The 72089-nt window shown below is 32.6% G+C and overlaps 3 protein-coding genes and 2 pseudogenes across 3 annotated transcripts; 1 reads left to right on the top strand and 4 right to left on the bottom strand.

Annotated features, from left to right (window-relative positions):
- The window catches only part of LOC114184828, a 3487-nt pseudogene extending 1179 nt beyond the window's left edge, over window positions 1-2308 (bottom strand).
- A 10017-nt stretch (window positions 2309-12325) lies between these two features.
- On the bottom strand, window positions 12326-14450 carry LOC114184336. The gene is made up of 3 exons (XM_028071648.1): window positions 13615-14450; window positions 12698-13511; window positions 12326-12646 (listed from the first exon to the last, which is right to left on the bottom strand). Exons 1-3 carry the CDS (start codon window positions 14448-14450, stop codon window positions 12326-12328), a joined length of 1971 nt encoding a protein of 656 aa, XP_027927449.1.
- Window positions 14451-32020: 17570 nt separating this feature from the next.
- On the bottom strand, window positions 32021-35500 carry LOC114183215 (probable leucine-rich repeat receptor-like protein kinase At1g35710). Its single transcript, XM_028070146.1, has 2 exons — window positions 32488-35500; window positions 32021-32337 (listed from the first exon to the last, which is right to left on the bottom strand). The coding sequence occupies exons 1-2, from the start codon at window positions 35498-35500 to the stop codon at window positions 32021-32023; spliced, it is 3330 nt and encodes a 1109-aa protein (XP_027925947.1).
- Window positions 35501-41744: 6244 nt separating this feature from the next.
- Window positions 41745-45107, top strand: LOC114184843 (annotated as a pseudogene).
- A 2720-nt stretch (window positions 45108-47827) lies between these two features.
- On the bottom strand, window positions 47828-49463 carry LOC114183533 (probable aquaporin PIP1-4). The gene is made up of 4 exons (XM_028070584.1): window positions 49034-49463; window positions 48602-48897; window positions 48352-48492; window positions 47828-48208 (listed from the first exon to the last, which is right to left on the bottom strand). Exons 1-4 carry the CDS (start codon window positions 49365-49367, stop codon window positions 48116-48118), a joined length of 864 nt encoding a protein of 287 aa, XP_027926385.1. The 5' UTR covers window positions 49368-49463; the 3' UTR covers window positions 47828-48115.
- Window positions 49464-72089: the final 22626 nt, after the last annotated feature.

The raw sequence follows: 72089 nt of genomic DNA, 5'->3' as shown, positions 1-72089 counted from the left end.
CACCATCTTTCCATCAAAACTCCATATCGAAAATAGATTTTGACCTGGTGATTCTTCATCTTGATGTTCTTTTGTCTTTGAGCTTCGATAAAGATAATATGAGACTCCGAAGAAAAATAATGCTAGCGTGGAAGTGCCCAAACCAATGGGTAAAAATACCAATATGACTCTATTACTCTTATGATTTTCATATTTGTGAGGTGATGTTGGACATGGTTCCAAGCCTGAGACATTACCACACAAGCCTTTATTGTTTCTCAATGCTTCAATTGTAGCCGTATTGAAGGCTGAAATGTTCGGAAGTGGACCCTCTAATTGGTTATATGATACATCAATAGATATCAAGCTTATCATCTCATTAAGGCTGGAGAGATCCCCTGAAAGATAATTGTGTGAGAGATTTAACGTTTCTAAGCTTTTCAACTCTCCAAGCAGTGTTGGTATTTTTCCACTCAAAGTGTTCATGCTAAGATCGAGACTTTGAAGATGTATTAATTTACCAAACTCGGATGAAATATTTTCTGTAAATTTATTTCGACTCAAATTTAAGTGTAATAACTTGACCAAATTACCAAGTTGAGTTGGAATTAAGCCAGAAAAACTATTTGATCCAAGGTCTAAAGTGTCAAGATCTAGCAATGATGCTATTTGTATAGGAACATTTCCTGAAAGATTATTATTATTGAGAGAGAGCTTGAATAAGTTGGTCAAATTACCTAAATCTTCAGGAATGTCTCCTACGAGGTGATTTGAAGACAATTCAAGTACATGTAAATTGGTTGCCAGAGTTAGTTCTTTTGGAATGCTTCCAGATAGATTATTGTTGGAGATTTTGAGGCTCGTGAGATTATGACATTTTCCCCATTTTGTGGAAAGATGGCCATAAAAGTTATTATCACTGAGTTCTATGTAATCCAAGTTTGGATATACACCAAAATCCTCTGTTATATTTCCTGTCAATTGGTTTTGTTGAAGCCTAACTCTAATGAGACTGAAGCAATTCTTCAAACTCTTGGGTACTGCACCTGTGAAAAAGTTACTAGCAACACCAAAACATATCAACTTTCCACTAATGCAAACATTGTGAGGCAATTGACCAATGAAATTATTGTCATATAATTGCAAATTTTCTAGGTTGTTAAGCATATTCATTTGTATTGGGATGCGTCCACTAAGCTTATTTGAGAATAAAGCAAGTGTGGTGAGCTTTGTCAAGTTACCAATAGTGGAAGGAATTGTTCCAGAGAGTTTGTTTCTGTCAAGGCGAATAGAATCCAAATTGACCAAGTTACCGATGGAAGATGGGATTGGTCCAGAGAGATTATTACCTAGCAATTGGATCGTCAAAAGAGAATGGAGTTTTCCCACTTCATTAGGAATGGAACCAGATAAATAGTTGCCATACAAGTAGACAAATAATAAATTGCTCAGATTTCCAATTGTAGGGGGGATTGTACCTGACAAAAGGTTCTCGGACAAATCAAGTTGATACAAATGTGTTAGCATTTCAATTTCTTGAGGAATATTTCCATAAAGGTTGTTCAAGGAAAAATCTAGAATTAACAGACTGGTCAAATTTCCAATAGATTTTGGAATAGACCCTGTGAGACTGCAATTCCGAAAGCTAAGATATGACAAGAATGATAGCTTTCCAATAGAATTTGGGATAGTCCCCGTGAGATTGGCAAATCGAATGGTAATCTCTCTCAAATTCTTTAATTCACCTATTTCTTCAGGAATAGAACCATCAAAAACATTGCTTTCCAAATATAAAATTTGAAGACTGACCAACCGAGTTATTTGAGAAGGAATTGGTCCAGTGAGATGATTGTGACTTAAATCAAGATGAGTGAGTTTGGACAACACCCCAACTTGAGGAGGAATACTTCCACCGAAGAAGTTATGACTGATATCTAGAGTGAGGATGTTTGGAAGTGATGAAAAGTTGAGAGTTTGAAGCGTACCACTTAATCCAATGTTTGTAAGATTGATGTTGGAGACTGATCCTGTGTGGTCAGAAGCAATTCCAAGCCAATTGCATGAAGTATTGCCATTATTCCATGAAGATAGCAACTTTTGACTTGGGTTGTGAAGGCTTGCTTTCCACTTCAACAAAGCGTTGGCTTCTGTGTGTTGAAGTGAGAGTGAGGAAGAGAATGGTGCATGGAGAGAAATGACCATTAGAAGTAGAAACAGACATAATGACTGAAGCGTTGGAAATAAGAACATCGTGGCTGCTATGGATGAATTCTTCAATCACTGATTCTCTAACAGAACTCTTCGGGTTTGGATAAATTTGAGAAGATGATTAAACTTTCAGAGGTCTACATATGGTGATGCTTCTACATTTACCTAATTATCTTTTTCAATATTTTTCCCTAATGTTATTTAAAAATAATTATTGACATAGTTAAGATGATCTGAAAATGATACATAAATAGACTTCTGCAAGTCTTCTGTAATTTGGTGTGTTCCTTCTACCGTGGCGCTCACGATGAATGACAATAGACAAATACACTTCTGCAAGATGACAGACATATACACTTCTGCAAGTTGGCGTTTCTCCATAACATCTTGCAAGTGCCTACAAGAGACCAATCTTCATTACCTTTTTAGGGTTAACACAACAAAATTGGTTATTAATTAAGTTAAACAAAAGCTTAAAAAGGACCTTTAAATTTACAACTTCTACCTGTTAAGCAAATTCATTAAACTATAAATGTTTGACAAAATTAGTATCATATAAGAAAAGAAAATGTAGTGACGTGTATATACCGCTACATGTATTCATACCCGCTCTCTTATTATTTTAATATGCATTAATTCATTTTTATCAAATAATAAAACATAAAATATTACGGTAAAAGAAACGTAATATAATTAAATATTAAATGGAATGTTGTTTTTTTCAGATCAAATATTTAGAAATAAATTATATTATATTTATATATATTTCAAATTAGAATACCAAATAAAATTTCATGACAACCAAAGTTTTTATTAAATTTGCAAAGATTAATTTAACCTAGTTGAAAAATAAATATTTTTAAAAAGATATAAAAGGAAAATAAATATTTAAATTAAAATTTATTTTAAATGTCTATTTAATTCAATTTTTATATTCTAATAAAATCTCTTCTTTTATACACTAATAAAAGTTATATTACATCACTTGATTAAAATCATACAAAGAATAAAGATTAAACTAAGAATAATAATAATAATAATATTTTAACATAGATATTTCATCTTTTAAACTTTAATATATGTTGGATGATGATAAAAAAGATTCATGATGATTACATTAAATTATCATATTATAGTATATAAAATTACACGTATGATAATGAATTATTTTAACCTAGATATTTCATTTTTTGAATTTCAATATATGTTGGATGGTGATAAAAAAAATTCATAACAATTACATTAAATTATTATATTATAGTAAATAAAATTTATTTATACAATTAAAATAATAAAATTACACATATGATAATGAGTTAGAAAATAAAAATAATTATATACAAAATATCAAAGTAGTATTCTACATTATAGAAATAAACAACAAATAAAAATATTAAAAAAGTTATCAAATGTGTGTCTTAAAAACAATTTGAGAGACTATTAGATGAAATCATACAAAGGAAAATAAAGAAAATTAAGAGTATGATAAGATTAAAAATAACTTAAAGATTTAAGAAAACTCTTCAAATATCAACTTAATCGATAATTGATAGATAAAGAAAATTATTTTAGCGAAATAAAAGAATTCTTCAAATGAAACAAAATTAATAATAATAGAATAAAGAAGATAAAATTTTTTATATTACCTAATAGATGAAAAGTTTATGTTATTAAATACTTAAATTAATAATGTTAAATATTATCATTGGAAAAGAAAATATATGATAAATAAAAAAAAGAGAAATAGTAAAAATATTTAAATATTAGACAAAAGAATATGGATTTAGTATGTTTTTAGTCCTTGAATCTCTACGCGAAATTGAAATTCATCCTACACGAATATAAATACACAATGCATACCAACTAGACACAATTCCAAACCAAAACCACAAACCCTAAAAAATGAACTTCTCGCATAAACCCCCAAGCACAATGCAGATTACAATCCAGAAATCTCTACACGGATAAAACGCACACATTAACAAAACAACCCTACAAAAATTTCTTCCAAAGGTGCAATCGAGATTGTGAACGAAAACACCACCCAAATGAAAGAAAATAGAAATGAAATTGTATCGGAGCATTTGAAGCCAGTGGCGGATCTTGCCCAATAATATTGGAGGAGCCAAAAAATATACTCAAAATTTATATTTTTAATTATTGTCACTATACAATAAAACTTAATACATAATTTAATATAACCATAACTACAAAACAAATCACACATATCTAAAGTATTATTTTTTCATATTCTTGAATTCATCAATAATTAAATAAAAACTAAAATTTTCAGCTATTTCTTTTAATATAAATATGAAAACCTTTCTAAATAATTAATAGGAAATTTCTCATGTAACTCATTGAACTTTAAGAAAAGGATCTTCTAATTGAACAATATGATCATTAGTACTATGTTTCAGAATATGTAAAAAATTGAATTAGTCTTGTTTTCATCTTCACATGTAGCTTTCCTTTTATCACTTTAAAACAATGAATCTATTATCTTATTCTTCATTAATATTTATCACAACCTAATAAAAGATTGAGAGTTCCTAAAAATGATTAAAATCAAAAAATAAGTTATTACAATCTATTAAAAAAATGAGAATTCCTAAAAAAATCTATGATAATAAAGTCACAATTCAAAATCCATTATGAAAAAACACATCATACATTACTTTTACTTCTATATTCATAAAAAATAAATATAAGACTCATAAGATAAAAAATAATGCTAACTATTAAACAAATATTTCAGGATGAAGTAAGATATGAGAATTTTTTTTTCTTCAATTATAATAAAATTAAAAGAAAAAAATAATAAGTTTGTATCTAACTTTTTTTTCTAAAAACGAAAAAAAACATGTGAGAATAAGAGATATATCTCTCAAAAAGATATCTTAATAAATATTTTTAATTTTTATTATATTTGATTTATGTTTTATCATTTATTATTATTAAATGTTATACTTTATAAAAAATTAAAAAAATACCTAATTTAATAATCATATTTTTTTAATATAAACTACATATCATTTAAATTTTTTAAAAAATATTAAAATTTTCTAAATTACATATAATATAAAAAAAAAAAAAGAAGGGAGGGGGTGCCATGGCCCCTCCCTGCCCCTCAAAACATCCGCCACTGTTTGAAGCAGTTCAATCTATCAATGATCTACAATATTGGTGCCGAGTGAAAGAAGAAGAGGATAGTTTGGAGATTTCACTAGAACATTTTTTTCCTATATTTATAGTTTATAATTAATAGAGGATAAACAAAAAGAAATAAGAAAATTGAAATCAATTTTATTAGCTGATTAACTTTCTTTGGTCAATATTATTTACAAGTGACTACAAAAATTTTGGAGTTGGCCAAAATGGGATGTCACAAGGCCAAAGTCGACTTAAACAACAAGATGATGTCAGTCCAATGATAGTTATGTGGATGACACCAATATCGCTGATACAAAGCCATTTTTCGTTGACCAAATGGAGATCAAGAGTTGTTTATTGCTTATCGTCGGCTTGACCACAAAAAGGCATATAAAATATAATAATTGTTTCGGGTGTAAGGACCAAGCGCCTACTAAAGAATCTCTTCAAGCTTATTCTACTATCCATTGCGACGATAACTCCGAGAAAATTCACTCCTTAGCTCGATCGGCTGGGATGACGATCGGGGTACCTGTCTAAAGGGCTCCGATGCTTAAGTCAGTAAAGGACCGATCGGTGTATCAATATATCTGCTGCAATAAATGCGAAATTAAGATCCTCACCAACCTACCTTTGGGCCCTATTTATAGTTTTCGGTGTGGGCCTGTGATTAAGGTTTCTTAATCATGGCCCAATGACTCTTTAATCAAGATTACTGACTCGTTTAATGTTAATTAACCCGATTGACTGGTTGTTTGACCGTACAACCGATGGCCGCTTGACTGGGTTAGTTATACTGTTTTTAACAAGTGAACGATTCGTGTATGCCTGATCGACCGACGGACGCATGTGGAGGATTACACAAGTCTAAAGAGATTGATCAATTTGTCATTTGTTATGGTTAGGTGTTATTCGTGTTTGTCCGATCGACCGATATGTCATTAAGGATCGCTCGATTAGGTGTTACCGATGGACCGATGGGCCCGAACGTGGTTGGCTGTTGACTTATTTGCTTAACCGTTTGACCGATGGTCCTACAGTTTATTCACGAGCCGTTCAACCGATGGTCCTACAATTTATTCATGAGCCGTTCAACCGATGGTCTTTTGTCGATGCTACGCGATTTGCTGGTAGAACCGATTGACCGATGGGCGTACAGTACACAAGCCCCCCCAGCCTCGAGCGATGGGAGTGAAGTGAGGAGGTTTAGTAGAACCGTTGTGCCGATTGACCGTCGGTGCGCCTCTCAACGGTTATCTTGCCTCGTAGATCGTGCCTGACAGTTATGATTTGAAGCGTCGCGAAGTATGGTCCGTTGATCTGCGCGTGATCGTAAGGTTCTGAGACTGCCACGTGTCACATGGTCCCCCTATAAATAGGTCTGTGTGGTTGTCGTTATTTTCACGTTTTCCTTTCTCTTTCTAGCCGAGTCTTCGATCGATTTCTTCTATTTGCAGGTAAAAAATGTCTTCTAGCGCATCAAGTTCAGATGGTTTGTCGGGTGGGGCGGTCGGGACGTCTGGGGGCGGCGGGTCGATCTCCGCCTTGTTCAGTTCTTCCGACTCGGGGACTTCGCTCGGGGGGTTGTCAAGCTCGACGGATTCTCCCGTTCAGCCTAGCAGCAGCCCGGAAGCTGAGCAACCGGGCGCCGAGGCGGTGGATCAGGTTGTGGTTTCAGACGAGAGTGGGGACGTCATAAGTATAGACGTTCACGACGAGGGGGAGCAAGCTAATCTGCCAGAGATACAGGGGTACGATTGGGCCCCTTATGAGCCGCGCACACATGCGACGAGGTTCCAGTGGGGTAATGACCTTGGTGATCTGGTGGAGCGGACCAAGATCTTTGGTGATGAAGTGGAAGACGGGCTCCTTTGGGTTAAGGTGTGTGCCAGCAACGAGAGGGTCTGCCATGGGAAGGGAGCGGAGCGGCTGGAGTTTTTCTACGTCTACGCTTGCCTCTTCCAGGACTTGGGTTTGACCGTGTCGTTCCCCGAGTGGCAAATGGCGGTCCTTCGTCAGATTCAATGTGCGCCGACCCAAATACACCCGAACGCCTGGGCGTCGATGCAAGCCTTCGACGTTTTATGCCGAGCGGCCGGCCTGACACCAACCATGTCCTTGTTCCTTCACTTCTACAAGACTCGACCGACGGCGTCAAAAGGTTGGGTTTCTTTTCTCGGGGCGAACAAGAGCTTGCTCACCCTCTACCTTGCTTCCTACAAGGGTTTAGACCGGCTTTTTTAAGGTCGCGATTCCCGGTAAGGGAAGGAAATATATTTTTGATGAGCAAAATCGGCCGAAGTTCCCTTTGTACTGGACGGCGTTCCCCCCTCCTACCGATGCCTGGGCTGAGGAGCGGTTGACTCCTGCCGAGCGGGCCGATCTGGCCGTCCTCAAGACCCTACCTGACAAGATCCCCCCGCGGCCACGGATCCAATGCCTCCGCTCCCCGAATTTGCCGAGGGCGGTTTATGGTTAGTTGTTCTGATCTTCCCGATCGTTATATTGGTTGCAGTTAACTTATTTATTTTGTTGTTTTGCAGATATTATGGCCCGGACGACCGTTTCTAACGTCAAGTTTCTGGCTCGTGCTAAGAGTCGGCGGAGGGAAGAGGATACTGCTGAGGAGGTAGCGCCACTCCAGAGTGTCCCTGCTGCCCCTTCAACCGGTCGTGTCCCTGCCACCACCGCTCCGACTGGAGCCTCGGGTGTCGTGTCCAAACCCCGTTTTATTGTGAAGCCTCCCGGCTCCGGCGCTGCGGGTGCTGCGGCGGACAGGGGGAAGAAGTCTAAGAGAGACGACTCTCCCACCGGTCGGCCGTCCAAGAAAAATAGAAAGGGGGAGGCGTCCGGATCGCTGGTTGACGCCCTCCTCGGCGCCGACGTCCGACTCGACGAGGAGGTATCCTTTCAGTTGGGACCTCGGGTGACGGACATACTCAAAGATGTGTCCGAAGAGGAAGCCCTTCGAACCGCCGGGGAACTGACCCTTAGGCTTGCTGCCATATACACAAAGTTTCCTCGCCCCGACCGGAGCAGGATGGAGAGCTTGGAAAAAGAGCTCGTCGCGGCAAAGATGGAGCTCAGTGAGGTTAAGGCATCGGCGTCGGACCTGAAGGCTCAGTTCGACCGGTTGAACGGCATCAAGGCTGAACATGCTAAGTGTGCCGGTCTGCTAAAGGCTGCCGACGATCGAGCAAAGGCGGAGCAGGCGAAGGCAAGTGAAGCTGCTGAGGAACTTCGCAAGCTCCAGCGACGTTTTGACGATCTGACGCTGGAGCACATGGCTGCCGCCGGATCAGCCTCGGACTGACAGAAAAAAGCCAAGGAGTTCCAGGCCGAGCTACGAGTGGCCGACGAGCAAGTATTTGCTCAGTACGAGGCGGGCTTCCAGAATGCTGTTGATCAAGCCGTCTTTTATTACAAGTGCTCCCCCGACCGGTTTGATGTTCATCTGGGGGTCGTTGAAGGAAAACTGGAAAGGGTATTCGACTGGTTGGACGAGGTCAACGATCCTCCTGCCCACACTTAATTTGTATTTTGGTCTGTATTTTGACATAACCGATCGAGCCCGATCGACCATGCGGCTGATCGCGTTCGATCGTTTATTAGGCCATTTTTTGACAAACATTATGTAAATATTAAACGCCTTCTCCTTATTTCATCTGCTAGCTTTTATCTGTCTTCGTTTGTTTATTGCTTCGCGCTGGCGATCGGCCATATTTCTTTTATCGTTGTTCGCGCTGGCGATCGGCCATGTTATCGTTTAACTTGCTATTTCTGTTAACTAGCTGCGTCTGGTATCGAACTAGTCGGACGATCGACATGTAATTTTCAAGTTTCTTGTAAAGTTGTCTTGATTATCTGCCCCAGAGGGTTGACCTTTGCGCGTTCAATTTTAATAGTTTAGATCGTAGGTATAGGACCTCGATCGGGTAGGACAGCTCGTGTCACTTATTTACCCGTGGGGTTAATTAGATCACTTGGATCAGGGCTGACCAAGCGGGGCTTCCTCTTGGAAACCCGCGCCTTGATCGGTCAGGCTTGGCTTGGGTCCCGTAGGGAGCCCCGTCGGTCAGTCTGTTAGACGAAGTTACACGAAGCGCTCATTTTATTGACAATGTCAACTATAGTACATTTTTAGGTGCGACGCGTTCCATGTGTTCGATATTTCTCTGCCACTCAGGCATTCTAGCCGATAGGCTCCGTTCTGCAGGCTTTCGGTCACGCGAAACGGACCCTCCCAATTTGGTGCCAGCTTTCCTTGTGCTGACTTTTTGCGTGCTTCGTTAGTCTTCCTCCACACCAAGTCCCCTCGGACGAAGCTCCTTGGTTTAACCTTCGCGTTATACCTCCTCGCCACCATCCTCTTGCATGATTCAGCTCGCACGGCCGCTCGCTCTCTACGCTCGGTCGTCCAGTCCAACTCCTCGCGCAGGCGTCCACAGTTTACCTCGAGATCTTGGATGTCCCGCCGAAGAGTTGGCTCCCCCACTTCAACTGGCAGCATAGCGTCTGTTCCATATGTCAGGTTGAAAGGAGATTCCCCCGTCGTCCCGTGCGGGGTGCACCGGTAGGCCCAAAGGACTTGCGGCAGCTCGTCCACCCAAGCTCCTTTGGTTTCTCCCAACCTTTTCTTCAACTCCGTCACTATGATCTTGTTCATGGCCTCAGCCTGGCCATTGGTCTGGGGATGCTCGACCGAGCTTGTCACATGGCGTATCCCCACTTGCTTATAAAAGTCCTTCAGCCTCTTGTCGATGAACTGACGGCCGTTATCAGTGATGATTGTGTGGGGAAGGCCGAAGCGGCATATGATGTTGCGCCAGACGAAAGAGTGGACCTGCCGAGCGGTGATGTTGGCTAGTGCCTCTACTTCGACCCATTTGGTGAAATAGTCCACTGCAACAAGTATGAATTTCTTCTGCGCTCTGCCGACGGGGAAAGGCCCGACGATGTCCATTCCCCACTGTGCAAATGGCCATGGGGCTGTCAGGCTATGTAATTCGGTTGGGGGCCTCTTAACATCGTTTCCATGGGCTTGGCATCCCTCGCACTTGCGTATCATGACTTCATAGTCCTGCTCCATGGTTGGCCAAAAATAACCCGCTCGGAGTATCCTCGCTTTCATCGTCCTTCGACCGGTGTGCATTCCACAAATGCCATTGTGGACCTCGTTCATAACGTACCCGGCTTCATCTTCTGATAAGCACTTGAGGAGCGGCGCTGTGAAGCCCCTCTTGTATAGGTCTTCTCCGATGACTACGAATCGGAGCGCTCGTCGTCTCTCTGTCGGGCTCACTTCTTCTCTCGCCTCGCACCTTTTTAACAGTTCTCGTACCTCCCCTACCCAATCTGCCGACCGGTCTGCCGCAGTGCATTCCCCTTCTGAGGGTCTCATCAGGGTTTGCTTGATGATTGTTTTCAGCTGCTCCTTCTCTTTTCCTTCCGCCAGCTTAGACAGCCTATCGGCTCTAGTATTTTCCGCTCGGGGGATGTGGTGGATGGTAATCTCTTCGAATTCCTTCATGACTTCGACCACTTTATGATAGTACTGGAGCAGCAAGTCATCCTTAACCTGATATTCTCCCTGTACCTGTCCGACCGCAAGCTTCGAATCAGTGTTGCACTTTAATTTCGTCGCTCCTAAGTCTTTTGCTAGCCTTAGCTCGGCGATCAACGCTTCGTATTCTGCTTGGTTGTTCGAGGCTTTAAACTTGAACTGTAAGGAGTGTTCAACCGTGAAACCGCTCGGTCCTTTAATGACGATCCCTGCTCCAGCATTGCGTTTATCCGATGATCCATCGACAAAGAGAACCCACGTATGCTCCGACGGGGGGATCGATCCGTGGAGTTCAGCTGCAAAGTCTGCCAAATGTTGTCCTTTGACAGATCCTCTGGGTTCGTACTTGAGCCCGAACTCGGATAACTCGACCGACCAGGCGATCATTCTACCGGCTAAGTCGGGCTTCCGGAGTATCTTGGCTATGGGATGATCGGTGCAGACGATCACCTGGTGACTTTGGAAGTATTGGCATAGTCGGCGTGCAGCTGTCAATAGTGCCAAGGCTATCTTCTCTATCAACTGATACCTTGTTTCTGCGCTCTGCAACACCTGACTGATAAAGTAAACAGGTCGTTGCTCCGGGATTTCTTGTATTAAAGCCGCGCTGATCGTGTCGTCTGACACCGACAGGTATAACTGCAGGGGCAATCCTTCTACCGGTCGGCTCATTATTGGGGGACTGCTGATCATCACCTTTATTTGCTGAAACGCCGCCTCGCATTGACCGTCCCACTTTTCTGCAGTCTGCTTTTTCATGATCTTCAGGATCGGTCTGACCTTCTCCGTCAGCCTGGGTAAGAAACGTGCCAGAGAGGTTAGCCGCCCTATCAACCGCTGGACCTCCTTCAGGTTCTTGGGGCTTCTCATCTCAGTAATAGCGGCGCACTTGTCCGGGTTTGCCTCTATGCCTCGGGCGGTCAGCATGAAACCCAGGAATTTCCCGGCCGGCACCCCGAAGACACACTTCTCAGGGTTGAGACGCATATTGTATTTGCGCACTTGGTGGAAGACCTCACCGAGGTCGTGCACGTGGTCTTCGGCAGTTTGCGACTTCACGACCATGTCGTCCACGTACACCTCCATGGACCGACCGATCTACCCCCTGAAAACCCGGTCCATCAGCCTCTGATAGGTTGCCCCCGCGTTCTTCAGACCGAACGGCATGACCTCGTAGCAGAAATTTGCTCGATCTGTAATGAACGCCGTTTTGGATCTATCCGGGCCATACATAGGGATTTGGTTGTACCCTGAGTACGCATCCAGGAAGCTCAGGAAGTTGTGTCCTGAGGCCCCATCCACCAGCCGATCGATGCTGGGTAACGGGTATGCGTCCTTCGGGCAGGCCTTGTTGAGATCGGTGAAATCTGTGCACATCCTCCACTTCCCGCTCTTCTTCTTCACCATGACCACGTTAGCTAGTCACGTAGTATACTTGATCTCTTTGATGAAACCAGCTCCCTCTAGCTTCCTGACCTCCTCCTCGACCGCTCTCCTACGCTCCTCTCCCATTTTTCTCTTCTTTTGAGCAACCGGGCGGGCTTCCCGGAAGATGGCCAGCTTATGGGACATTACATCAGGGTGGACGCCCGGCATGTCAGCGCTCGACCATGCGAACAGATCTTTGTTCTCCAAGATCACCGCCCTTAGGAGCTCTTCTTCCTCCGCGTTTAGGGCTCCCCCAATCTTGGTGACTTGTCCGGGTTGGCTCCCGAGCGGGATCTCCTTGATTTCTCCTTCTGGCTATAACCGATCCTCTGTGTTTGTTCGGGGGTCAAGGTCTGTCATGGCTACCTCTGAGCGGTGCTGCTTCCGCGGACGACTATAAGGAGTGATCCTCAATCCTGCGGCATAGCACTGCCTGGCGATTTGTTGATCTGCGTGCACCGTGCATATTGTCCCCTTGTCCGACGGGAACTTCATGGCTAGGTGCAGAGTGGATACGATCGCTCCGAACGCGTTCAGACAAGGTCTCCCTAACAATACATTGTAGGAGGTGTTAGCTTCAACTAAAAGGAATCTAACCCTTACCTCTCGGCCGTCCTTCCGCGAGCCGATCTTGGTACGAAGGTCCAGGTAGCCCCTTGTGTCAACTCGCTCGCCAGAGAAACCGACGATCTGCTCGTTATATGGGACGATTAGATCCTCAGACAGGTTCATCTTCCGGAAAGTCTTCCAGTATAAGATGTTGACGGAACTTCCTTGGTCAACCAGCACCTTCCCAATCCCGTACTTGGCTACCTCTATAGAGATGACCATCGGATCATCATGATCAGGGTCGGGCGCCTTGAAGTCGTCGTCCGTAAACGTGATGGGGGGCATCGACCGGATCTTCTTTTCCACCAGATGAACCGACTTTAGCGCCCGAACGTGCCTCTTTCGAGCTGCTGAGCTCGATCCTCCTCCGGCGAAACCTCCGGAGATGGTATTGATATAACCCCTGAGGGGTTTATCGTGGCTCCGACTGCGGCTCCTCCTTGGGCTATGATGCGCCCGAGACGGTCCTCTCCTTCGCCTCTCAGGTTCGGGCTCTCTCCGCTTCTCCCACCGGGCCGGGGGGCTCTTCTTACTGGGCTTCTGTTCCTCACCGGGTTTTGCGGAGGACGATCTTGTCGAATATACTTCTTCAAATGTCTCTACCGAAAAGCTCTTCGATTTTGTTGCGGAGCGTGTGGCACTCTTCAGTAGTGTGGCCGATCGTCCGATGGTACTGGCAGTGCTTACTACCGTCGACATCGAGTGGTGGGGGCTTCTTTCTGGCCGCGGGAAGTGACTCGGCGCTGAAAGCTTCTTGTAGGATCCTAGTCCTAGGAACGGCCAAGGGGGTGTACGTCGTGAACTTCGGTGGTTTCTTCTCGCTGGGCCGTGCCAAAGGTCTGTTTGGCCGAGGTGCGGCCGGCTTCGGGGTTGCGGCATCCTCCTTCTCCCTCTTCTTCACCCGGAACTCTTGCATATCTTCCATCTGTATGAACTTGGCCGCTCGTTCCCTCATCTCCTCCATCGTCTTCGATTTCTTGCGGCTTATCTTGTCCGCGAAAACTCTCGGTTGGAGCCCATATGAGAAGTGATGCCGAGCGATTTCGTCGCTGAGATCCTTTATCTTGACTGACATCCGATTGTACCGATCGAGATAACTCCTCAGCGATTCCCCATCTTCCTGCCGGATGTTCACTAGGTTATCGACCGTCAGAATGGCCGGCTTCAGGGGCGCGAATTGTGTGATAAACCTTGCCTTCAGAGTGGCAAAAGAGTCAATACTACCGGCCGACAGCTCGGAAAACCATTTCAACGCCTCCCCTGTCAAAGAAGTCGAGAAAACACGACACCAGATGGGGTCACTAACTGCGTGGAACATCATCTGATGCACGAAGACCCGCATGTGATTGTCTGGATTAGTCGTGCCATCGTACTTGTCGAACGTTGGGATTTTCCACTTCTCCGGCAGCGGCGTCTCCAAAATGTACGATGTAAAAGGGGAGAATCCCGACGCGGGGATCGGTTGACGCGATGGGCGGCCCCCATCGTTTGCTCCCGAGCTCTCCGCCATCGTGTGTGACAAATTTCCCCTCGAAGCCTACGTCTTCTCAACCCGAGCCGGCTGTGATTGCTCCTGTCCTGTTGGTGGAGGACGACTCTCCACCACCCGTTTGGCATCTCGGTGCTGCTGCACCGGACTTAACCTGAGCGGGTCGGGTACGGTAGGCGTCGACGGGATTCCTTCTTCCTTCCGCCTTAGGATGGCGTTCTCCTCCCGCAAGATCTGCATCTGCACTTCATAATTCCTCTGCATCTCATCCATCCTCTACTGCATCGCCCTTATCATCTCCCTAGTGTCTGCTTGATCATCTGCCATTCTACCTCCGTCTATGTTGCTGTTCCGGTTCCTTGTGGTCACCATAAGGGTATTCTCTTAAAGAAGACTACTCGGCCCCACGGTGGGCGCCAAAATGTTTCGGGTGTAGGGACCAAGCGCCTACTAAAGAATCTCTTCAAGCTTACTCTACTATCCACTGCGACGATAACTCCGAGAAAATCCACTCCTTAGCTCGATCGGCTGGGATGATGATCGAGGTACCTGTCTAAAGGGCTCCAATGCTTAAGTCAGTAAAGGATCGATCGGTGTATCAATATATCTGCTGCAATAAATGCGAAATTAAGATCCTCACCAACCTACCTTTGGGCCCTATTTATAGTTTTCGGTGTGGGCCTGTGATTAAGGTTTCTTAATCATGGCCCAATGACTCTTTAATCAAGATTACTGACTCGTTTAATGTTAATTAACCCGATTGACTGGTTGTTTGACCGTACAACCGATGGCCGCTTGACTGGGTTAGTTATACTGTTTTTAACAAGTGAACGATTTGTGTATGCCTGATCGACCGACGGACGCATGTGGAGGATTACACAAGTCTAAAGAGATTGATCAATTTGTCATTTGTTATGGTTAGGTGTTATTCGTGTTTGTCCGATCGACCGATATGTCATTAAGGATCGCTCGATTAGGTGTTACCGATGGACCGATGGGCCCGAATGTGGTTGGCTGTTGACTTATTTGCTTAACCGTTTGACCGATGGTCCTACAGTTTATTCACGAGCCGTTCGACCGATGGTCCTACAGTTTATTCATGAACCGTTCGACCAATGGTCTTTTGTCGATGCTACGCGATTTGCTGGTAGAACCGATTAACCGATGGACGTACTGTACAATAATCAATTTTGGTTGTGACAACAATACGAATATAATAAAATATTTGAAATATCATAGGCCTATCAATACATGGTACGAACAAATTAGGAGAATTATTTAATATTTAACGCATTAGCGTCGACTTAGTCCACACATATATATAACCAATTCAAAATTAATTTTTTTATAGTTAATTTTTAAAGCTATTTTACAAATAAATTATAATTTTATATTTATAATAATAACTATTTTAATAATTAATAATTTTAATTTTATAAATTAGTACTTAAATTTGTTATTATAATACTAATTATTTTAGTCAGTAATTATTTATCATATAAAGATTTTATTGTAGTGATGTTAATGACGTGAGTAAGTGGCCGACGCCACTGTTTGGTAGCTAAATCACGCAGCGGGTTGGTCTTTCGAAATCACCATATTATAAAGTATGGTCATAGCTAGTTAAGATAGTTGTTAGGTATATGTTAAATAATGTAAAATGATGTATGAGAAATTTCATTTATATTATTCTTATCATTTATTTATTTTTAATTAAATTTATGATTAACTTGTAATATATAAATAGGTTTAAAATGAAAATTGATTATTATTTGAAATTTGTTGAGTGAGTCTTAAGGTGAACATGATTTGTGGATTCACGGAGTAACTACCAATGAAATGATGTATTATAGTCTTTGGATAGGTCTTCTGAAATTTATTGTGGTTTGTCGTGTATCAATAACTATATACCTTTTTTTCACATATTTATTATTTCTATTTTTCTCTTTCAAATATAAGTGTTTATTAATTATTTAGTACGCAGATTCATATATTGGAAAACAGTTTCTCTATGCCACATACACTTAGTAATTGGTTTAACAATTTTTTTAATAAATATTATTTAATAAGTCAAAAGTTTTAATAATTTTATTTTTTATTATTAATATTGGTAATGAAAATATTAGTATTGATAAGATTATTTAATAATAAGGTAATTTAAATAATAAATTTCATAATTTTTAAATATATTTGTCACCATAACAAACTATTTTATTATGATTTCGTATGCAATTTTATTTAATAATTTCACCCTTTCAATAATAAATATAATTATGCATGGGGTAAAGTGAGATATTTGTCACTTTTAATATTGAGAAGATGTCTAACAGATATTAAAAATAGAGATTTAATATACAAATTATATAATCAACTATTCAATTACTAAATTAATATTCAAGCTTAATAATAATAATAATAATAATAATAAGAAATATAAAATTGAATATTAAACTTTGTTCCTAATAAATATTATATTGAAGAAATAAGAAAACACACAGAGGAGTTAGTACCGTGTTTTCGCTAGTTGATTATGAAGCTGCATGTGTGTTTTTTGTGGCGTTAATTTGTTTTGATGTGCATGACTATATGTATTTCTTAATCTAAGTAAGAGTCAATTGGTTTTTCCAGAGATTGTATAAGATGTTCATTTTTTGCAACACATGTTTTTCTTAGTCAAGAGATGCATCACAATGAACTGAAAACCATAGATTTTGTTCTTTTCCATGACTCTACGCATTTCTTAGTCAAGACTCAATACTTACTTCCAGAATTGCACATGACGTTAATATTCTGCACCGCATATTTTTCTAAGCAAGATCATATCTCAACTTACATACTTAAGATATGGTTTTTCGTTCACGATACGAATTTTCATACAATTTTGATTTATCTTTGGACCATGTAATTTCTTTAATACACTTTCTCATATCAACTCACATAAAGTGTTTATATCAATACTAAAAAAAATCATTAAATTACGACTAACTTTAGAGACAAAAATGTAGTAAAATTAAGTCCAACGCAATATATTTTAAACTATTTTTTTAAACATCAAAGCTTTCATTACTATAGCAAATCCTTTTAACTATATATGTGATGTTTAATTATTATTAGTAAAAGTTCACAACTTTTATATACCATATTTGAATTAGCATAATATTAACAGCAACAAATAAAGTAATGAAAACCTATATTAGTAATGTTTATAATATATTCGTACTGAGTTTTATAAACATTACCGATATATTATTACATATGAAATGAATGTCATTTACATGTGTTTGAACAAAACATTTTAACAATATAAGAAAAATTGAAATGCATTGTATTTGAATTACTTGTAATTAAATTTTCTTCATTTTTCAAATAATTTGTTTGGATAAAGAAATTAAATTACCTTACATTTCAATTCCTTGTTTGGATAAAACAATTGAATTTCTTGTAAGATAAAATTTTACTTTAACAATATTTATTTTAGGCTTAATTATATTTTGAGTTCATGTTAAATTTAGAAACGGGCTCGACGATCCAGATGGGCTGGATCGACCCTACCCAGTCGGGCTGCTTTAATCCGATGACACACACGAGTTAGGCTCGTCTTGATTGTCGGACTTTTTTGGTCTATCCCACGTGGGTGAGGGCCAAACCTTGTTGACTGAGCCAAATTGATAACTCTACCAGAGAGTCCAGAGTGTGAGGTTAAGTGAGAAGAATTTCAAATTCTTCTTATTTTAAGGGTATTTGAATTTCTACTAATTTAACTAATTGAAATACTTCAAAACAATTTGTTTTTATTTTAAATAGTTTTTAATTTCTCTATCCAAACAAAACATTTCATTATAAAAAATATAAATTCTTTAAAAAAATGAATTGCTTTATTAAAATACTCTATCCAAACACACCATAAAGCTTGAAAATTCAATTCATCGGTAAAAAAGAGTTTCTATATGTTGATATTGCAAATATTTTTTTCCGGTAATGATAGATAGCCTAATACTTAACTAAAACTAAATATCTTTTTAGAAACAATTGTATAATGTTGTAATAAATAAAATAAAATTTGTTCTAGTGCATGAATCTAGAGTATATGTTTGTCAAGAGTCAACAGATACTTCCAGATTATAAGACGTAAATATTTTACAACATATGCTTCTCTAAACACATGTCCAGAAATCATACCTCAAATTATACTTAAGAAATCTGGTTATTTGCAGATCACATTAAAACATGTTGGTAAAAAGATAGTAGGTGTTAAATAGGTAATTGTATGAATAATTTTCTGATATAAGTATAAAAAACAATACTCTATAAACTCAAATTTACGTCAAATAATATTTCAAAGCATTTTATAATTGGTGAGATATTATTTAATTTTTCTTATAATTACGTGAAAAACACGAATGTATATGTATTGTTTGTGATTGGAAAAACAACACCACAAACAATATACTACATAATACAGTAGATATAATTTCTCCTAACTTGCAAGAATCTATGAGAAGGAGCAACTATCAAAGAGCATCAATAATAAATCACCACAATCATAAATAAAGACACCAAAAATTTTTAACGTGGAAAACTCTTCTGACACTAGTGCATAAATGATATATTACGACAAGATATTACATCAGTTACACGAAAAACAATGTAGTACAGTGCGCGATGGCATTTTTGAAATTTCTACGAACTATATTACATCGGTTCCCCAACACACCCGATGTAATACCCATTTTTTTTAAAAAATTAAATAAAAAAGTAGGTTGAATAGTTATACTACATCGGTTCCCCCGTTTAACCGATGTAGTACCCATTATTTTTCTCAGCAGGGGTTTCCCCCTCATTTCTCCTTTTCGTCTTCGCGCTTTCTTCATTCTCTTCGCTCTTCGTTTCCCAACCACCACACCGCACCACAGTAGCACCGCACACTGCACGACCACCGCACCACACCAGCACCACACGGCCACTGCACCATACCAGCACCGCAGGTTCTCCTCGCGCGGCCGCTCCTCCACGCAACCACTCCTCCAGGCAGGCGCTCCACACCAGCACTGCACGGCCACCGCACAACATCGCAGGTTCTCCTCGCGCGACCGCTCCTCCACGCAACCACTCCTCCGCGCAGGCGTCGCACTTTCTCTTCTCCTCCGCGCAGCCACTCCTTTCCTCTGCGCACACCCTCTTTGTGTTGCCGCTCTTCGTTCAACGCACCTGCTCCTCCACCTTCGCGAATCGCGCCACCATTCACGGAGCCGCTCTCCGCTATTCGAACAACGACGCCGCTTCTTGGGAGTTCCTCCACCGTTAGTCAAGCTCCGAACCGCGCCTATTCGCGCTGCCGTCATTCCATCGCACCACCGCGTCGTCGAGGGTTCTCCGACGTTGGTGGTCTAAAGCTTCCCACTTACTACTGTTGCCGTTGGTTTTCCGCTGCTGCCGCTTCCCGCTGCTGCCGCCGCTTCACACCTTAACTGATGTAATATGTTACAGACTCCATTTTTTATTTTCAAAGTGCTTACAGCGGTTAAAGGGTAAAACCCACGAGTCGTCCAGACCAAAGAAATAGTTCCACTATGATCAACAAGAGTACAAATGAGTCTCAATCAACTGCACAAATTAGTGCCAACACCCAATCAAATAGCAAAGCAACAAAGCTTTCAAATAGAGAAGAACCAGAGAAGAAAAATTTATAAAATCACTATTGTTGCGCGAAATTAATGTATTCCAACTCAAATCTCGTATCAACGATCCGACCAGTCAGAATGAAGAACAATGTGTTCTGAACCTGCTGTAAAATTTTCAGTCTGATCTAACGGTGAACGAATCCGCAGTGTCGATTTTACGGTGACAGCTCTGTAAAAAACGTGAACAGATTTTTTCCTCTATCTCTCCCTCTACGTGTTAGGTTTTTGAGTGTGTCATGACTCTATTGTTTTGCCTCTCTATTTATTTTACAGCCCCCTCTCTATGAGGTTGAGCGAGACATGGGCTTCTCATGTTTTTGGGCCTTTTCTCCACATAGGAAAGGAGCCTAATACCTAACAAATCTCCCCCTCACAATTATATATGTGGAGATAACCGTCAAACCGGCGATCTCACAACAAACTTCAAACTTTCTTCTTGGCAATGCTTTAGTCATCATATCAGCACCATTATCATCTGTATGAATTTTTTCCATTGCCAACAGCTTAGCATCCAAAGTATCACGTATCCAATGATACCTAACATCAATAAGTTTGGATCTAGAATGGAAAGTTGGATTCTTACCAAGATGGATAACACTCTACTATCAACAAACAATGAATAGTTATCTTGTCTAAAACCAAGCTCCTGCAAGAATTTCTTCAACCATAACAACTCCTTGCATGCTTCTGTAATGACAATGAACTCCGCCTCTGTAGTAGACAATGCTACACAACTTTGCAGTCTTGATTGCCAAGCCACAACTCCCCTTGCAAAAGTAATCAAATAGCTCGAGGTGGACTTCCTGGAATCAATGTCTCCAGCCATATCTGAATCTAAGTATCCCACCAAATTAGGCTTATCACCTCCAAAACAAAGCTTCATATCAACAATACCATGAAGATATCTCAAAATCTATTTCACAGCATTCCAATGCTCTCTACCTGGGTTTGACAAAAATTGACTGACTGTACCAACAACATGTGCATATCTGGTCTTGTGCACACCATTGCATACATCAAACTGCCCACTGCAGATGCATAAGGAACTCTACTCATATATGCCTTCTCAGCTTCATTTGAAGGACTCTGTTTAACAATCAATTTAAAATGAGTAGCAAGAGGAATGCTTCCGTCGGAGGGAGAGTGAAGGGACTCACCCTTGAGAGAAGTGTGAGTCTGAGAGGGAGTGTACCAATGTAGTTGAAGGGACTCACCATTGAGGGGGAGATTGTTAAGAATCCAAGTGTGAGTCTAAGTCCCACATTGACTACAAATGAGAAAGTAGAGCACTATATAAGAATAAAGACCCATAAACCTATTGTCTTAAGGTTTTGGGTTGAGAGTGGTGTCAATACCTTATGTAATTGGACTCAGGTCTCATTGGTGTTATATCTCCCTAGTGAAACCTCTTTGTGAACCTAACAATTTGCAATCATGTGTCAACATTTATTAATTAAAAAGAAGAAGAAAAAGAACACACAATTACGGAAATAAAAACAAAACTCCCGTTCAACAAATAAACCTATAATTAGGGAAAGAGATTGGTTACCATCTATTAAAACGTAACTTGTATATATATCTAACTTTCTAATGTTATTAAATTCAGTAAAATTGACTCTAATGCACCAATAAAATAATAACATATGTTAACAATTGGTTGAACGTACTCTACCCTGACACCAAGAATTAGTAAAATTAAGAAATAATGAAAGGTCAATATATGCTTGCGAGACAAAAATTGAACCCTAAGATTATATATTTAATATTGAGTAATTATAACGTAGTGTTAACAGTAAGCGAAATATGAAACATAATAATATAAATAAATAACAGTGAAGCTATGCGTGGCTTAACTTATGTTAATATATATATATATATATATATATATATATATATATATATGTTAACATATGTTTTGTTTTTTAACTTTGAGTGAATTGAAATTAGTCTTCTTTTAAAATTTTGGATTAATTTAGTACATCATCTTTAAACACTGGGTGAATTTAATTGTTTTAATCAAATTTTATTAAATTTATTTGATGTTTTAAATGCGTCTTTCAACTAACATTGAAGTGAAAATGAGTTAAACAATGTAGATAACTCAAATACTACTATAAAATAAGCCTGAAATATCAAATAAACTAAAAAAATAGTTAAAATGACTAAATACACATATTTCTAAAATTGAGAACTAAATTAATCTAAAATTTTGAAAAAAAACTATTTCCAATTTTTACTAAAAGTTAAAAAAATAAAAACATATTTAACCCTTTAATATATATATATATATATATATATATATATATATATATATATATATATATATATATATATATATATAATCCAAAATACCTATGACACTTTAAAGTTGTCAAGCTTTTTATAGTCACAATTCATTAACCCTTACTTTAATAGAAATCATTTGATATTGACAACACAATTTCTGCAAACAATAATATAGATAGAATTTTGTATGTTGTATATAATTTTTTTGTGGAAATATAAAATTCGTCTCTATAATTTAGTAATGCATCCAATGCAGTTGAGTCATCTGACCGACACATATAATTTTAGAGACCAAAATAATTAGTTACTATTAGTAAGTTAGATATAATTTTACAGGCTTAATTATGTTTTGGATCTATAATAGATTTGGAAACTTTTATTTGAGTACTTATTAAATTTTTGTGATCTATTAAGTCTTTAAAATTTTATAAAATTTTTCAATTTACTGTCTTTAGATTTTTTTTTCTGTTATTTAAATGATGTGGCAATTATCTTGCTTCATCAACCCTTTTAAATATCACCACATAATACTTTTTTCCAAAAAATCATATTGACGAGGATCTCTTTCAAAGATTTGATATTGTATTGATCTAAAATTATTCTTAAAGCTAATAACAACTACAAATTTATAAAATACAAAATTTAAAAAATAAAAAATAAATAAAATTACAAAATAAAAAAATATATCATTATATATTTATAAAATTATGAAATATAAAATCAAAATATATAATTTTATAATTTTATGTTTTTAAAATTTAATAAATTTATATTTTTATGATTTTATAATTTTATAGTTTTTAAATTTTTTAAATTTTACAATTTCTTAATTTTAAGATTTATAATTTTCTAAATTTATATCATGTTATTATTTTATAAAAGTATAAAATAATAAATTTTTATTTTATATTTCATAATTTCTTAATTTTATAAATTTATATTTATATTTTTTTATTTTTGTAATACTATATATTTTTTATTTATTTTTATTTTATAAAATTATAAATCATAAATTAATAAATAAAAAAAATTAAAATTTAAAAACTATAAAATTGTATAATCATAAAATTGTAAATTTATTAAATTATAAAGTTATAAAATTATAAATTTTTATTTTATACTTCATAATTTCTTAATTTTATGAATTTATAATTTATAATTTTATTATTTTTCTAATATTATATTTTTATATTTTTATTTTATAAATTTTTAATTTTTATTAGCTTTAGTAGATCTGAGAGATCCTCCTCATTTTGATATGTTGCAACAAAATATTATTTGACGATATTTAAGTTGAGTGATAGTGAAGATAATTGTCATGTCAAATAAGTAATAGAAAAATCTAACGTGGTAAAGATAATTGAAAAATAAATTTAGTTTCAAAATATTGAGGGCTCAATGAGTACTTAAAAAACTCATATTTCCTACAAATTTTGTTTTGAAAATTTTTTGTAGGAAATACTTATAAATTTTGTTATGAAAAAAAAAATTGCATATTGCTACCAATTTTTTGTTTTTGCAAAATATTTTGTATGAAACACTTCTCGCAACAAATTTTATAGAAAATACTTGCGAATTTTATAATTTTGTAGGAAATAATTATCCACGAAGGAATTACCTGCTAAATAAAATTTTAGAAACAATAGCAGGAAAAATAATAAATATCTAAAATAGTTTTAAATTATTCCTTAAATTAGATCGTATTAAAACATGTTGGTAAAAATATCTTTTTTTCAATGAAGATATTTCGTCAAATATGAAAAAAGAAAGAGAAATGGGCTACAGTTAAAAAACAATAGGGGTGGGGGGTTCTTCCTGCACCCCAAAGGATTCTCCTGTACCTCCAAAAATGACCATTTTCTCCTTACACACAGTAGTGGAACCCATACTCCATTCTCCTACCTCACTTCACTCACCCTTTTCACTCATTATTCACTCACCTTCCTAAATCACTCATCACTCACTTCACTCACCTAATTCAAGCACAAAACACTCACGATTTTACATTTTTCTCACTCACCACAACACATCAAATTACACTCACACCTAAAACTTTTCACGTATACACACACATGCACAGTGCACACTCGCTTTTCTCTCTCGCAGCACACACCTAGCATGCATCTGAGGTTCAATTTCGTTCATTTTTTTTGGAAAGCTCTTCTCTTGTCTTCTCTGCTGACAGGTTATCCTCCTCCTAGAATGTTTTGGAATTTAATTTGAATGGTTGGAATGTTAATATCATTTTTGTAATTTTTTTCCTTTTTATTATGTGAAACATATTTTGTGATCCGTTTCAAGTAAAAGCGAAATGGATTTTAAAATCCGTTTGGTATTTTTTAATTTTTTTCTTCCAGAAACGGAATTCGTGATCCGTTTCAGAAAAGTATGAAACGGATCTCGAAATCCGTTTCATAAGTTTCCATGTTTTTTTATGAAACGGATTCCGTTTCATACTTTTCTGAAACGGATTACGAATTCTGTTTCACAAATTTTCATTTTTTTTTCAGAAACGGAATTTGTGATCCGTTTCAGAAAAGTATGAAACGGATCCCAAAATCCGTTTCATAAATTTTCATGTTTTTTTATGAAACAGTTTTTGGGATCCGTTTCATACTTTTTTGAAACGGATTACGAATTCTGTTTCACAAATTTTAAATATTTTTTTCCAGAAACGGAATTCGTGATCCGTTTCAGAAAAGTATGAAACGGATCCCAAAATCTGTTTCATAAATTTTCATGTTTTTTTATGAAACGGATTTCGGGATCCGTTTCATACTTTTCTGAAACGGATCACAAATTTCGTTTCTGAAATTTTTAAATTCGAATTCCGCTAGTGCACGAGGAGAAAGGATGGTGCATTCGCTGCTGCATTTTCTCTCGCAAACATTTCGCTGCAGCGGTGCAAAGAGGACGGAGGAAGCTGCAGTGGCTTCCATTGTTTCATGACTGTGCGTTGGTTATGTTGATGAAGATGGTGGCGCGAGATTGAACGCTGCAGTGGAGAAGATCATCTTCCTCATGCCGATTTTGTGGTCGGCGCGACTGGAATGGTGGCGTTAACGGTACTACTGGTGAGTGATAGTGAATGAGAGAAAAGAAATGAGTGTGGTGAGTGAAATTAGTGTGTGTGTGTCGTGAACATGAGTGGCATGGGTTTGTGTGCATTAGGTTTGAGTGGAGTGTTTAGTGAGTGTGGTGAGTAACGGCTGGAGTGATGCATTGTGAGTGTTGTATTTGTGAATGTGATGTGAGGATTGTGAAGAAAGTGGCGCATGTATGGGAGGAGAGTGTGTTGCAGTAATATAAAAAAGTAGGGGTCCAGTGAATGCAAAGAGAGACAGTTACTTTTTTTATCTTTTTCACATTTTACTATGGGCAAAGATAAAATTATATATGTTTTTGGAAGTACAAAAGAAACGGTTGGAGATGTAGGGAGAAGCCCCATAGGGATGACAATAAAAGGGACCTATAATGAGTTAGCTTGGATTACGTTGTATGGCTACATATAACAGTTATTTTTTCCTGTACCTCCATAATTTTAATCTATATCTTCATAAATTTTTCTATATCCAATTGTAAATATTTTGTATTTGAAATTGTATATTTTGAAATATAAAATAAAAAATACATTTTAAATTATATAATTAAGAATACAAATGTAATTTAATTTATACAATTTGGAATACAGTATTATACATTCCTAAATACAAAAATATATACCCAATTACGTAGATAGTAAACAAATCAAAAAAATACATCACAGATCCATTGAAAATTTTACCCTTTTTGCAAGTTAAACTGACAGAAGGAATAAGTATTCCAAAACACTGCATCTTTATATATATATATATATATATATATATATATATATATATATATATATATATATATAACTACGATAATATTTCTGTTTATCAAAAACAGAAGATCTCCAAAGTATAAAATACCAAATTTGAATTCATATGAAATTAAAATTAATTCTTTTAAAAATATAATTCACCACCTTTTATAAACAAACCCACGACACTGAACTAAATTTGCCAGTTAAACAGCACATGACCAAACGAAATTCAGATACAAAAGAGAGGAACAGTCACGGAACATCAAGACTAGGATGAAAGTTACAAGATAATGCATATTTGGTAAATTCAACCTTGTAATCAATCTAATGAATATGATTTGTATATTGAAAAGAAGTTGGCAACTAGCTCCATGGTAGGACGAGAACGAGGGAGACAAGCAAGCATTTTCCATCCTTACAATTGAATCTATCTTTTTAACAACTGGTTTTGTCGGATGTGGAAGACGTTCATCTAACTTACCAATCAATGAATCAATGAAGGAACACCAAGTTTTGAATTCATGGCATTCGACGAAGAAGACATCAATAATGAATTTATAAAATATCTCAGATGCTCTCCAAAAAGTATTTCCAGTATGAATACCCAAAGCTATATACGTCACATTTTTCATTTATTTCTATCGTGCATGCAAGTTCTCTTGTGAAATTAAGGAGTTATCATAATATTTCACAAAAATAAGACAAAACATACAAGCCTATTATAATCTTTTGGAACAAGTACAAGACTAGTAAAGAAAAGCTATAGAATTATTAAATTTAGAGTATGTTAGAAGTGAAGTTTTAAGCCTAACTCAATCCCACAAAACCAACTTGTAAGGTGAGGTTTACACCCTACTTATATACTATGAAATTACCTTATCTCTAGTCGATGTGAGACTTCCAACACACCCCTCACACCGAGATATATACATCTCGTGCGTACATCTAGAAATGGGTGGTCCGTTAGCGGCTTGATAATGGGTGGAATAGAATGTCCAAAAAATCTTACTAGGATAGGCTCTAACCTGGCTCTGATACCATGTTAGTATGTATAAACCATGAGAGAAGGAAGCATGCGTACAAAAATGCGTACAGAAACGGACAATAAGTGTTTGGTGAAAAATAATTCAAAGAGAGCTTGCTTACTAATTTATTAGAACCTTTTTGTTCAATATATAGAGTACAATGTCTCATCATATAGAAAAGTAAAACCTAATAAAACATAATATTTGATAATAATAAGAGAGAATCAAATATATGATATCTCTATCAATATAAATAAAAGCAGAAGATATATAATATCTTTATCAATTACCTCTTCATCTTCTTTTAAAATCTTATCTATGCTTCCCTTTCCAAGAACTCATACACCAAAAATAAGAATCGAGAATGGAAACAATACCCATATAACCTCACAATGTTACGATGTCGAATCTTTGTCAAAGCTTGAAGTTCACTTGTGAAAGCTTTAACATTTGACATTTCTCCATTTTGTAATGAATGGAGTTTCTTATCAGCAACGACTTGACCCGTTTGCAATTCACCTTTGTAAACACTTCCTTGTCATCCAACTCCAATGATATGTTCATTGTCAAAGTGTTTTGTGGCTTCAATTATGTTCTCATACACCATCTTTCTGTCAAAACTCCATATCGCAAATGGATTTTGCTTGATGATTATGGATCTGAATGTTCTTTTTTCTTTGACCTTCGAAAAAGATATGAAACTCCAAAGAGAAATAATGCTAGCACAGAAATGCAAAAACCAATAGGTAAAAAATACCAATATGACTATATATGTTAGTCTCATGATTTTGATATTTGTGACGTGATGTTGGGCAAGGTACCACGCCAGAGACATTACCACACAAGCCTTTATTATTTCTCAATATTTCGATTGTAGCCATATTGAAGGTTGAAATGTTCGGAAGTGGACCCTGTAATTCGTTGTATGATATATCAACAGATATCAAACTTATCAACCCATCAAAGCTGGAGATCGTTCGAAAGATGATTGTGTGAGAGATTTAATGTTTCTAAGCTTTTCATATCTCCTAGCATGGGAGGTATTTTTCCACTCAAAGTATTCATGCTAAGATCTAAGACTTTGAAGATATTTTAATTTACCAAACTTGGAGGGAATATTTTTCCTAAATTTATTTTGGCTCAAATTCAAATGTAGTAACTTGACCAAATTAGCAAGTTGATTTGGAATTAAGCCAGAAAAACTATTTGCTCCGAGCTCTAAGGTCTCAAGATTTTATAATGATGATATTTGTATAGGAAATACCCCTGAAATATTATTACTAGTACAGATGGTTCACTTGATTACCCTTCATGATTGTAGCCAGTGAGATTGATAGTCTTGTGATGAATACGAATTGCGGTCCGTGACTGAATAATTCCCACGTGTGGTCTATATGGTGGTAGCCAGTGGCGGATCTTGACCAAAAACGTAGGAGGGGCCAAAGTAATATAATTTTGAGATCATTAGATTCAATCATTGGTATAATGCTTCAAAAAATAACTTCTTTAACGGAACATTTGTTATCATTAGTATAATGCTTTAAAATATGTGAAGTTGAATATATCTTGTTTTAGTCAATAATTAATTTCCTTTTCATCACTCTTAAACGATTAATTTATTCTTTCATTCTTTATCAATATACCTTTCTTGTAAATAATACCAAAAAATAATTGATCATAATCTAATAAAAAATTAAGACACATAATTATTAAAAAAATATATATATATTCATTATTATTAATACATAATACACTATTATTTTTTTCCATATTCATAAAAAAAAGAATATACAAAAAGCTCATGAGAGTAAAAAAAAGAACGTTTTCATTATCAAGTAAGACAAAAGACGGGAAAAAAAGAGGATAAATGAGAAATATAATGAGTTTATCTCTAACTTTTTTTCTTTAAAAACAAAAAGAAGACATATGAGAGTGAGAGATTATTACAATTTGTGAAAAACTAAAAAGACAATGAAAAGGAAAATAAAAATTATGTTAATAAATATTTGGTTTAATTACTCTTTTTATTCATGTTTTCATTTAAAAATGTTAAGTTAGTCCTCCAATTCTTTTTAGTCTCAATTTGGTCTCGATTTTTGAAAAATGGATGTAATTCGATCTTTTACGATAAGTTTCGTTAAATTTCTCGAAACAGATCAATGATCCTTTAATTAAAATTGAGATTTTTAATAGGAATGATTTGCTTTGTTAGTGTAATTAACCTAATCCTAATGTCAATTTTTAAAGGGTTAAATATGTTTTTGGTCCCTCAAGTTTCAGCGAAATTTGGAATTAGTCCCTCATCAAAACTTTTGACCAATTTAGTCCTTCATCTTTCAAAATGCATGAATTTAGTCCTTTTAACCAAATTTTGTTAAGTTTATCTGACGTTTCGAGCGCATTTCATGATAGTATTTAAGTTAACATTGAAGCAAAAATGTGTCAAACAGTATAAATAATTTAAATACTATCATGAAATGCGCTTGAAATGTCAGATAAATTTAACAAAATTTGGTTAAAAGGACTAAATTTACGCATTTTGGAAGATGAAGGACTAAATTGGTCAAAAGTTTTGATGAGGGACTAAACCCAAATTTCGCTCAAACTTGAGGGACCAAAAACATATTTAACCCATTTTTAAATAAAAACAGGAACCAAAAGAAAAATTAAACCTAAATATTTTTATTTTTTATTATATTTAATTTTATATTTATTATATATTTACATTAAATGTTATGTTTAAATAAAAGAATTAAAAAATTTAATTTTTATTAATTTTAAATATATATTATCTTCAATTTAAAAATTTTAATAAATTTTAAATATATTTTTATATTATATATATATATATATATATGTATATATAAATAAAAAAAAATCAAAATTTTGGGGGGGTCGGGGCCCCTCCCTGCCCCCACAGAGCTCCGCCTCTGGTGGTAGCCTGTAGACGGAGGGGCGAGTTGACACTCGTGATAGCAAGTATCGAATAATGTAATCATCAAATGGTGTAGAATCAGGAGGTAGATAGTAGAAGAAGTGAATGCTTGGGTCTGAAGGTTGTAGGCCTTCAGAAGGGGTTAAGTTATTTTTTTTAAATGCTTTGGATGATGGCTTTAGGGTGGAGACTTGCTGGAGCATTCCTTGAGTTGTGACTCAGAATGACATCCCTTGAGTTGTGGCTCGGGATGGAGGGTAAACACGTGGTGATCCCGGGTTATGGCCTAGTGATATTGGAACTGGTGTGAGTGTGCGAGTTGTGGCTCGTACAGATGGTCTCCATTTGATTAAGCAATCACAGGTTGTGGCCAGTGATGTTGTTAATCTTGTGTCGAGAGCACAGATTGTGGTTCGCACTGGGAACTCCACTTGGCGTTACGGATAATGGTTCGTAACAGGGTAGTCTGACATCTGTATCTACGAGTTGTGGCTTGTACATGGTGGAACCACAAGTTGTGACTTGTGGCAGCAAAGGATATGTTAAGGTCACCATCTGAAGATGTAGAATGTGGATTAAATGATGGTGGTCATGTCGTTTAGTCTTGGAGGATAATGGTTCTCCGTCGAGTGTGTGTGTGTGTGTGCACTTTATTTATTTTTTTGAGTTATTTATACTGTCAGCTCACCCTATTTGTTTGTGTTTGGCGATGATCGTATAATTCGATACACGAGAGTAGATGATGTCATAGGTGGAGCTAGTGACGCTGCCAAAGAGGGGCTAGCTTGGGAAAGTTTTTATGGAGTTTTTATGTTTTCTTGTAAACAATTATTTTAATTAGACTATGAATTTAAAATAGCCGGTTGGAACTGTGTATTTTGAATTATGGCGAAATAATAAAAATTTAAATTTTCCCACATTTTTGAGAAAAAAGTTATTTAATAAATGCGATTTGGTCATTTCATATAATATTTTTTTAATTAAATTAGTAATATCCGGTCAGGATGTTATAGCCGACATGGTCGAATTCGGCCGAATTTAAACTGGGGTTGATTGGGTAAAATTCAGACAAATTTTGGCCAGGGCCTACTCGGTCAAATTCGGCCAAATTTTGCTTGGGGATGACTCGCCAAATTCGACCAAATTTTGATCATGACAACTCTGTCAAATTCGGCCAAATTTTTATTATGGTTTGGCTTGGTCTGTCTCGGTCTTTGACTCGACTTAGTTTGTCTTGACCTTTGGTCAGGCTTAGTCCGTCTTGACCATGCGACCCGAGTCGACCCTTCACAATGTTCGTCTTGGACTAGCCTCTCTCAACCTCCAGACCAGGCCAACCCATCTTGACTTCGACATATGTGCCAATGAGCTAATATGTGTTTCATTAACGAAGTAGTTTTAAGTTAATGCCCAATTAAATGAACTACAACTTTAGAGGTTCAGTTTCTTAAAAGTGAACTATGAAATGGTTCAATTTAAGTTTTATTGTAGATAGTTCAGCATTTTTAGTATAATATGATTGTTCAATTTACTATGGTATGGCAATTATGTTCAGTTTGCTCACCCCTACTTATAAGCTCTTGCGAAACAAAGGCTATATATATATATATATATATATATATAAAAGGAACAATTTGTTTAAATAAACCCACAACATTGAACAAAATACATCACTGAACAACACAAGACCAAACAAAACTTGAATACAAAAGAGAAGAACTGGCACGATACATTAAGACTAGGATTAAAATTGATATGTAATACACATTTGCTAAATTCAACCTTTCAACTTTCTTCATGACACCGTGGAATTAATTTATTCATGATTTATGCATTGAAGAGTCGTTGACCACTTGCTCCATGGTAGGGCGAGAGCTAGGGCTTTCACTCAAGCAAGCATTTGTCATCCTTAGAATCAAAACTATCTCCTTAGCAGTAGGTTTTGCAGGATATGGGAGACGTTCATCTAGCTTACTCATCAATGAAGGAATATCAAGTGTTGATTCCATCACATTCGATGAAGACACTAACGAAGTTACAAAATCTCCAGGGTGCTTTCCAAAAAGTATTTCCAGTGCTAATACCCCAAAGCTGTACACATCACATTTTTCATTCACTTCCATCGTGTATGCAAGTTCTATAACAAATTAAAGACTCGTCATAATATTTCCAAAAATAAAACAAAACCTACAAGCCCATCATGTTATCTTTTGGTACATGTACAAGATTAACAAAGAAAACTTACAAAATCATTATATTTTGAGTATAAAAGAGAAAAGGAATTAACCTGGAGCTGCATATCCAAAAGTTCCCACAAATGAGGACCAATTGGCTGAATTAGGATTAAGAAGCTTGGCCGTTCCAAAATCTGAGACATGAGCCACATACTCCAAATTCAAAAGAACATTCTTGCTTGAGATATCTCGGTGAACAATTGGAGGTGAACAATCATGATGCATATAGCATAAAGCATTTGCAACACCTTTAATGGAATCAATCCTTCTTTTCCAATTAAACACAGTTGCCTCTTCATTGTCTTTCAAAATCTTATCTATGCTTCCCCTTTCCAAGAACTCATACACCAAAAATGTGAATCGGGAATGAGAACAATACCCATATAACCTCACAATGTTACGATGTCGAATCTCTGTCAAAGCTTGAATTTCACTTCTGAAAGCTTTATCATTTGACCTTTCTCCATTTTGTACTGAATGGAGTTTCTTAACTGCAACAATTTGACCTGTTTGCAATTCAGCTTTGTAAACACTTCCTTGTCCTCCAACTCCAATGACATGTTTGTTGTCAAACTCTTCTGTTGCTTCAATAATGTTCTCATACACCATCTTTCCATCAAAACTCCATATCGCAAAAAGATTTTGGACTGATGATTCTGCAATCTGATGTTCTTTTGTCTTTGACCTTTGACAAAGATGATATAAGACTCCAAAGAGAAATAATGCTAGCATTGAAGTTCCCAAAGCAATGGGTAAAAATACCAATACGACTTTGTTAGTCTTATGATTTTGAGATTTGTGATGTGATGTTGGGCATGGTTCCAAGCCTGAGACATTACCACACAAACCTTTATTATTTCTCAATGCTTCAATTGTAGCCATATGGAAGGCCAAAATGTTCGGAAGTGGACCCTGTAATTGGTTGTATGATATATCAATAGATATCAAGCCTATCATCTCATCAAGGCTGGAAAGATCACCCGAAAGATGATTGTGTGAGAGATTTAATACTTCTAAACTTTTCAAATCTCCCAACAATGGTGGTATATTTCCATTCAAAATGTTCATGCTAAGATCAAGACTTTGAAGATATTTTAATTTACCTAACTCGAATGGAATATTTCCCGTAAATTTATTCTGGCTCAAATTCAAATGTAATAACTTGACCAAATTACCAAGTTGATTTGGAATTAAGCCAGAAAAACTATTTGCTCCCAGTTCTAAGGTCTCAAGATCTTGCAATGATGCTATTTTTATAGGAACATTCCCCGAGAGATTATTACTATTTAGAGAAAGTTCGAACAAATAGGTCAAATTACCTAAATGTTCAGGAATGTCTCCTGTGAGGTGATTTGAAGACAATTGAATTACTTGTAAATTGGTTGCCTGACTTAATTCTGGTGGAATGCTTCCTGATAAATTATTGTTAGAGATTTTGAGGCCTGTGAGATTATGGCATTTCCCCCATTTTGGAGAAATATGGCCATAAAAGTTATTTTCACTTAGGTTTATGTAATCCAAGTGTGGATATACACCAAAATCCTCTGTTAGATTTCCTGTCAAATGGTTTTGTGGAACAGAAACTCTTATGAGGCTGGAGCAATTCTTCAAACTCCTGGGTACTGGACCTGTGAAATGGTTGCTGCCAGCAGTAAACTTTAGCAACTTTCCACTATAGCAAACATTGTGAGGCAAATGACCAATGAAATTATTGTCAAATAAATGCAATGTCTCCAGGTTGGTAAGCATATTCATTTCTATTGGAATGTACCCACTTAAATTATTAGAGAATAAAACAAGTGTGGTGAGCTTTGTTAAGTTACCAATAGTGGAAGGAATTGTTCCAGAGAGTTTGTTTCCATTAAGACGAATAGAATCCAAATTGACCAAATTACCTATGGAAGATGGGATTGGTCCAGAGAGATTATTGTTTGGCAATTGGATGGTGAGAAGAAAATGGAGTTTTCCCACTTCAGTAGGAATGGATCCAGATAGATAGTTGTCATACAAGTAGATAAAGAATAAATTACTGAGATTTCCAATTGTAGGGGGCATTGTACCTGACAAAAAGTTATCGGACAAATCAAGTTGAAACAAATTCGTCATCATTCCAATTTCTTGAGGAATAGAACCCGAAAGATTGTTTTGTAGAAGCCATAACTTGATCAAGTTTACCAACTTCCCAATTTCCACAGGAATGTTGCCAGATAAATTATTTCCTTCTAGATATAGAGCTCTAAGGTTAATCAAATTACCTATTTCTTGAGGAATAGAACCTTGCAAGTTATTACGTCCAAGTCTCAAAAACTTTAAGTTTAGCAAATTCCCAATTTCGTGAGGAATATTTCCATAAAGATTGTTCTGCGAAAAATCTAGAATTACCAGACTGGTCAAATTTCCTATAGATTTTGGAATAGACCCTGTTAGATTGCAATTCCTCAAATAAATTTTTGACAAGACGGATAGATTTCCAATTGAATTTGGGATTGTCCCTGTGAGATTGGCAAATCGAATGGAAATCTCTCTCAAATTCTTTAATGCACCTATTTCTTCAGGAATACAACCATCGAAAACACTTTTTTCCAAGTATAAAATTTGAAGACTGACCAACCGAGTTATTTGAGAAGGAATTGGTCCAGTGAGATGATTGTGACTTAAATCAAGATGAGTGAGTTTGGACAACACCCCAACTTGAGGAGGAATAGTTCCACTGAAGAAGTTATGACTGATATCAAGAGTGAGGATGTTTGGAAGTGATGAAAAGTTGAGAGTTTGAAGCGTACCACTTAATCCAATGTTTGTAAGATTGATGTTGGAGACTGATCCTGAGTGGTCAGAAGCAATTCCAAGCCAATTGCATGAAGTATTGCCATTATTCCATGAAGATAGCAACGTTTGACTTGGGTTGTGAAGGCTTGCTTTCCACTTCAACAAAGCGTTGGCTTCTGTGTGTTGAAGTGAGAGTGAGGAAGAGAATGGTGCATGGAGAGAAATGACCATTAGAAGTAAAAACAGACATAATGATTGGAGCTTAATGGACTGAAGCATTGGGAATAAGAACACCATGGCTGCTATGGATCAACTCTTCAATCACTGGTTGTCTAACAGTTTGGATAAATTGAAGAAGATGCTTCAACTTTGAGAGGTTTATATATATTTATATATCGCTATGCTTTCGAGGAGTTCTGAACTATCATTTTATTTAGAGTTATTATTTTAGTTTGCATAAATATTTTGAAGTGGATATTAGAGTTATTATTTAGAGTTCCATTTTAAATATATATCTAAAAGATGGCTATTAACACATTTCTTTTATGTTACTTTTACTAGCTTCTTCTCGTATCTTTGAGTTTCTTATTACAAAATCGTATTTTGAACTGTTTCAAGTCAAATTAATGTTTTTCTCATTTATGTGTTTAATGAATACCCGAGTAAATGTAGACACATACAGTTGAAAGTATTAATAAAAACATTTTAGTCCAAATATTTATAAAGAAAAAAAAGTTTCAATTCAATAGATATACATAACCTCAAAACTTTATGAAAGATGAAAAAACCTTTAATATATCACTAAAAAAAATTCTTAAATAATGATCAATTTTAATGATAAAATATAATTAATCATGATCAATTTGTATACCAAATTATGAACTAAAAATTATTAATAACTAAAATAGTTTCAAAAATTTATAAGTAATAACTAAAATAGTTTCAAAAAAATTATAAGTGATAACTAAAATAGTTTAAAAAAGTCATAATTGATCTCTAAATAATTAAAATAATTTTTATTATAAATTAATTTTTATATTGGTCACTAATATCTAACATCAGTTACTAAATTTTGACTGTGAAAGAATTGATCTCTAATTAAAAAAATTTATTTTTAAATATATTTTTTATCATTAAAATTGATTATTATTTAATAATTATTGTGTAATGTATAAAAATATAGGAAGAAGTTAGTTTCTCCATATTGTTTTATAAAAAAAGAATTGTAGTTTTTTTTTACCTAGTTATGAAAAACATATAAGCACTTTGGAAAATGTTAGTAATTTTCGTTCATATATTTAGGCATCACTGATCTTCAGTTAATGAGAATACATTAGATGGAAAAAATCCTTTTATTTTAATTTATGTATCTCTTGTTAATATATATCCCTGCCATATTTTTTTTGTCCAGTCTTCCTTTTCAAATAATTACCCTCTCACATTCCTATAAGTTTCATTCTCTATTTTTATAACTTTCAATTTCTTTTCTCTGCTACACCTCTCTCTCCCTCTCTCTAACTGATGGTTTGAAATCCAAAATCATATAAAAATAAATAAATTATACAAATGAATATGTATTTAAAACTATATTAAAATTAAAATTAATATAGACATTAATATATATAAATAGTAAAAAATAAATAAATTTTAACCACAAAATAAAATAGTGGATAAAAAGTGGATAAAGGACTAGTACATGTATTCCTGTTAAGAGTTCATAACAGATCTCAATTGGTAAAAAAGTTATTCATTTGCGAAATGTCATTATATAGTGATTCTGTGTCTGTGGTAGGTCTTCTAAAATGTGTAGTAATATATTAATGATTTGTGAATTTTATCATGGAAGGTTTTATTATTATTTAGAATTTGTGTGAATCTTAAGCTGGACATGGTTCGTGATTTGTGGAGTAACAACGAAATGAAATAGGGTCGTAAATGGCATGATTAACGATGAACCGAAAGATACATAAATACACATATGCAAGTCTTCTGAAATAATTGCTTAGGGTTTGTCTACGAAGTTAATCATTAAGTTCAGATGACATGATTAACGATGAAGTGGTGAAATGATACATAAATACACTCCTGCAAGTCTTCTGAGATCATTACTGCTCTGAAGTGAATACATGCATGTTTTTCCTGTAAATGGCATGATTAACGATGAACTCGAATAATACATTATATATAAAATAAAGGTATAAGAAGAAAGGATAAGGATAAAGTAATAAAACTACTCCCAAATATAATAATTATTTAATGATAAATAATTTTTTATTTAATAAAAATATTATATATTTTATTCTTTTTTATTATTATATATTTTATTTTATGATATATATTAGGTTTTATTTTATTTTTATATAATAAGATATTATACTTTATATATTATACAAATTTTTAATAAATTGAAATAGAAACTCTCGTTCTCATATTTTCAATTAAGTATTTCTTTTCTAATCCTTCTACTTTTGTTTGTGTTGTATCAAACATTAAAAGAATTAAAATATTTTATCTAAACTTAAAAATTAAAATTTAACAAATTAAATTTTTTTATTTAAATAAAATAATTAAGAAGAAATAATTTAAAACAAAATTAATTCAAATTGAATGTATTTGATGTATTAAAAAATTGTGAAATTTGTATTAGAAGGATAAGGTAAAGTTAATAATGCATGTACATCCTTGTTACTCCACAAAATAGTAATAATAATAATAAATAAATAAATAAATAAATAAATAAGTATTTGTTTTTTCTTTTACAGCTTTCATACCCCAATGAACTAAAATATATTTTGACGTGGACAAAATTAACTAAATTATAATGGACCGTTAAAAATTACAATGAACCAAAAAAATGTTCATTTGAACTGAACTGAAAATTAATTTAGATAAATTAAATTAAACTATTTTTTTTTTTGAGTGGCAATACACTGCACTTTGTTTTCACTAATTTTTTTATCAGTTTTTTTTTTTTCAATTACTTTATAAGAAACTTAGGTCTCTACCATTTAGAGTTGCATAGTTAAAATTGTTAAAAGAAGATATACTTAAAACTAATATAACAATTTTTATAAAAAAGGGAAGAAAATATGAAATGAATAGTAAAAGAAAATGCAAATAGGTCTGATAAATTATTTAATAAACAATAATATTACTCCTAAATTATTTTTACAAAAATATGTCTATCGATCAATCTAAAAGTTACAAAATAATTTATTCATGATTTAACTTGTATAGGTTAAGACACAATTATTGAAGAAAAAGAAAAAAAAAAAAGAGGTTATAATTTAATTCAGTCAGTGACAAGTAAGTGAACAATTAACTAATAAAAGTTGAATTTTTTAAAATTTTATAAAATTAAACTATAAAACCGTACCGTTTATTTTCTATTATAAATAATTCAATTTTTTTTAATATAATATAATATAATACAATTAACTATAATTTAGTGAACTAAGATTAATTTTGTCTACACTTGGGTAATACACATGCCATTGAAATAAAGGAATTTAATAAACTAATGAAACTGTTTCCAATTTTTCTAATTTTCCTTTTTTTTTATATAGAAAATGTAGCATAGTGTCTTTTATAATACATGGGTCTGTATTTATTTTGCTTTAAAAATAATTACTTACTTAAATGCATACAAAAAATTACTTATTTTATTAAAAAATACTTTTTTTTTAATAAACACAACTAAACTTATATCTATTACTAAGAAGAAGAGAGGCATAGTGCTTCTCCTTTATTATTTTAAAATAACAAGGTGAAGGGGAAGAGAAAACGAACTGCCGTAGAAATACATATAAGTGAACCATTCACATTGTTATTGTTATTTAACAAAATAATATGGAAAGAAGTTCATTTAAAGATTAGTGATTTAATTTTACTTATAATTTATACTCTTCCTCTAAGAAATAACATTTAAATTATAAAAATCAATAAAATAAGTCGTTAATTTTGATTATAAATAATTTTATGAAATTAAATTTTATTTTAAAATTTATAGAATTTATTAGCTAAATAATAGTGATATATAATGGCATCTCGTAGTTTAAGGTGTAACTTTTTTATACCAATGAATGACTTATATTGTTAAATTATAGTTTAATATGAAAAATGAGTGATATGGATTATACTCGAACTCGACTATAAATTAAGAGTATAAAATAAAATTACCAATTAAGAATACATTTCAAAGTGGTTATATGGATTTTATAATTAGGTAAAAAGTACTATTATTCATTGTTTATTATCTTCTTCCTGTATATTTATTAGTTGAAGGTGTTTTTCTGTGATAGATATGTATTATTGATTAAGAATACTTAATGAAATTGAAATTTTATGATAGTTGGATTGAAATGGATTTAGTTATTAACTTTCATCTTTAAATATTGCAAAAGAGAATAGGATTCACTAAGGGCAAGAGTAACTCTAAAGAGTTATTTTTAATTTTCACTTTATATTTTAGTTTATATATATATTAACCGTTAAAATGAATTATGTTATATGTATATATTAATATCTTTTTCATAGTTATGATATTTTTTTATCATGATGTATATATGAGTTTTTATTTCAGATAAACATCACCATATCTGTTCTGTTATCCGTGATTGAAGAATTGATTGATTCATGGCAGCCATGGTGTTTGTATTTCCACAGCTTCATATCATTATGTCTGCTTCTATTTTTAATATTTATAATAATAAAAGATAATAAAATTATAATTATTAAAATGAATATAAATAATTTTTGAATTTTTTTTATTAGTTTGATATAATAATTTTTTTATTATAAATAATTATTTTAAAAATAAAAAATTAATTAAATTAAAAAAATAGTTAAATTTTTTAAAAAATAATTAAAAGATAAAATTAATTATATAGATTAGCTAAAACACCGGTCTTTGTATTCGCATTTTGTATTAAAATGATATATAATTAATTTATTAATAGTTGTTAAATATAAAATTAAAAAAAATAAAATATATAAATAAATATTTTTTAAAATAATTATTAAAAGAAGATATTTTTAAAATAATGATTAAAAATAATTATTTAAAAAATAATTAATTTTTAAAATAATAATTAAAGATAAAATTAATATAAAAAATGTAGATATAAAATAGAATATTTTTATATATTTATAGATAACATTAAATTATGTATTTATAACAAGACGATGGTTTATAGATATATTCCATCATATTATGTAACAAAATGAATATTGATTATGTGCCGATAAAGAAAAGTAATTATGGAAAGTTTTTGTCATACATAATATTCTTATTTAACTTAGATTATATTATTCTGTAAAAGGGTTAAACAAGATAAATAATGTAAATAATTTTTATAATTTTTATTCATGATCTCACAATATTTTAATATGTTCTAATTATTTAAGTTTAATATTATCAGTTTGAGGAAACATTAAGAAAAAAATTGAGGAAGAAAAAACAAATTGGGATGTAATTATTTTTTATTATTGGTACTCAAAATTGAACTAAAAGAAATTTCCCAATGTGAAAAATTCTACCAACACGATTAACACGAGTTGGTCGCGTCATACTAATGTGAATATAGAAAAAATAACTTACCTTATTCATACTACAGAAAAGTAAATGATAGTTTCTGATTAATAAAAAATAATAAAATTATAATTATAATTATAAAAATAAAAATAAATTATTTTTATAACTTTGATATAAATATTTTTTTTATCATATGTCACCTTTTTATTATAAATAATTATTTTATTTTAAAAAATAAATTAAATTAAAAAAATATAGAAAAAAGGGTTAAAAAATTAAAAAAAAAAACACTTAATAAATAAGATTGATAAAATAATTATCTTAATTAAAAAAATTATTTATTAAAAAATAAAAAATGTATATATATTAAGAGAATGAATTCTTTTTTACATAATAATATATATAATATTGTTAAAATAACAAATATTATTAAATTATAAAATAAAAACAATGATTTTAAGGGAAAAAATGTAGAAAAATAAATGATTTTTAATTTTTATTATGGAAAATTATTTTTTATTAGATAAATATTTTTTATTATAAATATCTATTTAAATTTAAAAATAAAGTTATTTAAAAAGTAAAATTAAAAGCATTGTATATATAAAAATCTTTGTTTATTACTAACCAGTGGGAAAAAATTGTGTCGAAGTTTGTTATTGTTATTTAACAATAAAAAAAATACTGATTTCATTCACTTCTTATCTGCCCATAGTTTAATTAGTTAATTTTAATTATTAATAATGGGGTGAATTTAAATTTTATTTTAAGATTTTTAAAATTAATATATAATGGCATCTCCTAAAGGAATAAAATTTTTACCAATTGAGATCTATATTATAATCCTAGCAGAAATATAACTTGTTCGCATTTTTATCATATTTGATTGTATTGTTAAAATTGAATTATTTTTATTACTTGATTGTATATTAATATGTATATGCAGAAGGTTGAAGCATCTTCTCCAATATAGAGAATCAGTGATTGGAGAATTGATCCACAGCAGCCATGGTGTTCTTATTTCCAACGCTTCAGTCATTATGTCTGTTTCTACTTCTAATGGTCATTTCTCTCCATGCACCATTCTCTTCCTCACTCTCACTTCAACACACAGAAGCCAACGCTTTGTTGAAGTGGAAAGCAAGCCTTCACAACCCAAGTCAAAAGTTGCTATCTTCATGGAATAATGGCAATACTTCATGCAATTGGCTTGGAATTGCTTCTGACCACACAGGATCAGTCTCCAACATCAATCTTACAAACATTGGATTAAGTGGTACGCTTCAAACTCTCAACTTTTCATCACTTCCAAACATCCTCACTCTAGATATCAGTCATAACTTCTTCGGTGGAAGTATTCCTCCTCAAGTTGGGGTGTTGTCCAAACTCACTCATCTTGATTTAAGTCACAATCATCTCACTGGACCAATTCCTTCTCAAATAACTCGGTTGGTCAGTCTTCAAATTTTATATTTGGAAAGCAATGTTTTTGATGGTTCTATTCCTGAAGAAATAGGTGAATTAAAGAATTTGAGAGAGATTACCATTCGATTTGCCAATCTCACGGGGACTATCCCAAATTCTATTGGAAAGCTATCATTCTTGTCATATCTTAGCTTTCGGAATTGCAGTCTCACAGGGTCTATTCCAAAATCTATTGGAAATTTGACCAGTCTGTTAATTCTAGATTTTTCCTTGAACAACCTTTATGGAAATATTCCTCAAGAAATTGAAATGCTAACACATTTGTATCAACTTGATTTGTCCGAGAACCTTTTGTCAGGTACAATCCCCCCTACAATTGGAAATCTGAGCAATTTATTATTTGTCTACTTGTATGGCAACTATTTATCTGGTTCCATTCCTAATGAAGTGGGAAAACTCCATTCTCTTTTGACGATCCAATTGCTAGGTAATAATCTCTCTGGACCAATCCCATCTTCCATCGGTAACTTGGTCAATTTGGATTCTATTCGCCTTGACAGAAACAAACTCTCTGGAACAATTCCTTCCACTATTGGTAACTTGACAAAGCTCACCACACTTGCTTTATTCTCAAATAAGCTTAGTGGACGCATCCCAATACAAATGAATATGCTTAACAACCTAGAAAATTTGCAATTATATGACAATAATTTCATTGGTCAATTGCCTCACAATGTTTGCATTAGTGGAAAGTTGATATGTTTTGGTGTTGCTAGTAACTTTTTCACAGGTGCAGTACCCAAGAGTTTGAAGAATTGCTTCAGTCTCATTAGAGTTAGGCTTCAACAAAACCAATTGACAGGAAATATAACAGAGGATTTTGGTGTATATCCAAACTTGGATTACATAGAACTCAGTGATAATAACTTTTATGGCCATCTTTCCACAAAATGGGGAAAATGTCATAATCTCACGAGCCTCAAAATCTCCAACAATAATCTATCTGGAAGCATTCCAAAAGAACTAACTCTGGCAACCAATTTACATGTACTTGAATTGTCTTCAAATCACCTCGTAGGAGACATTCCTGAAGATTTAGGTAATTTGACCAACTTATTCAAGCTCTCTCTCAATAATAATAATCTTTCAGGAAATGTTCCTATACAAATAGCATCATTGCTAGATCTTGACACTTTAGACCTTGGATCAAATAGTTTTTCTGGCTTAATTCCAACTCAACTTGGTAATTTGGTCAAGTTATTACACTTAAATTTGAGTCGAAATAAATTTACAGAAAATATTTCATCCGAGTTTGGTAAATTAATACATCTTCAAAGTCTCGATCTTAGCATGAACACTTTGAGTGGAAAAATACCAACACTGCTTGGAGAGTTGAAAAGCTTAGAAACGTTAAATCTCTCACACAATTATCTTTCAGGGGATCTCTCCAGCCTTAATGAGATGATAAGCTTGATATCTATTGATGTATCATATAACCAATTAGAGGGTCCACTTCCGAACATTTCAGCCTTCAATACGGCTACAATTGAAGCATTGAGAAACAATAAAGGCTTGTGTGGTAATGTCTCAGGCTTGGAACCATGTCCAACATCACCTCACAAATATGAAAATCATAAGAGTAATAGAGTCATATTGGTATTTTTACCCATTGGTTTGGGCACTTCCACGCTAGCATTATTTTTCTTCGGAGTCTCATATTATCTTTATCGAAGCTCAAAGACAAAAGAACATCAAGATGAAGAATCACCAGGTCAAAATCTATTTTCGATATGGAGTTTTGATGGAAAGATGGTGTATGAGAACATAATTGAAGCCACAGAAGAGTTTGACAACAAACATCTCATTGGAGTTGGAGGACAGGGAAGTGTTTACAAAGCTGAATTACAAACAGGTCAAGTTCTTGCCGTTAAGAAACTCCATTCAGTACAAGATGGAGAAATTTGCAATGTTAAAGCTTTCAGAAGTGAAATTCAAGCTTTGAATGAGATTCGACACCGTAACATTGTGAAGTTATATGGGTATTGTTCTCATTCCCGATTCTCATTTTTGGTGTACGAGTTCTTGGAAAGGGGAAGCATAGATAAGATTTTAAAAGATGATGAAGAGGCAATTGCATTCAATTGGGAAAGGAGGGTTGATGCCATTAAAGGTGTAGCAAATGCTTTAAGCTATATGCATCATGATTGTTCACCTCCAATTGTTCATCGAGATATATCAAGTAAGAATATTCTTTTGAATTTGGAGTATGTGGCTCATGTCTCAGATTTTGGAACAGCCAAGCTTCTTAATCCTAGTTCAACCAATTGGACCTCATTCGTGGGAACTTTTGGATATGCTGCTCCAGGTATTCCTTTCTTCTTTTATACTCAGACTATAATGATTCTGTAACTTTACTTGGTTAGTTTTATATTTGTTCCGAAAGATTTGATAGGTTTATTTTTGTGAAATATTATGATAACTCTTTTAATTTGGTACAGAACTTGCGTACACAATGGAAATAAATGAAAAATGCGATGTGTATAGCACTGGAAATAGTTTTTGGAGAGCACCCTGGAGAGTTTGTAACTTCGTTAGCGTCTTCATGGAATGTGATGGAGTCAACAAATGATATTTCTTCATTGATGAGTAAGTTAGATGAACGTCTGCCACATCCTGCAGAACCTATTGCTAAGGAGATAGATTCGATTATAAACATGACAAATGCTTGCTTGACTGAAAATCCTCGTTCTCGCCCTACCATGGACCAAGTTGCCAACTACTTTTCAAAGTAGAAGTCATCTTCATTCAATTGATTCCACATCGTGTTGAAGGAAGTTGAAAGGTTGAATTTACCGAATATGCATTGCATTGTAATTTTATTTTTAGTCTTGATATTTCTTAACTATTATTGTCTTGTGTTGTTTAATTGGTATATTCAGTTTTGTGTTGTGGTTTGTTTAATAAAAAAGGTTCCCTATTTATATAGGGCCTTGGTGTGGCAAAATATTTTAAGCTCGTGATTTACATTTTGAATTGAAATTGGTTTTAATTTCATATACAACTTGTTCTGACAGACTTTGAATTTATTGGGCATTTTTTACTTTGGATTTATTTTTGATAAATATAAATAGTATTGAGTCTTGTGAATGGGGTTAAAGTGAATGTGGAGTTTGTAATATTTATCAAAATCGTGGACATATTTCGAGAAGTTATTTTGTGTGAAAACCACTGCCTTGAACTGTAATAGGTGAACACCAAAGGGACTTGATAAAGTCATGTTAGTAAGAATTATCGTGTGATGATAATGTTTATGTTTGTATTTATATATGGTATCAGATGTCCGTATTTATGTTCATGCTTCATAACATATAATTGATTGTGTATGAAAATTATACTTAAAAGTAATTGATCTTAACTCTTATATACTGTTATGCCAACAAAAGATAAAAAAGATAAAGATATTAAAAATAGTCTTTTTAAAGTTTGAAAATAATTTCAGAATCATCAGAAAACCAAATCCATTTTAAAGATAAAATATAAATATTGTTATTTTATTCTTTTCAAATCATAAAAGTGATTTCTATTTTTCTTAAACCAGAGTTTATGCTAACCTTCAAAACCTCAGGCAAACTGTCACCACACCTTTTCGACACACCTTGTCAATTCAAATTGCCTTCAACAAACTGTTAATCAGATTGTTGTACCAAAAATTTCCTCAACCATATAACACTTCGGCAAAACCTTTAACCTAATCGTGAAACTCTTCTTTAATCTCCTCTAAACCGTAAGAAGCGTGTTCATCTATAAAGTTGTCATCATCTAGTTTTCGGTCATCCTTGTTAATATAAACAAAAATAGCGATCAGATACAATAACAATTGTATTAAAAGTAGCAATATAATGAAAATAACTTTGTGAAACCAATTTCACCGTTTAAAATCAATTGTAAAAACTAGTTTCATTGAAAAAAAATTGAGAACCAACTTCATTCAAAATTATTCAAAACAATCATAACAGTAAAGACTAAACAAATAAATCTAATAATCATTGTATTCATTGAACAAATTGTGAGATTTTACCTTTAGGACAAGTCCATCGAACATGGAAGTTTCTATTTAGTGAAATCTTCAATAAACGACAACCGTATAGCCTTGATCATCCATTTTCCTTGTGGATCTGGTAGTACAACTCGGAAGACCCGTCCAGAGTCACCAATTAGTGGGAGTCATTACCGCCATGAATGACACATTGTACACTTAGAAGTGTCAATTTGATTGATGGTCCATGGTCAGTCCTCACCCACTTTTCATTAAGCCCCTTTTTAAAGGACCCCAAATGTGGGACCAAAAAAAATTTCCAACTCCTAAAGTCCCATCAGAAGTGAGTTAGGGCCAAAAGTTAAGGTGGACTTGTCCCCTAAAACAATACTTTGAGTTTGAGTCAGAGCCATCTTGCGTTGGTTTGAACCGAAGGTTAAGTCTAACTGATTGGGTCGGGCTGATGGAAGACATAGGTCAGCCTTGGCAGAGGGAGGACATGAACCGGTCGGGGGGCAACAATCAACACGGGCAAAACTGGGGCAACTGCCAACAAGTGTCGAGCTTACACGGGCTGAAAACCGACACGGGCATGTTTGAGCCAACCCAAACCAACAAAAGACATAGGTCGGCCCAGTCCAATGTTAGAAACGTGCTAGCTGACAAGGGTCGGACAAATGACCGACATCTGTCGGCCCATGTCAACCATCGACACAGGTTAGGTTGATGGTTGGCACAGACAGATCCTTTTGGAGATACTAAAGCAACTAAGGCTTATAAAATACATATCTCTCGTTATGAAAGAAAAGACTCAATATTAAATGCTCTAGCTAAAAATCCTAAAATCATACCAGGGTACCTTTTTGCAAGAACAATAAGAAAATTATGTATTATCCAAATAAATGCTTAAATGAAAATGTCTTAATGTTGAAGGGTTATTATTTTATAGAGGGTTGAATTAGGTATATATTATAGGAAATAATTATGTGAAAAGGAAAAATGTCATTTGACAACCCTCTGTATGAATAAATGGTCCTAATAATAGTGAACTTTTGTATTTAAAAAAAAAAACTGAGAGAAAGGTAATAAAGGATAGTATCATATGGGAGTGATTTTAAAGTATCATTGTCCTATATTATAATATATATATATATATATATATATATATATATATATAACATCTTTTTATCCTAAGACATTTTATACTACTTTTAATCTAAAATTATAAAGCAATGAAATTATAGATTGTACTAAACAAATCTAAAGGAGATTGGACCGTTATTAGGCGTTCTTAATTAAAAGAACATGGAACTATACTAGGAAATTATTTAAGTAAAAGTTCGACCCTACACTAATTGGTTGACGACCAAGTTACTCGAGTGAAGATAACACAACATTACCTGAAAATTGTTCAAATAAACATTCGACTCTATACCTTAAAGACATATATTTTCTCTTATATATTATTTAATTTTGTCATTTTTATCTTATATGGATTTTGACTCACTTTTATTTCCGATAAATGCGATAAATCCTTTGTGGGTTTCTTCGATTTTTCTCTCAATCTTTGACATAGTGACGATTGAGAACCGATGGACTGAAATAGGAATCATATATTACGAATAGAAGATGATAGTAATTATTCAATACCATAGACAAAACTTATATTACAGTGTACTTATATTTAACCCGACAGTCCTTGATATGCTTTTGGAAGATAAATTACAGTAAGCAGTAAAGAAATAAACCAGTCCAACCACATTTTCCATAAGTTCGATTTGATCTCCAAGAACACAAGTTTTGAACTGTTAAAAGTAGAAAATTAAAAGTGGCAGAAGTAGAAGCATCTTCTTTGTTGTGAGTACCCAGTTTTAGGCTATACCAGATACTACTTTTAAGGCTTTGCTTCAATTTTGCATCATTTTGATTTAAAAGGAATGGCCCTCAGCACTATCTGATGGTATAAAGCTGCAAGTGCTGCCCCAACAAAAGGCCCAACCCAGAAGATCCACTGCACCAAAGTAAAATCAGTCGCATAAAATCTTTGCACTTTTTTTGCTGGTTGTGTACAACAGATAAAATAGTTAACTTGAATTGAAATGACAGATAAAGAAGAAAACTTCTAATAAAATTTAAGGATGAATTTTATCTCACGTGATTATCCCAAGCTTGGTCCTTGTTGTAAATAAGAGCAGCACCTAAACTTCTAGCAGGGTTGATGCCGGTCCCTGTGATAGGAATTGTAGCCAAGTGCACCAGAAAGACCGCAAAACCAATAGGCAAAGGTGCCAAAATCTACCACATTCACATGTGTATCATTAGATTATCATAGAACACAAATGTTACATTACAAATTTGATATAGTTGAATACAAAAGATGCATTGTTGGGAAAGTATTGCTCACTGGAACATGCGAGTCTCTAGCATTTCGTTTTGCATCTGTGGCTGAGAAAACAGTGTAAACCAGAATAAACGTGCCTACAATTTCTGCTCCAAGGCCATCACCTTTAGAGTATCCTTTACTGAGAGTGTTGGCACCACCACCAAGCCTCTCATATTGGTTTGATTGGAATCCCTTGACCACAGCAGCCCCACAGATAGCTCCTAAGCACTGCATGATCATGTAGAACACTGTCCTAGTGAGAGATAACTTGCGTGCCAAGAACAACCCAAATGTCACAGCTGGGTTAATGTGACCCCCTTCATTCATAAAAATCACAAAAGCAATCATACAACTATATATTACAGTCCACAAGCATACCAATTCACTGAAAATCAAGCTCATATACTCATAGAATATAGTATTATAAGTACTGAGTTTGCTTCCATTTCTAACCTGAGATACCAGCAGTGCAGTAGACAAGGGCAAAGATCATTCCACCAAATGACCAAGCAATGCCTTGAACACCAACTGTGGAACACTTGTTGGGAGATTTTCCCACACCCATCACAGTCAAAACTGTGACATAAAGAAACAAGAATGTGGCCACAAATTCTGCTATTCCTGCTCTGTAGAAAGACCATGATGTTAACTCTCTAGGCTCAAACAATGGAGCTGGAGGAGCCTCTCTGTAGTCTTTGCCATCTTGTGTCTGTGCACCTGTTCCTATTTGTTGCCTCTCCCCATACCTGTTGGCTCCTACCCTCACATCCTCATCTCTCCCCTCCATTTTCAGTGCAACTTCAACTGTGTTCTAAGCTTAGGCTTGTGTCTGGTGAGTAACCACTAACCAGTGAAATCTTAATATATAGTCGTAAGGATTTTATGAAGCTGCTATGAATGAATGGTGTTTGTGGAGTGAGGCTAGGGTGCTTTCTGGTTTGGTGACTTGTCTTTTTAGTTTCTTTCCTTGAGAGCATCACTTTGCTTCTTCACCATTCCTTTTACTCTTCACTTTCAAAGCAAGTTCTCAAAACTTGCCATAGAAAATAATCATTATAGGAAGGTAAATGATAGAGGAAACCACTGTCACATTGAAATGTGCTTGTCGATAAAAAAGTCTCTGCCACTATAATGGTTCCTCCACGCGTATGCTGTTGTATAAGCTCGGTTTAAGAAATTAAATCTCCATACAAGAGACTATTTACTTTTTTTTTTTCTTTTTTGTAAGGACCGTCGAATTTCAGAACACTTTTTAGCATTACAAAAGACATACAGAAGTTAGAAAGATTTTCTAGCAATAATGATTTTTTTTTTAAATTAATAAAAGGTTAGAATTTAGAATTTGAATTTTAAGGAATATGCAAAATCATAATATTAAGAATTTTATAGATTTATAAGAATTTGAATGATTTCATGCATTTTAAAAAAAAATCATAAGTACGTTGTATTTTTACTTTTTAAAGATGAAATGTATCTTGATTTAAAGAATCAAGGAATTTAATAAAGAATCAAGGAATTTAATTAAAAGTAGTGGTTACACCAATTCATTCATTATATACCTTCAACTCTAAAAGTAACAAATCTCGCATCCGTTTTATGAAATATATTTATTACATGTCAATAATTTCTATTATTAAGTTAAATATATTTTTAGTTTCTAAATTTTGATGCAAAATTAAAATTTGCCTATATTTTAAATCTTGATATAATTTGGTACTAAAAATTTAAAAGTAAATAGATATAGTCTTATAAATCCAACTATATTAAATTTCTCTGATATATCCACGACGTTTCGAACTGATTTTTGAGTTGTTTACACATTTGACATGTTTAAACTCAAATGTCAGCTTGGAACGTTATTTACCACGTAAACAAATAAACTTTGTTGAGTTACGAAGATTATATCTCTTTATTTCTAAAATTTTAAGACCAAAATGTATTAAAATTTTATATAAGAACAAATTTCAATTTCACATTCAAATTTAGGGACTACAAACATATTTAATTTTATATTATTTTTACATTAATAATTAATAAAAATTTGTTTAGCATTTTAAGATATTTCAACACTATTTTTTTTGTAAGATAAAACTCTTTACATTTTTTATTTCTTCTTGTTTATTATTTTTCATACAATTTCTAATAATTGTATTTTCTAGTTGTTGACCATTCTCGTATTTAGAGGATGTTATTGTTGAAACAATGCTACATAATACATTACAAAATCTTTTTTCTTGACCTCTTTACTAAAAAAAGAGAGAGTTTACACCTCCTAATACAATAATTAACATAATTCTATATTTGTCTCTCTAGAAAGTATTTTTGAATCTCCAAATATCATCTAAATCACTTGATCTAAAATATAATTTTTTATACATTTTATAGATTGAATTTTTCGGAAAGTATTTTCATATCTAGAAATACCTTCCCAAATACTCAATCCAGAAAATATTAAAAAAAGGCAAGAGTTTTTATTATTATTTTAATAAGGGGTAATTTGGAATTATAGATTTTACGGGGGTGCAGGAAGACAAAAGGACGTACAGGAAGAAAAGCCCCAAATTGAAATGAGGGTAAACCAAAGTGGAGATCTAATCTGGTTCAGTCTTACCCACTAGCTTGCTGGTCTTTGATTACTGAACCAAGGTTTTGCTCCCTGCACAAAATAATTACTACCTACACCCCTATAACTTTCAGTAAAAATTTTACTCCTCTAGATCAATTTAATGGTAACTTTTGAAAATAATTATATATATATATATATATATATATATATATATATATTATGAATTGTTGAATTCGAAATATGGATCTCGAACAGAAAAGATATTTGGAATTAAATAGTCTAAAAGTGTTTTAAATGCAAGTTCAGCCAATGCGCAAGAAATATTTACTGATAGCTAAATACACGTTACATTTAATTCTAAAGGGAAAGTCAATGCCGTATTCAATATTTGCAGAATAATATTTCCATGTAATACACGAGCGTGTGTTGACCTAAATTTATGGAAAGGGAATAAACAGTTATGCATTAATTAGAAATGAAGTAGTTCCAGATATTAAAAAGGTTGCTACAAGTAAACATAGAATATAACTTTAAGATAAAATTTGAAAGAGACGAAATAGTAGAAAACGTGCAACCATAAGTTACTTCACTTTAAGGAACATGATCATTATAGGGGAAAATTACCCAACGAGGAAAACAAGTAAAATGAAAAAACACACGTCTGTGAACGAAACCAAGAAATAATCGTAAAGAATAATTAAAAAATGTTTTTCAATTCTAAAATTAAATTTAATATATATGTCATAAATTTCAATATTTATTATTTATAAAATTTATAAGAGATGTATCTGAATCCACCATATATTTGAGTCCATAAAAAAGGTTGAATTATTACAATCTATGTCCCAAAAATTTGAAAGAAAAATAGAAAACTGATAAAACAATATACAAAGAAGTGTGGTAGGAGAAATTGTAGATTTAATGTAGTAGGATGAGTTGTAAAATTCACGTGTTTACCAAGTCAAACAATAATTAATAATAATATAATTACATGAATTTTTCATTTTTATTATAAATGATAAGACTATGATAATTTTCAAATCAATCTATCGCTAGTATTTATTGTATGTGTGTAATTTATTAAACCGAAATCTTTTATAAAAAATTTGTGACCACATTATAAGTTAATCAGTTAAAATTATGTTTTATATTTTATTTATTAGTTATCACATCTGTTCTCGTATATTTTTTATCTACCATAATTATATACTGAGAGTAGTAAGTTGCGAAACCATTTATATTGCCAAATATTTTCATAACCAATATTTTAAATTTCATTTTTATTAATATAACTTAAAATTAATTAAATGTAAAAGTTCTAAACATGCGTCCGTTTAATAGTGCATACACTATAATTTAGAGAAATAAATGTTAACTCAATATCAATTGTATCACATTTTTTTTCATTCAGAAATGTTTTAACCTTTTTTACAAATGTTAATATATCTCTAATTTGGTCTTATTAAGAACAAATAATATAGCTAATTTCTTCTTATCAATATTTCTTACTCTCAAAATGATTTATAGCTTACAAAGTAAAATTGTAATGTTAAGTGGCATTATATTTATTCACTTAATTACATTATTTGGTGTCACTTAAAAATTAATTCAACATGATACATTTTTTTTGTCCTTGTAAATGTATAAAAATTTAGCTTTAGTGCCTAATGTGAAACTGTTAAACTACATGTGAATGGCCTCTTATTTCCATTCACTCAAACTAACAGTGTCATCAAAAAATGACTATGAAAATAGGAGACTAAAATTAAGTGGTTTTAATTTGAGTAAAATCAAACTTTAATATATTTTTAAGGAATATGTTTAATCTTTTTTTCCTTATTTTATGGTTAGATTACCAAAATAAAATAATAAATAAAAAGTTGAAGAACATTGCAATTATAGGCCTGATCCATTTGAAGCCCAAACCACTGTCTACTAAAGCCAACCTAGGTTTTGTTCCTTTTCACAAAATAAAAAACATACACCAACTCAAGCTTCTCAACAACTAATGAAGAACTTCCTTGCCAAACGTAACTTAACCAAACATTTTTTTCCCCAAATTGAGGCTACACTTCACCGATACATTTTATTTTAATGTTGTTTTTTTCTCTCCTTTTTTTTTTCATTAATACATACACGAGAAGAATATGAAAAGCATACTATTTTTCAGTTACACTATTTTCAGTATTTTTGCTTTCATATGCATATTTCAAAGATAGATTTGACTTATGCTTTCATCTTTCCTCTTGATTTTGTCAGACAATCAAATTAGATTAACTTTTACTTAAAGCCATAAGTTGTTAAGATACACTGTAAAAGGGGTTTTGAAGTAACATAATCTCTCTAAATTTAATATGTTTTAAATTACTAGTAAAACAAAAAACAAAAACGCACTACTTTGAAATATATATATATATACTCTTTCCCTTTAAAGCAAAACACCTAGCACTATATAGTTGCTTCTTCTTTTTTCTAAATTTTAAATCCTATAGCTTCTTAATAAAATAGATGCTAGTGCGTTGCAATTACTATGTGAAGTCCAAATCTGCACTTGTGGAATGTTGGCAGAATATTCCTTCTGAGATTATTTAAATGTATGTGACAAAACCAATACAAGCATGTTAGAAAAAAATATATAAAAAAGGACAAAAGATCACACCAACTTAACTATTTCATAATGAAAGTTATTATTTGGTTAATTTCACCTATCCCTTATGTTTTTTTTTTTTTCATTTTGTTTTCCATTGGGGATTATATAATTAAAGAACAACTGAAAATATATATATATATATACACGTTGGAATCCAATAAAGTGCAATGTTGACTTCAATATTTTGGAATCTCTTTAATTTGATGGAAGCAAATTGGTTTTGGTGTTGCGGCTACTTGTCTGGTTATTGATGTCTGCCACTATTTGTGCAATCCACTCGTGCAATGGAAAGAAGAAAGGAGGCAAAGCATGGTGGGAAGACATTGAGAGCGAAATTGGAAGAAGAAGGGAACAATCTCACTTCACCATTCACACAACTTCCAATCATCTTTCAAAAAAACCCTAAACTTTTCACAAAAGAGAAACATTGTGTATATATTTTGAATCTTTAAATCAGGGACTTGATTTCATTTGATTTCAAACTCATTCAAATTAATATTCGAGTAGACTTTGAAACCAAGCATTATTAGGTTTACAAATCTTAAAAATGAAACTACTTTGGATTTAGTTTGTTAATTGCATAAGTTATTTACCAAAGTGAAAGAGTCAATTTTTATATGTATATGGATGTGTCCAAACATAAGAACCATCGAAATAGGATTTGTCTCTGAGGAAGCCTTTCCGAGGAAGACAAACTTTAGTTGATTTGATATGATTTATACAAAATAGTCAAACAAAACTTATGGTTTTGAAAATTAAATTAACATTTGAAACACAAATTTGATTACAAATCAAATCAAATATTTTAGGAAGATATAAACAATTCCATTCCAGACAGAAATATTTTTCTTTTTCTTTTCTCTGTCACTGTTTTCTACTCATGATGATCTGTGCTTTATTGCCAAGTTGAATGGGCATCAGCTTTTAACTCATTATCTTTGGAAAATGAAGGTATAGCTTTGTCACTGTTATAATTATTTCCCTTTTGCCTCTTTTTTTTCTTTTCTCTTATCTTGCTCCTGATTTAGGGTTTGTGTATGAGACAAAGAGAGTGCATGATTACCCATCAAAGTTTGACTGCAAGCAAAATGAGGGAAAAATTCACCAACCTTTCCATTAGATGATGCTTTCATGCCAAAACACTTTGATTGCAAACATGACATTGGTGTGCAATGCATATATGTGAGTTATGAAAATGCAATTAATAGGTTTTGCCACTAAGATAGGTAGCATCTTTGGACACACCATCACATAGTTCCTCAGTCATACAAACATAAAGCAACAACAACAACAACAAAAGCTTGTGATGATCAAATGAAACGAGGTTAATTAAAAAAAAAAAAAACATATGAAATCATAGCCAAACGCATGGGAAAAAGTAAAGCTAAGGTTCAAGTGTTAAAGAGGAAATCAAAAGTGCATTTTATAAAATGGACATTATTATTGTTATTATTGCTTTCAATTCTGTATACTAACTTGCAAATAATTTTGTCTAACTTTAAGAAGCTTCAATGAATCAAAGCTCAAATTTATAAGTTGAGTTGTGCAATATTGGGTTGATACATCATTATGATGTAATCACACTCATCAAATGTGTGTATGTACAATAGAATATATATTATTTTGACAGTTGTATATATTTTTTACAAAGTCTCTCGTGTAATTCGTGTTGAGAATTTAAATGTGAGTTTAAGTCTCACATTAGGTAAAAATGAGAAAATGAAACATCATATAAACTTATTATGAAAAAATTAATTTGGATTTTACTTTCTTTTTATCCTAAACAAATGTGAAAAAAAAAACAACTTGAGATTGATTAAATTTGTGACTATGAGCTTCTTCTCATTCAAGATCCAATTCTTTAAGAAAAAACAAAATTGGTAAAAGAGTGAATACAAGGGCACGTGGGATGGTGAAATGTGAGGTCTCAACAAGAGTAGATAAAGTGGATGAGGACACTGAGGTGAAGAAGAAGAAGAAAAAAAATGGTGTTTTTTTTTTTGTCTTAGGAATGGGTCAATTGAGCACAAGGGACCACCTTCAATGTCGATATTCGATCCATCCAAATGATTTTTCTTACGAACTCTCAAGTTCTCTCTTCTATGAGCTTCTACAACTTGGTCCCTCAGTTTCTATTTATAGATGTTCCACAAAGTCAAATTCACAACTATTATAAGATAAACTTCAGTTATATATATATTATAACTCAGAGAATCAAACACTTACATGGTAAATTAAGATCAGTAACTTCAGTTAATTATAAGACTTTTGTCATTATTATTATATAATTAGTTGAGATCGGTTACATTAATCATATTATATTGTTAAACTTAATTAAAATTTGACTATATATACCTAAACTTCATGTATTCCTAAACCCTTCACCATCTTAGCCTTCAAATTTATCTATTTTGCTTACCATTTTATCTATTTTATAGTGTGTGTTAAAGATTTAAGTTTTGAGGGAAAATAAATAACAAGACAATTTTTTTTTTTGTTTTAATGAATGTTTGCTATGATAATGTTTAAGAAAAAAAAATATAAATTTACAAAAAATTAATACTATTATTTTCTTCTATAACCACCATGTAAACTCTTTTAATTTAAAACTAGAAAAGTTTCATATATGTCCCCTTCAATTTTCCATCAAAACTAACTCCCAAACATACCTTTAATAATTTAATTCAATCACTAGTTGGAACAGTCCTTTAATTGAATCTGTAGGTGGCAATGGATCCTATGTGAAGGTTGGGGATGGAAGCTTATCACAGCTAAGCTTAGAGGACCCAACTACCTCAGTAGTACTGTTAGCAAGAGCTTCTTCCTTTCCATACTCAAAAGATCCTTTCTTTCTCCAGCAACGTTATAATAAGGGTAAGTTTTCTACACCGCGAACATATACATCGATTTGACATAAGATCAATTTATAATATATATAAATAAATGCAAACTTCAACTTATAAATCAATTTTTGTTAAAAATAATTTAAGTGTGAGTCAAAGTCTTACATTGAATAAAATAAACAAAATTAAACATTATATAAGATAAAAGACTAATAACCACATTATCTTAAGATTTTTGGACAAAAATGACGTCAAATGTCTTATATATGTAAGACCAATATTATATATATCTAGAACTACAATCTCTGAACGACTATAACCAAAGCATCAACTACTAGGACTATCTATTATTTTACCTAAATATTGATTTGTTATTATTGTTGGGTAAGGTGTTGACGCATTATCTCCAAAATTGGCCTTATGATTCATATATCAAAGTGGCACCCACCTTGTATTATGCTCCCTCAAGTAAAAAGAGTTCTTGTAATCTTCTCCTTCATGCGTCAAAGACTATACTTTGATAAAGGCCCCTCTGCTTTGATCATAGAAAATTCTGATTTGGCTTCTGTGCCCTCCCAATAATTACACTCTTCTTTAAGGTAATGGACCTTTAACAACCTACATAACCAGTACAATACTAAGAAAGGATAAATTGAAGTGCTACACAACAACACATGATCATGCGCTTGCGCACATAGCCCCAAAAAAATTCAAACTCATCTCATTATTTACCACGACTAATCCAAATGATGTTTTAGCAGGTTGAAGCATTGAATAGACCGATGGAAAAAGAAACTTGGGCATGTAGTATCCATAAAATCTTTAGAATCCTTTGCTTCTCATCGTTGCTAATTATTTCACATGTACAGCAATATGCAATAACTACTCTCTCTCTCTCTCTTCACCAAACAGATAAGGGGGCAGACCCCATTGAAGCTGCAACAAAAGTAGGATAAGGTTGAGAAGCACAATTTCTTAAAGATGCTCCAATATATTAACTTCAGATCTTGTTGATCCAGTATCTTTTTTAACATGCTTGTGTAAGTCTTACGATAGCATTGTGTGTGATTAACCATCATGGAGACCAAGACTCTACCATTTTACATTTTCCATCCATGTTCTCATTCTACACATCGAAAAAACACATACTAACCCTTTATCATTTTAAATTAAGGTTGTTATTTTGTCACGATTCTTCATGCTGCAAACAGGCAAATATAACTTATGAAATCACAGTTATGTTCGCAAAGAAACCTTACACTATTGGTTAAGAGTCAAATTTTGGTTAAGCACACAGAAGTTCATGATCTTGATCTACTCGATTACCAACCAGACAAAAATAGTTGATAATCTCTAGCAACACATTCGGAAGAAAAAATACATGTACCTGTGCATAGTATACCCACGGGGGCTCCATGCATATCAAGAATGTCTTGCATATAGACATGTCCACATGGCTAGCAACCTAGCCTATATGATTATCCTCCATAACTATAACCACACAGAAAGTATATATAACTCGTACAATTTATCAGTGAAACTGTTCTAGCTGAGTAGCTTTATGTGCAGGTATAGCAATTACACTGTTAGCCTCTTTTCATCTCACATGTCAGTTATAATATCCATGAATTCTGACAAGTACCCTTCCAATTATAACCTATGAGTTTTCCAACTCTCAACACACTCAGGAGGTCATGATTTTCAAATTTTATGATTGCTGCTTCCATAAATAATTCAGATGATTAGCCTCCACCAAGCCCAAACGCAAACTATAACCCAATTTAAAAACAATCAAGATTTTAATTACTCTAGCAGAAGTTGGTGGCATTTTCTAATATATATGATTCTGCGGTGCAGCAACAATCTGTTGATTACATAGAATGGACCCACTTGCTTCTTTGAGAAGATATATTCAATCTCTGACTCCTAACTATACATAGATGTTTGTGCGGTTTGTGACCGTTTTCTGTTAACTATATGCGAGACGTAATACCATTTTTTATGTCAGATCAATTAGCATGAGCTCAAAAAACCCCTCGACCCCTTAGAACCTGCAAAGACGCAGCTAGAGAGAGAAAGAAAGATCTACGTTCAACGCTTAAACATTATTATTAAGGACATTATGTGAGTCTATAATATAAAAACCATCAAATTTAGTTTTGAAAAAATCAGAATCACATAATATGTATCTGCATAATGCGGTAGTGTATTCAAACTAGAAACGGAACACGTTACTAGCACTGTTAATTATACTGAGATCTGTTTAGAATAGACATGTTAACGCAATCCAAAGTAATTGTTCTGCATAGATTAGAAGAGAATATTTATGATTTATTTTTAACCTCGTGTATACATACCTGATATAGTTAAAGTTATTATATTTGATGACCCCATTAGAGTTGTATTAAAAAAAGTTGTGATGGATTAAAAAGGGTGATTCTGTATATATAATGTATGTTTAATGAGTGTCCATTATTGAAGGATGTAAGAGGTTTGAATGAACAGAAGTTATATTGAAAGTAGAGAAGAAATAGTGAGAATTAAATTGCAAGGAATATGCATAATTAATGATGGAATCATTGAACGTGGTCAAACTGAGGTGGGAAGTGGGAACAGAAGTCCTGATCTGATATAACATATATGGTGTAAAAGGGGACAGGTGAAAGGGCATGCACGCATTAATTATTTTGCACGTTAGTGGAGAAAACAAGGGAATTGAAGGGAAAGGTAGTGGGTAGGGATGACCCACATGGGAACGCTGAATGAACCTTTCTCTTTCTCTTTCTCTTTCTCTTTCTCTCAGAGGCAGATCATCAAACACGTTGTTCGCGTAAACTTGAGTTTGGCGAACCATGTCAAGCTCATTGTTTGCCAAGATGTAGCAGCACCTTTTTCGGCGTGCAGTAAGGACTCAGCTTCTCGCACTTTGTTTTCCTTCAGTTCCCATTTCAGTGCTCAATTCAATTCACAAATTTCTACAGGGAAAAGTTTGTTTATATAATTATATTCATTTACTTAAGATTCATATTTAATTATTATTTAGGTAACAATACTATATCACTTGTACCATCAATTGAATCGAAACAATACAAAATAACTAAATCATGTTATAATCTAGTTAGATTCAAATTAATAAATTAATTATAATTATAGATTCATATTATATAACATCATGTTAGACATATGTTAACTATGTCCAAAACGAATTAGAAAATCTTATTTGTGAGGTTATATAAATGTCTTTTTCTATAGCATATGTATATGATATTTAGTTAATAATGTACAAGAGTCTTTGTATTTGAGATGTAATATATCTTTACACAATGTCAATGGTGTTAAGAACGGTCTATCGGGCAAGAAAAAAGTGAAGAGAATTAAGTTTCTTCAAATTTTCTGAGTTGTTTAAAAACATGGTTCTAAAGGTAATGCAATGTCAAACCATAACTATAGAAAATATTATGTTGGATAGGTGTAGAGTATGAGAAAATATATACGTCCTCTAATGATTGTGTACAAAAATGATTTTGAAACAATAAATATTTGTCCTAGGTGGTGTAGAATATAAAGATACAAAGTAAACTTTTTTTATTATTTAAATAAATAATACAAATAAGTATTACAAAAATATGTTTATTACATCACTTTTATTGTTTGACTGTAGAAAATGTTAGTGAAAACTACAAGTGCACCGATTATACGTAATAAGTAATAAATATAGTTTTCTTCACAACTACTTGTGTAACACATGACAGTTCTCGCAATTCATAACTCAATTAGATAACAAAGATCACAAAAATACAAAGAAACTCATACTCTTTTTGTATTTTTATCTAACACTTGATGTATAACAAAAAAATTGAACATAGAGTATTTACAATTGTCATTACTAGATTTCATTCTGATGCATTCTCAACAGAGACGATACTTGCATATGACAGAGGGAAGTCATGGCCCTCCAAAATTTTAAAATTTTATTTTTTATATGTATTTATATATTTTAAAATTATATTTAAATATGATTATATTATTTATATTAAATAATATATACTATTAATATATTTTTACTATTTAAAAAATAAAATAAAGTTTAAATAAAAATTAATTTGATGGATGTTGATTAATAAAAGGAATAGGATTCTGACTTTGGTCATCACAACAAGCCATCAAGAAAGTGTGAGAGTAAAAAGAGAGAACAAATATATAAATTGGGAAAGAGAGATAAGAGAACAGAGATATTGAATAATGTATTCTCACATGATCTCATGAGACAAGGTTACTATCTATATATGTTAGATTTATAACTCTCCTGTTACGATGTTTCTCTCAATATAAGTTTTTTCCAAATTAGTATGAATCCTATTTATGATTTTAGAGATTCTTTATGTGAAATTAGCATCAATCCTAATTATATTTTTTTTTTCAAATTAGTATAACTCTAAATTATAAAATTTAGGAAAATTATGGGATTTTGTGTTTTCTTCTGAATATGGAAAAATTTTATGGATGTATCTTCGACTGCATTATAAATTTCGCTGCACATAATAATGAATTAGTTGAATAGTCTTAAATTGGAATAGAAATTAAAATACCTCTCTTGCGTGAATTCAATGAATTAAAAAGATTATAAATTAGAAAATGTGAATCACTATATGAAAAATGGTTTAAATAGAGGAAACGAAAAGTTTTTTTTTTAATTTGAAAAAATAATTTTATATATAAAAAAATCTAATTTGGATCCCTCAATTTTCTATGCAAGTTCCGCCATTGATTCTCAAACATCTCAATTCCATATTCAAATTAAAATCAACTCACAATATTACTCAAATCTTATTACTACTGACTTTGAGCCTATGATAACTCATCAAGTTTCAATTCCTTGAACCTTCCACAAATAACCATGCATTAAGTTCAAGAGCCTTAAGATTATTAAAGAAATATTTTTTATCCCTAGTTATAAGTTCCATTAAGTATTCAGTTTCAGTTTTAGGTTTAAAAGACATTTTTCAACACCTCAAGAACCACAAACAAGCCATGGGTGATCAAGCCATAACAAGCATTACACACAAAAATTAAATATTAACTTGAATTGGAAAGCATATACATACATATATATATATATATATATATATATATATATATATATTAAAAACATAAATTAATTACACAAGAATTTAGTTCATGACACCTAATCTCAACAAATAGGTCTAGCCCTCAATGGTGAAGAACCTATGGTTTAAATAAAAGAGATATGGAAGAAATAGAAATCAAATAGAAGATATGCAAGCCCTCTTCCAAGGTTCTTGGTAGCTACTCCGTGCTCCAATTGCACCTTCCATTCCCGTCTATGATTCTCATTTGTGGTCATTCTTCCTCTCCAACCCCAAAAAAGGGAGAAAATCACTAAGAATGGAGAAGACCCAAGGAGGAGTGGGAGAGCTTCCTAACACCCTAATCAACCTCCAAGAGGTTGTCTCAAGCACCCAAAAGTGATTTATATTCAAGTGAGGAATGCCCTAAAACTCTCACAGAAAACATGCTTAAATACCCATGTTTGATACATCAGCATTGTCGCTGCCTAACACCATCTTAGCACCATTGGACGCTATTAGATAAAACACATAATAGTGACCTCCGCAAAGTCACCACTCGGGGCCACCTATGCATTGCCTGACGCCAGCAACTTATCTTGCATGTGGCGCCCAGTGCAAGGTATCTACCATACGTCGCCAGGCTCCCCAGCAGCATTGGTTACTTTTTGTCTTTGTGACGGTGTGCGCAATTCCCATGGGCCCAAAACAAGTATTTGTTCCAAATTGATATTTTCTTGTCCTAAACATGTTTTCTTGAGTCTTAGCTTGTTTTCTTCCACCTTAAATGTTTCCTATTCACTTATTCCACATACTCAAAAGAGATATTAGAGGTAAACCAAGCATAATATAACTAAAATACAAAATAATACAAAAACACCCTAAACTTAAATAAGATAAAAACTAAGAAAAAGTTTATTTATTCATGACAATAAACACACAAAAATATGTAAGAATGAACGTTATCAAAACGTGAAAAATGCGCGGTAACATTTTTGTAATCAAATGTTCCAAGCATGAAATTTGTTGGAAATGGAATGAGAAATGTGGTGGCGAATGCCAAAAATATGTAATTTTAAAAATTTCATCATTTACTGCATGTTTATATTTTCTTAGTGTATTTGATCCTTTTTCTATACTTTACATATTTCTTTGAACTTGTAAAAAAAATGTTATGGTGTTTTCTTGTATTTTATAAATACTTTATATGCTTTCATGGGAGGAAAATTTTGGCCTAAAATAAATATATAAAAAAAAAACAAGCCAAACGTTTGTTATATATGCATTATACATAAATTTGCTTCTGGTATGTTATTAAACATACATTTATGTCTCCATAGCCCAAGTTTAAAATATCATACATAAAAAAAATTAATATTTTAAGGAGAATAATACATGTGTCTCAACCCAAATTTTTTTAATATTTTTTTTTTACGATTTTTATTTTATATTTTTATTGTTTGTTATAAGAATTGTTTTACTTGATTAATCTTCTTTATTCATGTATCTGTTTTTTTAACAAGCTAACATTCTTAGAGAGAATTTTTTATCTTTTTATTTCAAAGTCAAAGATAATATTAGGTTAAAAGTACATGTATAACATTTAAATTCTTACTACCAATGAAAAAGTTATCCTATCTTTTATTCCCCTATAAATTTCCAACTCTAAAAATAAATCCCAAATGTAGTCAAGCATTAGGTTATATTTTTAAGATTTAAATTAAAGTGAAATGTCATCTTGTTTTCCAAAGTTCAATTATTTTAATGTCAAATAAGTGAAGTTGCATTAATTAAGATATAAAATAGCAAAGCGTGTAACATCACATTAAGAAAGACAGTTTCTTTATTATGAATCGAACCATGCAGTTGCCACAGCAGCATCGCATCCTTTGAAATTTGGCGTTCACGTAATCAGCCTTTCTTTCCCAGAGAAGTATTCACTGATATCATTATCATAATTAGTTAAGGAGAAACAAAGAAAAAAAAATATGGATAAAAGGGATAGTATTTTTTCATCCAAAATCTTAAGGCTTATTTTTCATACGGTATATTTGAAGATTGATTCTTTTGGTTATGGTTATCTATTAGTAACTCCGAATCTGACTTTGATATTGTTGTTAGGTTTATATATATATATATATATATATATATATATATATATATATATATATATATATATATATATATATATATATATATATATATATATATATATAATTATTTTTTTTATGGATTATAGTCATCGAAAAATTATAGTTTTATATATGAAATTGATCTTATACATATAAGATATTTGACATCACTTTTAATTTAAAATTTTAAAATAATTAGATTATGGATCTTTCATCTTATATAGCGTTTAATTTTATCTTTTCTTTTTTTTTTCAAATGTGAAACACACTTGAACTATTCTAACATTATTAGATATAAATATAAATAATAAATTTATTAGTTTAATGTTTTGACTTAAAAAGTGATTGTGACCTATTTTTATTCGGCTATTAGAAGGGAAGAAATCTACTAGTTTGGGGGTTGTGAAAAATATTGGGATTCTCAAATCAGATCATCCTAATTTTGGGGTCTAGTTTCATGCACATTAATTTTTGGAAAAAATTGACTTCATCGAATAACATCATAAGAGAACATTCTGGTCTAATCATTAGAAGTGCTAGTCTATGAGGTAAAAGTCTTATCCTATTTGTAAAAAGATATACCGTTATAGGGACTCAAAATGCAAACTACGATGACACTACAATACAATGGATTCATATATTGGATCCCTGGTACTACAATTTCCAACAAATTTCTTCTATCTGTTCTCTTATATTTTGTCGCAATTCAAACTGTATATATGAATTGAATATTACTATTATGGTGGTGAAAATCATTCACACTTTTGACTTATTTTCGCTGTCCCTCAAGTTTTGTTCATGGGTCACTTCTTGGAAGATCCAAAATCTTATTCGGGATGCAAGAATCCATGTTAAAACGATTCGGTCTGTTGCATTAGATTCTGACACAAATCTTTGAGCTTAATTTAGTGGCTTTGTTTCGATCAGTTGCGTGATGATCCAATTAACGTTTAGGAATCCAAATCTTATTATTATGAACAGGATTTTAGAAAAAAAAAAAAAAAGAAGATCCTTTAGCACTAGTCAAAGATCGCTGCAATATTTGTGTGTTAGATAGAGAAAAAGTTGCACTTGAGCAGGTGAACATTTGACTACTCAATAGTAGTAACGAAAAAGGAACACCGAAACCATCAACATGGCTGCTATTCACATGCACTTTAATTTTTATTTTTTTTCACTGTTGCGTAGCAGAACACTGTTAATAACTTAATATAATAGATGGTTATAATTTTTTTTCTATTAATTACAACCTTGTGTCACTTCAATATTTTTTTTTTCTTTCGAGACTATAAAGACTTGATTAAATCAATATTTTTTTTATCAATTGTAAGAAAATCTGAAACCAAATAACAAACAATAAATGTGGTGATTGTACTTGTATGAAAAAACTATTTTACATAATCCATGTGACAATTTTGTAAATAATAAATGGGTTGTCTTTGAAACAATGTAAAACGCTTTCGTAACATAATGCATCCACACTCCTTTACCAACCATTGACTTCCATGTTTGTGTCACCCTCCACACACTTCCTCGACAAAGTTAGAGTTTTTTTTAGTTGAGAATGTAGGAATATGTAAGGATATATGTTATTAAAATATAAGAATATGTTATTTACTTATATAAATTTAAACATAGGAATTTAGTTAAGTATAAGAAGATTATGTTATATGTATAGATATAGAAGTTATTACTAAGTTAGAAGTTAGTTAAATATAGAATTTAGATAAGTTTAAGAATGTATAACCCTATAAACAATGTGAGATATATGCTGAATATAATTGCACAGGATATGAGAGTATCTTATTCTCAAAAAATTATAATATTTAATTAGGAAATTTTATATTTTAAGAGTTATGCTATCAAAATTTTGAAATATTTGTGTGATATATTCCATTGAGTAAACCTTAATTTTACCTTTCAAATTCACTATAAAAATTGAATACTAAAGAAGTTAATCCAGAAAGATAATAGAATTTTTAATTTTTTTTACTAAAACTGTACAGCCATAATAGTCCTCCAATTTAATATGTAAGTATTTAATTATGTTAAAAACAAACCGGTGATGATAATAATTTTTATTTTTCATTATTATTTCAAATATATATATATATATATATATATATATATATATATATATATATATATATATATATATATTATTTTGAACTGACCCCGCCACATTACCTGAAATTAACACAAAATCATCCTAATGTTATAAATTTATTTTATTTTGTATACTTGTTTTATTCAAAGATAAGGGTAAGATATGAAAATTTCGAATCCAAACTTGTATTACTCATTAAATACACGTTAATTATTTGTAGTATATTTTTCATTTCTCTATTTGTTTATAAAGATTTTAATGGGATGGGTATGGTACAAGTAGTAGCTCTCTCATATTTTACTTGTTAGATAAATATCCGTTCAGTATTCGTATTTATATCCGTGCGGGTATCCGTTATGCGTATATTTGTTTAATATCTACGGATATCCGTGGGTACCCACGGGTATTTACAAAAGAAAAAATTAATATTTAACAATATATTTTAACCATAAATTCAAATAAAAATACAATGCATAATATTTATAAATTGTAAGCAAACTGCAAATAACTTATTTAAATAGTGTTGAATCACAGCTTGCAAAGAAATTGAGATTTTTTAAAACCAATGGATAAAAAATAACCTATTCAATTTTAATGTGTTCAAGGGGTCGAAGTACGTAGTGACGGGAGGAACCACAGCTCCCCTAAAATTTCTGGAATTTAATTTTTATATATATTTATATATTTTTTAAAATTGTATTTATATATTATTTATATTATGAAAAATTATAATAAAAGATGAAATAAAAAAATTAATGGAGAAATTGATTTGTAAAGAGATTAGGGGTTTTTTTTGTCTGACTATAAGATCTTTCCACCATGTAAATGATCATGAAAGTGTGTGACGAGAAATACAAAAAGATAGATCGGAAAACAGAGATTAGGGAACACATAGATTGAGATTGAAGTATACATTTTCGCATCTCACAGATGAAGGTTAGTATCTTATTATGATTTATGTATGTTAGATTTATGATTTTTTTAGGATGTTTCTCCCAAATTAGTATAAACCCTGATTATGATTTTATGAGTTCTTTTATGAAATTGATATGAACCCTAATTATAATTTTTCTCAAATTATTATAACCCTTAATTATGAAATTTAGGGAGTTTAGGTTTTCTGCTGCTTATGGTAAATTTTTAAGTTGTGAATTTATACAGTGTTGCTTATTTAATTGAAGTGGTATGAGTTTTGTTATGTTTTGCATTGTTATAATTGTGATTTGTGAATATAAATTTTATTTTTTCTAAATAGGTGAGTGGTGATAAATTTATATTAAAAAGATTATGATAGGGAGTAAAAGAATATATTCCTTTTTTAAAAAGGAAGGTTTGTGATAAAAGATGAGAAAGAATGCATCTACGTTCTGAGAAATTTCATGAGAACCAAGAATTCAAGACAATGAAAAATAAATATTTAAAGTTCTTAAAATTACATATAATGAAATTAAAAATTCATTAAAACACGATTCGGGAGAAGCGCCCTCAAATTTGACAATACCCACTAAATCAAATTGATAAGGTACGAAGGGCTCATCTAAAATGATATTCATAGTTTGTAGCATGATATAATAGTGAATGATAGTCATATTTTTTTGAATTCTATTATTATGTGATTGTTTTAAGTAGAGAAAATAAACAGAACAAATGAAGAGCTTTTTTTCTAACTCAAAAAATTATATATAACAAATCTAATTTGGCACCCATAATTTTTTTATCCAAGTTCTGTAATGAAATGTGTTAATATTTTAATCATGTTTTTTATTTATTTTTTATTTAAATTAAAATATAGCAGGTACGGGTATCCACGGGTACAAATACTATGATACACGTACCCACTTCGTTAACATGCAGATATAAAAAATACTCGTACTTGATACCCACGAATATTCATTTACAATATTAATTTTCTATCTACGGATATTCACAGATACAAATTTTGTTGACATCTATTTACGCCTCTCTTTTAACGAATTTTAAATCTCTCAAACTTGAATTTGTAAGTCCAACTGTTGCACACTAATTAATTAGCATTAGTAGCACACTAATTAATTGGCATTGGTAGCACACTAATTAATTAGATTATGTAAAATTTAATTGAATTCAAAGATGTTTACCCTTGTTCAAATAAGTGTTCTTGGAATCACATACAAATTCTCCATTACAAACTAATTAGTTAACTATAGAAAAATGATTTGGACATGTAACTGTGCCATTTATTATTCGATACTAATTTTGTTCATAATTCGATGTTAAATCATTTGATAATTAGTTAACTATATATAAATTATTCAGATAATAAAAGTTTTTATTATTCGATATTAAAACATTGTCACATCACTTGATGACATTTGATTCCACTTGAGGTTAGTATATAATTTCGTGTATCATAAAATGCTAAAGAAATTTCACGCATGGTAGACTATGATTTCATGTTTGGCCCATCTTCTTGGCAATGATTAACACGTACCATTGAATTTGATTCCTCCTAATTATAAAAGGGGCCACTTTGCATGGGAATGCATGAATCTACCTCATTAATCCAGAATTTAGACCGAGAATTTAAGGAAAGAGACATATTATTGATGTAATGTTTTTATAATATTTTTTATTCTTGTTTATTCTTTATCACATTATCTACGTCTTCTTTCCTTTTTCTATATAAAACAATACAAAATAAAAATAGAGACATTAAAACGGATTAAACTTATTAAAATGCTTTGTGATTATGAAACCGAGTTAATTTGAATGAAATTTAACTCCTAATTTTAAAATAAAGTATTATATTTGAATTTTATAAGTAAAAAACTAGTTTAAATGAACTTTTTATTATTAATTATCGGTTAGATTTCTTTTGTCAAAAACGATTGCATAATATGAACGATAAAAAACCTAGCTTTCTTCTCTTTCTTTCCAACATATTTTGTGTACTGAAGAGTTTAAAAAAGGACTTAAATTAATTATAAAAATGAAGATATAGCTCTTTCCCTTTCCTTCTTTATTTTTCATCTACTTTGAATAAAAAAATGAGGAATATATAGAAGTTGAGAAACATATTCTACCTTTTTACCTTTTGTTAGAGTTATCCATACTTTCACGTGGCAACCGATAAATAAAACCTAAGAAAGAGACTATGGGGATCTGAAAACTCTCAGTCCCACATATGGTTCATCTTTCAATTCCCACTTTTCACTTTCATATGATATTTCTAATCGATCAGGACCAAGGTACATGTTCCTGCGAGGGGCCTCTAGCATGTTTTTTTATTTTTTATTTAGGTAATATTTTGTTTTTTTTTTCTTGCTTTAATTAATTTTGATTATTTTTAATGTTAAGTTTATAAGGAGCTGGTTTCACCAGGAAGAATAAATATTAATGAAACCTGAGTTCAACTATATAAAAAATTGATATTATTCTCAATCCAAAATCTTAAGGCAATGGGTGTATGGGTCTTTATTCTTATACAATGCTCTACTTTTTCATTTCTAGTCAATATAAAACTTAAACTCACATTTGGATTCTTATCAATTAGATTACCAAAAACTTCAACTGATATAATAAGAGTGTAATGTTATGAACTCATCTGATATTTTGTTGTTGTATAGTTGATTAAATAAAGTTGGGATATTCTTTCCCAGGTCATAGGCGAAAATTTGGAACCAGTAACTTTAATTTTCTATAAACCACTTGTTATTGTTAAAAACAAAAGCTTATTACCAAAGTCAAAAGTTATAATTGATTGTGGGTATGTAGCTTTGTTTCTTTAAAAATTCTCGCAGAAAAGAGAGATACGCATCCGTTGTAGGTATCATGTCCTTCGACGTTACCATCAAACAAATCCTTAGGGGTAACCCTAATCAAATAAAGTCAACTCTTGGATTTTAATTATTGCTATTGTAACTGTACTTGTAGATGCAGACTTGTTCAATGCGAAAATTAAAAATAACCTTGAGTAATGTAACTATAGTTATGTAAGACCAAAATGCGGTAAAGAAAATCTCTTACGTTATTGTAATATCTAATTGAAATTAATTTTTCAGATTTTATAATCTTATATACTCAAATTTTATACACGAAAATGAGTCTAAATCAAACCGTCTGAAATAAAATTTCATATTATATTGACTTTAGATTTCTTTAGTAGTGTTAGGCTCGTTTAATAATATTATTAATATTCGTTGGATAAGGTTCAAACCACAATCAGAACTAAAGAGGTTCAAAAGGTTTAAGAGTCTAAAACAAATTATCATTGGCTTATTGTCTACATTAAAAGTTGAAGAATTGACATAGTTTATAATTTTCAAGATTATATTTCATCTATCTCATTCTCATACATTACAAAATCTCAATTTCAATTTCAAGTCAAAATTAACTCACAAGGTTACTCAAATCTTATTCTTAGTGACTTTGAATTTATAATAATTCATCAAAATCAAATCCATTAGATTATTAACAATTAACAATTCATTACGTTTAAGAGTATTCTTAAGATTACTAATGAATCATATTTTATCCCTAGATAGTAACTCCATTAGGTATTCAATTCCAGTTCTTTCAGAAGACATTTTTCAACGTCTCAAGAACCAACAATCAAGTTATAGATGGGCAAACTGAAACAAACATTAAGCACAAAAATCAAATATTAACATTGAAATGGAAAAACATATGTATTAACATCACAACTTACATAAGAAATTAGTTTATTACATCTAATCTCAGCAATATGTTTAACTCACCATAGTGGAGAATGTAAGGTTTACAAAATGAAGAGATAGGGAAGAAATTAGAACCAAGGAGAAGAAGGTCCCTTCCCAAGGCACCTACCTATTGCTCCGAGCTCCATTTGCGTCCACATCTCTAATTCGTAGATCTTTCCCTCATCAAACCAAAAGGGGAAAAACACCATAGATGAAGATTGAAACCCTAAGGAGGAAATGGGAGAGCTTCCCAACACCCCAAATAGCCCCCAAGGGAAGGGCCTTTCTTTGTCGCTCAAGGTGGAGAGAAAGTGTTGGAGGAAGATAATGACCCAAACCCTTGAGGAAGATAATGACCCAAACCCTTGCGGAAGACATGAATAAATTACTCATTTTGACAATCAGCGACGCCATTACTCAACGCCATATTAGTATCGTTGAGTGCCATTGAATTTAGTGCCCCTTTTGTGCCGCTCAGTGCTAGGCTCATTTGCTGCGTTGGTTGCTCTCTGACTTTGCAGAGCTAGGCGCGGTTTTGGTGTTGTCCAATGAGAGTATTATTTGCTCCAAAAGTTCATTTTTTTTTCTTCTCTAATCATGCTTCCTTGAGTTCTTCCTTGTTTTTCTCCATGACAAATGCTTCTTATTAACTTATTTAACACATATAAAAGAGATATTAGATGTAAAACAAGCATAAACTAACTAAAACACAAGAAAATACAAAAAAACACATTAAACTTGAGATAAGAAAAAAAACTATGAGAGAGTTGATTTTATTAATAAAAAAATCACACGAAATGGGTTGAAATAGACGTTATCAATAATTTGGGTGACTTTAGGGTCATGATCCCAGATAAGAATCATTTATTAAACACTTGAAAACAAGCATGACTTTGTCTTTGCCTTCGTCACCTTTTTTCCTTGTACATTTTGAGTTGAGCTGCAATGAGATTTTTAGACAAGAAAACATCATCTTCTTCCATGACTTCTCGTAAATCTAGATAAGTTTGCATTTTTATCATCCATAGATCATAGTTTTCACCATCAAATAATGGAATAGAGACTTGTAAAGGTTCTTGATACCATTGGAAATTTGTAGGGTTTCTGGAATATATGAGAGATATAAGAGATATATGTTGTAGGGAGAAACTTGTTATTTTATTTTATTCACGTACTTTATATATTGAAAACAAAATGTAACAAAATATTAAATATAAAATATTTACAATATCTCAATCTAAAACTAAAAGATACTTTTAAAATTGAAATATTTCCTAAAATCTAATTTAAATGAAAAAGTATATTAAGCAAATATTCTCAACATAATATATAGGGATGTGATCAAGTTCAATTAATACATAGTTAGATTAGAACTACGTTTCTTTTTAAAATGAAAAAAAAGTAAGTGAAAACTAATTAAAATCCGT

Source organism: Vigna unguiculata, chromosome 5, assembly GCF_004118075.2.
Source record: "Vigna unguiculata cultivar IT97K-499-35 chromosome 5, ASM411807v1, whole genome shotgun sequence".
NCBI classification, from domain to species: domain Eukaryota; kingdom Viridiplantae; phylum Streptophyta; class Magnoliopsida; order Fabales; family Fabaceae; genus Vigna; species Vigna unguiculata.
Note: the sequence above shows the minus strand (reverse complement) of the source record. Positions and strands in the feature narration are given on the sequence as shown.

Coding starts and splice junctions, on each gene's coding strand:
- LOC114184336 (XM_028071648.1), bottom strand. CDS start 14,450: ATGGCGGAGAGCTCGGGAGCAAACGATGGGGGCCGCCCATCGCGTCAA. Junction 13,512..13,614: donor GACGGTAGTAAGCACTGCCA/GTACCATCGGAC, acceptor ATATTCGACAAG/ATCGTCCTCCGCAAAACCCG. Junction 12,647..12,697: donor GGAAGCAGCACCGCTCAGAG/GTAGCCATGACA, acceptor GATCGGTTATAG/CCAGAAGGAGAAATCAAGGA.
- LOC114183215 (XM_028070146.1), bottom strand. CDS start 35,500: ATGGTGTTCTTATTCCCAATGCTTCAGTCCATTAAGCTCCAATCATTA. Junction 32,338..32,487: donor TTTTGGATATGCAGCTCCAG/GTTAATTCCTTT, acceptor AATTTGTTATAG/AACTTGCATACACGATGGAA.
- LOC114183533 (XM_028070584.1), bottom strand. CDS start 49,367: ATGGAGGGGAGAGATGAGGATGTGAGGGTAGGAGCCAACAGGTATGGG. Junction 48,898..49,033: donor CTGCACTGCTGGTATCTCAG/GTTAGAAATGGA, acceptor TTATGAATGAAG/GGGGTCACATTAACCCAGCT. Junction 48,493..48,601: donor CTAGAGACTCGCATGTTCCA/GTGAGCAATACT, acceptor TGAATGTGGTAG/ATTTTGGCACCTTTGCCTAT.